This window comes from Nelumbo lutea, chromosome 5 (genome assembly GCF_056320005.1).
Source record: "Nelumbo lutea isolate HS-2025 chromosome 5, American lotus-T2T, whole genome shotgun sequence".
Classification (NCBI taxonomy): Eukaryota; Viridiplantae; Streptophyta; class Magnoliopsida; order Proteales; family Nelumbonaceae; genus Nelumbo; species Nelumbo lutea.
In genome coordinates, this window is record NC_142688.1 from 23,917,895 (window position 1) to 23,989,983 (window position 72,089).

At 36.0% G+C, this 72,089-nt stretch overlaps 2 protein-coding genes, 2 long non-coding RNA genes and 2 pseudogenes across 4 annotated transcripts; 3 read left to right on the top strand and 3 right to left on the bottom strand.

Moving 5' to 3' along the window:
* Window positions 1-449: 449 nt before the first annotated feature.
* LOC148851034 (allene oxide synthase 1, chloroplastic-like) lies at window positions 450-1,645 on the bottom strand (annotated as a pseudogene).
* Window positions 1,646-14,768: 13,123 nt separating this feature from the next.
* LOC148851035 (uncharacterized) lies at window positions 14,769-17,416 on the bottom strand. Its single transcript, XR_016098988.1, has 2 exons — window positions 17,212-17,416; window positions 14,769-16,957 (listed from the first exon to the last, which is right to left on the bottom strand). It is a non-coding gene; the product is annotated as an uncharacterized LOC148851035 (long non-coding RNA).
* A 6,396-nt stretch (window positions 17,417-23,812) lies between these two features.
* LOC148851036 (tRNA-processing ribonuclease BN) lies at window positions 23,813-36,439 on the bottom strand. Its single transcript, XM_088945525.1, has 5 exons — window positions 36,060-36,439; window positions 35,849-35,939; window positions 35,403-35,759; window positions 24,312-24,652; window positions 23,813-24,237 (listed from the first exon to the last, which is right to left on the bottom strand). Exons 1-5 carry the CDS (start codon window positions 36,222-36,224, stop codon window positions 24,019-24,021), a joined length of 1,173 nt encoding a protein of 390 aa, XP_088801651.1. The 5' UTR covers window positions 36,225-36,439; the 3' UTR covers window positions 23,813-24,018.
* Window positions 36,440-55,976: 19,537 nt separating this feature from the next.
* Window positions 55,977-59,410, top strand: LOC148851037 (glutathione S-transferase L1-like; annotated as a pseudogene).
* Window positions 59,411-65,486: 6,076 nt separating this feature from the next.
* AOS (allene oxide synthase) lies at window positions 65,487-67,795 on the top strand. The gene has a single exon (XM_088946903.1). It carries the CDS (start codon window positions 65,859-65,861, stop codon window positions 67,491-67,493), a length of 1,635 nt encoding a protein of 544 aa, XP_088803029.1. The 5' UTR covers window positions 65,487-65,858; the 3' UTR covers window positions 67,494-67,795.
* A 1,801-nt stretch (window positions 67,796-69,596) lies between these two features.
* LOC148851039 (uncharacterized) lies at window positions 69,597-70,470 on the top strand. The gene is made up of 2 exons (XR_016099744.1): window positions 69,597-69,977; window positions 70,082-70,470. It is a non-coding gene; the product is annotated as an uncharacterized LOC148851039 (long non-coding RNA).
* Window positions 70,471-72,089: the final 1,619 nt, after the last annotated feature.

The window sequence follows — 72,089 nt, forward strand, 5'->3', positions numbered from 1 at the left end:
TATTTTTGCAAAAAAAAAAAAAAACCCTTTTTTAGCTTCAAACTATAATTTTTAATATTTTTATAAATAAAAAAACTGAATTAAGAAACATATATTAAATATATGACGTTGCACGGTCTGAACCATTTGACCCGGCCGGTCGAATCGATTACCCGCGACCCGGAGGCAAAAACGGTTCTACCTCCTGTCGGTTTTTAAAACATAGCACGGATGTAGTGTTTCGTGAGTAGGTGTTGGTAGAGTTTTCGTGGGCAGTTGAGGTCGCCATTGCCAGTAGTACAAGCTACGTCCAACGGGGTAACAACCAACAAATTTATCGAACCTTATTGTGAGGGACTCCCGACCGAGGTTAATGACTTCACCGTCACGGAAGGCCCAAACAAGATGGTACTTGCCTCAACCGTAAAACTATCATAACGCAGAAACAATTCAACCAGCAGAAGCCTCTACTATATCTTCGGATCTTTGGTGGCGAACGGCTGAAACCCAAATATCATCTCGCCTTTCTTCACTTCATAAGCCGCTTCGTGGCTCTCGATCACCAAATCCTTCTTGGCCTTGCCGTACTGAAACATAACAGGCGGTTCGATCCTCAGTGCCTCGTAGACTGCCGACTTTGTAAGTGGCATCTTCTCTATTGCATTTAAGACAGGGAAGCTGTTCGTGAAGCTCTTCTCCTGCTAAGCCAACCCACTTCATTAAGACGGAAAAGAATTTCCATCCCACCATAGGCATTGAAGAACGTAACGAAGACGAGGTTGTGACAAGCTTCTTCTCTGTTAAGCCCCATTTTCTCTGCTTCATCTAGAAGTGAAGCCGCAGCGGTGTAGAAGACATCATAGAGCTTCATGTAGTCGTACTTGACGAGAAATGGTGGGAGGGGGAAAGTGTGTAGAAGCATATCTTCTAGGAAGTTAACAAGTTTAGGCAAGCCGAGGGTTATCTGGGGACAAAGTTGGAGAAACAGCCACTTAGTAACATAATTCGGACCCTTAGACCCGATCTTGGTTTCAGCAGGGTCCTTGTCAAAATAGGCCTTCAAAACGTAATCGAAAGAAGTGTTATCGTTGAGGTTATTGAAATTGGCTTCCCCTTTGTTTTTAATCTCAGTTTCGAGATTATCGAATAGGACGGAGAAACTTTTGTGGAACTCTGGTATATATTTACTGTGACGGGACGAAAGCAATAAGAAGATAAGGCGCTTGAGCTTGGTATGGTTGGGCTACGATGGGTCTAGATAAGCGCAGACGCGGTAACCTCCGGTGAGGGCGGTGGAGGGCATGTAAGTGCCGATGAGGAGGTCCCTCTTCTCCACCTTGGAAACGTCAAAGAGAACAGGGAAGCTTACGGCGTCGACAAGTACAACGACGTTGGGGTTGGAAGCCATGAATGGACCGGGAGGCATGTAGCTCGGAAGACGGTTGATCCGTATTTCTGAATGCGGGTCTTGAAGAATTCATCTCGGCCTTGGTTGTAGAAGTAGTCAAATCGGTCCTTTATTGGACCGATAAAGGGAAGGCCATAGTTGCCGGGGATCTGTTTTATGGGGAGATTGGAATTGGGAGATTCTTCTCTTTCGGTGAAAGACACCGGACGGCGGCGGACTGTGCTTGAAGTTGAGTACATGATTAATTTTGAAATGGTTGCAGGGGATTCGTTTCGTTTGTGAACTTTAGCTGCTAAAACAACACATATATATAAGGGGATGTTAAGAAGAGATTTTTGGGGAATTCGAACGTTTTAGCTGTATAGCAGGCTGTGGGACCAATGCTGATGCCCCCACATCAATATTAAAATAATACATATCAGATTTGTTCTTCACATAGCGCTCACGCTAACCTCACAGCGCATCTCAGCCGTGCATTGGTGTAAAGCCCGCTCTTGAGTCTTGAGGAGCAAATCGGATCTCCATTCGTAGTTGATAAAACACATGGATAGGTGATTAGGGACGGCAATTTTCTCTATTTTTTAGATTTTGATGGGTATCCGCCCCGAATGGGGCGGGGATGGATATGATTTTCTCCCACGGTAACGGGATGGAGAAATTTTTATGCCGTTGGCAGGATGGGGTGGGGACAAGGAGAACACTCTCCGCCCCGTGGGATCCCCGTTAATATATGTATATATGTACATATATATTTATATATGTATATATCTATCTATTCATGTGCCTCTATATATTAATATTTCTAAAAATATGCTTGAATATGTTTGAATCTTTTTGAATATAATTATAATTTTTTATTATTTTATTTTTATTTTTTTAAATAAAATAAAAAACAAGAAAAAAATAATTGACATTATAAAAAATCACGGGAATGGGAATCCCCGTGGGGACAGGGATGAGGATAAGATTGTCCTCGTTAGCGGGGATGGGAACGTACCCCATTGTCATTCCTATAGGTGAGGGCATAGGTTGGAAAAGAGGAGAGGGATACGATAAATGTGTGGGGTAAATCATACGTGATTTGATTTTTGCCTTTTGATGTTTTTCAGAAAAATAAGGCAGCATTTGGCAAGTCATTCCCTGCAGTTCAAATAACTGAGAATCGGTCTTTTTTGGTTTGATAATTAATCAAAAGATGGAAAGATGAGAAGACATGTTCATGAAAAGACTTGAAAATGCGAAATTTTGGAAAGCTTCAAGTGAAGCTTTCTAATCTTTTTATGTAATAGATAACCTCTAAATGTGTTTTCAAAAGCCCAATAAACTGAGCTACTAATCAAACAGTTTTTGTCTTCTCAGTATGTCGTTTGGTCATCTAAATTTTTAAAATTAAAAGATCTTTTTAAAAATTTTTCCAAACGACACCTAAATTAACAAAACAAAGCCACAGTTGATAGCTTTGACATGTTATAAAGCTGTGGACCGAGGGTAGGGACCCCGGGGCTAGCAATCAAAGTTTCCAAGATCGCATTTGGAGCAATAAGCTTTCAAAGTACGGCAAAATGTTAGACCCCCCAATAAAATTACACACTACTCCACATCATTCAATTCTTGCATTTTCAAAAGGGAAAGTCTATGATGTCGTAAAGATATGATATCCGAAAGGTCTTTAAATTTGATGAGAATATGTCAATCATTTGATGAGAATTTGATGAGAATTAACCAATAATACCCATGTAAATTTGATGAGAATCACTTAATTGGTTATTACTTTTATGATGTTTTTATGATGCTAGTTGCAAGTTCATCCGGTATCATGTCATTTGGGCTATCATATTAGAACCCTTTTGAAAACTAACAGAAGATGAAGATTTCTCTCTCTCACAACTCAATTTTTTTCAAGCCATGAGCTCTTGTCTGTTTGGACCGCATTGGGATTTGATTTTTTCCCCTTTTTTGATGAATAATTGGCTGGTTGAATGCTTTAAAAAAAACCTTAAGCCAGCACGATGGTAGCATAAATTATGTTCAAATTTACTTAAGAAACATGTTATTTATTTTTGGGTTTCTAGCACATAAAGGCAATTTTTTGCCATTAATATCAATAAAAAGTAATATTTTTATATAATAATTAAAATAAGGTAAATTTTTTGAAATAATATAAAAAATAGAGCATTTTTGTTCATCTTCTTCCTCTACTCTCTGTTCATGTGAATGTTTCTAACATTTCGATACTCCACCCCTTTGAACCCATCGTAGCCCTTTAATATCGCCTTAACGAATGGCATGAATGCCCCTGACATGGCCTTCTGCATTAGCACCGAGAAGCCATCGGCGATGTGCTCCAAGAAGACATCGTAGATGGTGAGCATTCGAAGGATGCGCTAGAGGTTGTCGGGATCACCGGTTGGGAGGACACGTGCTAAGATCTCGGAGGTGGAGAGAGGGACGTTGGAGCTACCTTGTTGGATGGCGTCAGCGACCTTGAGGCAGACGATGGCGTTGAGGGACGTTGATGACGTTGGCAAGCTCCAATATGGCCAGCCTAGCATTGTTTCGGGTTTCCGTTTTCTCGTTCGCCATGGTTGTAAAGCTTTGCTTCTGGGCTTCCATTTTTCGTTGTTTCGTCCGCGAGCATAGTTATCGCTGGCGACTTTAACCGTCCGCGAGCGTAGTGCCCTTTCTTGATTTTCTTTTTAAATTTACCCTATTTTAACTATTATATAAAATCATTATTTTTTATATTAAAGGATTGGGGTGTTCTTTTGGGAAGATCTTCTGGTAGCTCTGACATGCAAAAGACACATTGAGCTTTTGCATGAAAATCTGAGTAGTCCAAAGCACGTTTGGCAGACGCACATCTTTCCTCGCGTCTTTCTGCATGAGATTAAAACCCGAAAGATGTGAGAAGCTTCATTTGAAGCTTCCCGAAATGGACTTCTCGAGTCTTTTCGACGCTCCATCTTTTGGTAGCTAGATCTTCCGCGAGCCAAACAGGAATAGACTGAAAACTAGTCTTCCCAGTAGACCTGTTCATGGGCTGGGCCAGGCTAGGCTCGGGTCAGGCTTTAACTCTTTATTAATAGAAAAATGTTAGGCCCGAGCCCGAGCCCGAGCCCGGCCCAACCAACGGGCCTACAACTTGGGCCAGAGCCCGACCCTGATAAAAAGCTCGAAGCCCGAGCCTGAGCCCGAAGCCCAACCTAATAAAAGAAATTCAAAATTTTCCCTATTCAAATAGACATTATCTATTTTAATTCAAATGTTGTTCCCCTATTTAAATGAACAATGGGCCTACAAGTGAATCAACAACCTTCTCAAATCAAAAAATTTATTCAAATGGACATCACATAGGGTTTTTACTTAGGTTTAACTATAAGTCGGGCCGGGTTTACTTAAGTTTAACTATTGGTCGGGTCGGGCTATTTTGGCAAAGCTCGAGACCGGCTCAAATTTTATGCGGGCTGGGCTTTTTGGCCCAAGGTTAAGCCCGTGGGCCAAAAAGCCTATTCAAGCCCGCCCGGGGGTCAGGTCGGGCCGGGCCGGCCCATCGGGCCACCCAGCCCATGAACAGGTCTACTTCACAGCTTGTAAACAACCAAAAGACCGTGCGGAAAGATGCGCCAAACGGGCCTTCTGTAAATGACCAATCATCCATATTTCCATCTAGCTTTTTCCATCATTTTTCCCATGCTAATTTTGTTGATTTTCATGCCTTCAGTGATGCACCTTATACTATGGGGTTAGACCTCCAAATGTTGCCCAAAATTGGCAACTCTCGCTTATCTGCCGCCTCTTTCCCCGAATTATATACCAATTCGAAGAGGTAGTTCAAGGCCTTTATGACCTCTGGAACTTGGACCCGGGGACTCTATTAATGGCTCCTTTGCATAGAGGTCACTTTCAGTTAAACTTCCGCTTTGTTGAGGATTATGATAGTGTTCATTTAAATGGACCTTGGATGTTAAACGATCAATGGATTCTTATGTCTCCTTGGATCCAAGGTCTCTCTTAATATGCTTGGAATCTCCAAAAGATTGAAGTGTGGGTCCAAATCCATGACCTTCCCTTTGAATCCCTATCTGTAGATATTGGTCATCCTCTCTTTGAACGTTTAGGTCTCACTCGAAATGTTACTATTGTTCAAAATTACATCCGTGCTAAAGTCACTATCTCTGTGGTTCGTCCTCTTCGAATAGGTTGTTTTGTCATTGTCACCAACTGGATCACTTATAGGTATGAGGATCTCCCCTAGGTTTGCTATATCTGTAGGAAAATAGGACACCAATTTCACCGTTGCTCTCAACATTTTCCTAACCCTCAGGGTCATTCGTACAACAAATTTTTCAGCTGGAGGGTTATGAATCTCCCGAGACCTTTGCCGAGGGCTGAACTTACCCTACGACAGATTTGGCAACGTCCTCGATTCATGGACTTTGTGGACATCCCCCAACCTATCCCTCCAACCCCAAGAAATCGTCCAGCTAAAGGAACCTCCTCACCTACTAACCAACATCAGCCAGTTGTTTCTACTTCCTCCCCATAGACTCCTACCAACCCAGTGGTTTCGGTAACCTCATCCCTACCAACTCTTCCAGTGTCTGCAGCAACTTTTTACTTAGCAAAGACTACTCAAGACTTAGTGAATCGTCTTTTCAAAGACACTTCTGGCCCTTCTTCCCGTGCTCTAGGTAAATGACCCTTATTTGATTTGACCTCTCACCTATGCTTGGATCTTGAATCCTCAGACCTGCCAACTTATGATAGGCCAGATCCTCCCGCATTCAGAGGATCAGTGTTCAGTAAGTTCTCTCCTTTCTTCCTTTCCTCTTGTTTATCTGTGGGTAGAGGTGGCTGGCCCTAAACAGCCCCAATGTTACCAATGTTGTCTTTAGCTGGAACTGTCGAGGGGTTGGGTGCCCTAAGGGAGTTCAGGGGATCAGGGACTTTGTCAACTGTGTCAATCCTGACTTTATCTTCTTGTGCGAGATAAAGATCCCTAAAGATAAAATTAATAAATTGACTAATATTTTACATTATCCTAACTGCATAACTGTCAGTCCTGAAGGAAGAGCAGGAGAGTTAGTAGACCTCTAGAAAGCGGGGTTTCAGGTTTCCTTTTTGTCTTCTTCTACCAGGTATGTACTTTTTAAAATTCAAGATCCCCACTTCTCTTGGATTCTAGCTTTTATTTATGGTCCACCAATAAAACACCATAGAATTCAATCCTAGCTTCATTTTAATGATTATTTCCAACAAGCAGACCTTCCTTTTGCCATCATTGGTGACCTCAATGATGAAAGAATGGTAGGATCCATCTAATGGATGCCATAAAGGTTGCGGAATGGGTGGGCGAATTTCAAAAATTTCCTACCTTCTCTCAACTGGGAATCATATTCCCTAAATTTAGAATACAATATTCAAGGATCCTACTTGAACCATAATCAAACCAGATCTGTACCAAAAGATGAATGGGAGGAATATACCTGATCCGGAGAAGCAGTATCTCCCAAAGTTGGTATTCACGCCCAAAGAATGCTCCAAGATCCGTTCCTGCTGAAGATGACACAGCTGTGAATGGAACAGAACCAGCAGGGTGCGTCCTACACACTGGATCCTTCTCAATGATCCTCTGGAAGTACTAAACACTGAATCTTTTTCAGTCTTTCTTGCAAGACTGATGTCAAGAACAGATTTCTTGACTTTCTTTTCTGCAAAGATCTAATCTTGCAATGGCAGATGGCGGCGGCAGGAGGAGATTTCCAAAACGAAAAAGGCTGAACTACTTTTTCTATTTTTCTGGAGAGTATGAATGAGATCCGTATCTCAATTCGCAGGAGATATCCTATATTTCTTCAAGGTGGTTCGAAATCTCCTCCTTTCTTCTTGATTAAGAAACCTCCTTTTTAGGAGTTATCCCAATCCAAATCAGTATTTGGATAGGGGATAATCTTAATCCTTTCTGCAGATAGAGTTAGCTTACTCCTGATCTTATCAGGAGGTTAGCAGATTCAAATCTAATTTGAATTTGGTCTCTAAGAGTGGATAAGGCTAAAGGCCCAATCCTTTTACTAACTTTAATCTCAAATTCGCCCCAAGGATGGGTGATCATATCAGCCCACCTCGAAATGGGCTTTTGGCCCATTAAGTGTTCAATGTCTAATTACATTCCAATCTGCTGCCCAGTTGGGCTTCTTTGTATGGCGTGGGACCCAAGCATTGATCTACACACCAGCCACATGGGTTCGGCCCAGCCTTTAATACAAGGCCCAGCCGAATTCACTGAAAAACTCAATGAACCCCTTGAGTCCATCATATGGACCCTATGGGCCCAACACTTACATTAAGTGGTCCCTGGGCAAAGCCATCTTATAAAAACCCAGGGACTGTGGGCAGATGCAAGATTAACCCATCAGGTATTATCCTCAATGGTCTTACACTTAACCTCTCAGCCCTTAATGATCAAGCACTGCCCGACAAGAGAGGACCTCTCCCTCGGCTGCAAGGAACAGTGCCGCACTCTCCTCTCACATGGATCCCGGGAATTAAAACCATTTGCAAACAATTCAAAACCGTACATATATATATATAAATATATTAATTTTGCAAAACAAAATTCCAACGATTGAAATCAACTGCCAGCAGTTTGGTTTCCATCAGAGAGAGTGCATTCCCGATCATTACCCTTTGTCCGACAAAGTGGCTGATTCTGTCACTATGATCACCCACTCAGATGAATTCTCAAACTGCCCCAACATACCCAGGTTTTGATCCCCGCTAAGGATCTCACTGATTGGCATATCAAAGGCAGCCTGATCCAACACCTAGTGAAATGTCATAATCAAGTCTAGGGGTCAGGTGTAACTTTCCAGTTTTGCCCATCTATCTCCAAGGTCCAGGGCAATACTGGAAATCTGGTCCGGTTCAAGGATTCAAGTAACCCCATACTGCATGTGCCTCGGGTCTTACCCTGGTGGCTGAGACAGGTCATCCCAACACTTGGTGGCACACCAGTATCAGCCTTAGCAGGATAAATCTCCCCAGACTTATCCAACGGCTGTGAACATTTAAAACTCACATGAGTCTCTATAAATGTCCAGTTTTAGGGTTTTACACAGAATTAAACCAAATAATATGAATCAAACATGCACTTTATTTATTTCCACTAAATAACAAAAGTACATCAAATCAGATTGAAGCTAAGGGCATACAAAACTATCTAACAAATGAGGCAACTGCAATAAATTCTATGGAACATTCTACTTCCTCTAACCCCTCTTCTCTCTATTCTATACAATATCGGAATTTTTTCATAGATCATAACCTTCTAGAAGTAAACATTTAGGGTGGAGGACTATCGTGGTCCAACAAAAGACATACTGGACACCTCAAACGAACTCTCGATAGAGCTTTAGTTTCTCCTGATTGGTTAGGAGACTACTCTAACGCCAGCCTTACCCTTGGTTCCAAATGGGGTTCAGATCATCACTCGTTAATTTTTAATTTATCCCCCCTAGAACCAACCTTCCTAAGCCTTTCTGTTTCCTTGAAATGTGGCTCACAGTCTATTCCTGTAAGCAAGCCATTGAAGGTGGTTGGAATATTCCTTTCACGGGATATGTAGCTTATAGAATAACAAAGAAGTTAGACTCTGTTTTCTAATCTCTTGGAAGTCAGCCCACTTCATGGATCCTAAGCTCAAGCTCAATCAATTGGAAGATAAGATCTTACAGGCAGAACAACAGGAAGACTACTCCAATCACCTTTGCTTGTACATAGAGTATAATCTAGTAAATAAGCAAATAGAGAGCTTTTGGAGACAAACTTCCCGTCAAACCTGGTTGCACTTGGGAGACCGCATTACAAAGTTATTTCATAAAAGCACCCTCTTTAGGAGGAAAAAAAAAAACTTCATTGAGGGAATAAAGGATCCCTAGAATGTTTGGAAGGCAGATCATAAGGAAGTGTCTCAAATTTTTGTATATTATTTTTTTAATCTTTATTCGAGTCAAGATTCCTCAAATTTAAACTACTTAGATGAGGTGATAAGTCCAATGGTCTCGAAAATTGAAAACAATTTACTATTAAACACTCCTACAGAGGAAGAAGTCAAAACGACCCTTTTTTCCATAGGGAGTCTAAAGTCCCCGGGGCATGATGGCATGCCTGCCTTGGTCTTTAAGGACTTTTGGAACTTGATGGGACCAGACTTAGTCCTTTTGGTACAAGAGTTCTTTCTAATGGATTCTCATAAGAATGAACCACACCTTTATCTGCCTTATTCCCAAAAAAGTAGACTATACCAAAGTTCAGGACATCCAACCAATCAGTCTTTGCAATGTCACATAAAAGGTAATAGCTAAAGTCATTGCAAACCATCTACGTCCTCAACAAATGTATTTCTCCCAACTAGATGAATTTTGTACCTAATTGCCATATGGCAAAAAACTCCATCATCACTCAAGAACTTTTCTACTGTCCAAAGCACAAAAAGAAAGGCGGGGGTTACATTGGCCTCAAACTAGATATGTCAAAGGCCTATGACAAGCTAAAATGGAGTTATCTACTAAAAATTTTGTCCCTCATCGGTTTCTCAGAAGATTTCTATTACCTGATCAAGGAGAGTATCTCTTCAGTTTCCTATTCCATCCTTATTAATGGTACCTCTAAGGGTCACTTCTACCTTACTAGGGGTATACAACAAGGGGATCCCCTTTCTCCCTACCTTTTCATTTTAGGCATGGAGGGCCTCTCTAGACTTCTATATAAAGCTAAGGCAAAAAATAGAATCCAAGGTCTTTCCCCTGCCTCATTGTCTCCGAAGATTTCTTACTGTTTTTTTGCGGATGACATTATGCTCTTCATCAAAGCCCATAGGGATGAAATTGAAAACCTTAATCAAATTCTAAATACCTTTCAAAACCTCTTGGGACAGTTAATTAATTTTGAGAAGTCTAGTCTTTACTGCAGTAAAAATATTCATCCCTAGCTTCAAAGGCTTATTAGACATCAAATTAAAATGAAACCTTTATCAGAACATACCAGACACCTTGGTCTTCCTCTCTTTTGGTCCAAGAATAAATATGCTCAACTAACTTTCATTTTGGAAAACATTGGAGCAAAGTTAAATAGGTGGAGAGCCTCAGCAATATGTCAGGCTAGAAAGCAAGTCCTCATCCAATCAGTCCTTCAAGCAACCCTCATCTATGCCATGTCTCTTATCAAACTACCTAAAGAAACCATAGATCATATTGAAAAAACTTTTCATCATTTCTGGTGGGGTTCCACTAATTAGACTTCCCATTCTTATCGATTGTGTGCTTACCATTATCAATGGTGTGCTTAGCATAAGCTTACTCTCCCAGAAAATGTAGGAGGATTAGATTTTAAGAATTTGACCTTATTTAATCGCAGCCTGATAAAGAAAATAGCCTAGAAATTCATTAATGAGCATCATAAACTTTGGGCCCAAATCTAGAAATCGAAATATCTGCATAATAAAAGCTTGTTTCCCTCAACCATCCTTGCCAAAGGGTTCATTTTCTAGAAATCCATTAGTCCTTAAATCTGGGAGTTAGCCTCTGAATGTGGTGCTCTAGTGCACATGAATTCAGATTTCCCTCTTTCACATCGACCTTGGATCCAAAGTAACCATTCCTTCTCCTGGATCCCACTCCCCTTGGCCCCAAATATCAGACACCTCAATGTCTCCCACCTCCTCCATCAAGGCCATTGGAACTCGACTCTCATTAACTCCCTGTTCCCCTTGAGAGAAGTCCAATGTATTCAGGCAACCCCCATTTTCTCAGACTTAAACCTTGCCCACTGGATTTGGCTCCCTCACTCATCAAATAAGTTTACAAATAAAAGAGGCTATCAACACGAAATCTCTGTGCTTCGGGCCAGTCTTCCTATAGAACTTTCATTTTGTCTCAAATACATTTGGAAATTAGGTACTGGCCCGAAATTTAAGTTGTTTTTATGGAGCGATATCAATGACTATATGCCAGTAAAGGAAAAGCTCGGTATTGAGGAAAACGAAAAGCTCTGTGTCTTCTATGAATCTCATGTTGAATCCCTTACACACTTCTTCCTGACTTGTTCTTATTCCCAAGTAATTCTTTTTGATAACCCTTGGAATATTAATTTCATAAATAGATTTCAAGATTCTTGGGTAACAAGCATTCATAATCTTTTTCAACAAGTTCAAGACACTCAGTTAAACAGATACTTTGTTGGCAATTACTTTGTACTTTATTTGGTTTGCAAGAAATGAGAAGTGTTTCAAAGAAAAGGTAATTCAGCTTATAACTATCTTGCACCATATAAGCCAAATCTGCAATTGCCCCCCACCTCCTGAGGCGCAAACTTCTATTCTAAACATTGTGCCTAATCATGCGTTAACTTTTAATAAAATCATTCTTACAATGGCATGCAATATGGAGCTTATTGTCTTTACTGATGCAGGGAAAATAGATAACTCCACATACAGCTTTGGTTGTATAGTTCTATCTCCAAACTTAACTTGTCAGAAAATTTTAGGTGGTCGAACTAAACTTGTATCTTCTATTCTTCAAGCTGAAATGTTTGTCATTCTGCAAGTTCTAGAACGCCTATCATATTGGATCTATCAAAAAGTCTTTGTTGCATCAGATGCAAAACAAGTGGCGGATGCTTTGCAACGACAATCTGAAGTTCCCTGGACCTTCCTTTGGCTTTTGAATAGAATTAGGGAGCTTTTGATTCAAAAGCCTTATGTTAACTTTTGTTATGTATCTCGAACATTTAATGTGTCTGCCCATAAAGTATCCCATCTAGCAAAAACTCACAAACTGGACCTTTTTGATTTACCATCTTACCCCAATGGGATACCTAGGGTAGATAACTTTGTAAATATTTTTCTTGTTTAATATTATGCACCTTTTCAAAAAAAAAAAAAACAAAAAACACTATGGGGGTTAGAGACAAATAGCCCCCCTGAACTTTCATTTGCCACAAAGATCCCTAGAATTTTCACTTTGTGACAAATACCTCTTGACCATTAAGTTAAATGACAGAATATGTTAAATTACCAAAATACCCATCAAAACTTTTCTTATTTTCTTTTTCTTGTCCATTTCTCTAAAACCCTAATTAACCAAAAATACCTCCATTTTCTCCAAAGGAAACTAGCTAAAATAATGAGAATCATTTCACTTGCATAGAAAAAAAAATTTTTTTGGCTCATTTATTTCACTCATTTCTTCAATAAATCAAGAAAAATCAAACGAAATCACAAATTTGTACCAATCAAAAAGAAACCTCTACCATTTTATTTGAACATTGAATCCAGCCATAAATTCACAAGGATCTATTGGAGCAATTGGGAGGGTTTCAATGTTATATTTAGAAAACAAATCAAATCATAAATCATTCAAATAAATTAAAAAAATGGTAGTTTGAAAATTTAAAATTTTTTAAATAGTTGAATGAAAATCTTTTTCGAATTTAACCGACAGAACTCAAATATAGGAGTATTTGTCGCAAAGTGAAAGTTCAGGATGGTCCTTGTGGCAAATGAAAGTTCAAGGGGTAATTCTCATTGACCCCCATGTATTACAATGGGGTTTTCGTAATTTACCCAAATATGTTTGCCTTGTTTTCCCATTGAATGGGATTAGGTTAATTGGATTTAATGTTTTTTTATGAAATCCATTTTTTTGTATTCACTTTGTTTCCAATATTTTCAGAGGTTTCAGCAACAAAGAAACGAGGGTGGACGTTAAACAATTTTGACATCGGAAAGCCTCTTAGAGGAGGAAAGTTTGGTCATGTCTAATTGGACAGGGAAAAAGGGTTTGTCATTTTAATTTTACTCCAATTGAAAATTCCTCTTTTTTGGTCCTAAACGTTTTATAATTCTGACTCATTCCTCAAAATTTTGCACAATGACTATTCGTTAAAGTTTATTAAGCTTAAAGTATACTAATGCAAATATTTTGAGCAATGATCATTCCTGAAAATTGTCTTCTCTACCAAAGCTTTGACTTCCTTTTTTTTGTCACTTCTTCTAATGGAGGCATAAAATTTTGTAATTATGGACGTTAGCTGTTTCATATAGACTACAGATTTTATTATCTCATGGTACAAGTATACAGTGGAGATACTGCTTACAATGTAATGAATCTCTTATTTGTTCTCTTTGCATTTTCGTATTTTATGTAAATATTTATTTTATGTCACCTAATTTCATCACTCTTAAGGCTGCATCTTTGAATGTGGTGTAAATGTAATGTATGTTTTACACCATTGGAATTATATACGAATCGATTTACAAATCACAGATGATATAAATGAAAATCAAGATTATAGATGTAAATGTTTACATCATTTTTAGCGAAATGAATATTTACATCAAAAATTAAAAATTTGATGTGAATATATAGAGTTTTACATGGTTTTCAAAATTGGATTGGACCGAAAAAATCAGGAGTCAGTCAGTTGATCAGTTCCGATTAAGCCCAAAATTGGATTTTTCATAAAAATCGTCGATTTTGGTCAATAAACCACTGACCCGGGTGATTAACCATTCAAACGGTTTTGACCGATATTTTTTTTTGTTAGAATGGGCCGACCATTTAGGTCAAATGATCAGACCATTTGGATCAAATTGTGAGATCATTCAACCCAATAACTAGACCCCTGACCGATTCAGTCTCTGGATCAGTTTAAAAAAAAACCATGGAATTTCTCATTAATTTTTTATGTTTAATTACACTACATCCAAATCACTATAAAACCAAACAGGAGTGTAATATAACACCTATTTGATATTTACGGTGCAAACAAACACATCCTAAAGTAGAGTAATTAACGATATTATAGAACAGATGGTAGTCTTCAAGATCCAGCAGGAATGGTCTTAGGTTGAGCATCGAAACTGCCGTCTTAAGAACCACCATGGAAACTGCCGTCTCAAGTCTCAACTCATGTTTTTAATATGATGTGACAAGCTTTTGTTGAAAGGTCCATATGAAAGGTGATCTTACAAGGGTCACTTCAATAATGTGATCTCACCAACGACAGTTAGGAAACGACAAAGTATGTATTTAGTGTAGCTTCTATGATTTGTCTTCATAAATAGTTGACAAGTGTTGAAACGAAGCTTCGTGCACATAAATCTCAGGTGGTATTTGATTGTACGTTTAAAATATATGAGGTCTAAAATGTTGTTTTTCAAACTTCAGACATATTTGGTATTTCCTCTTAAAATTGATCTGATGTTTATTTTCAGATCTGAAAGGTATAGCGTGCGGACCGACTCTTAACATACTCAAACGCGTTTTTTTGTCCAAAATTAGTGTATCGTATTAACTATCAAATAACTCTCGATCTCTCATGGTTGTAGAAGGGTTTTTTCCCCAAAATTTTATAAAATAAATTGGGTGAATCTCTTAAATTACCCCTATTATTAACAAAATTGGCAAATTGTATTCTTAATATTTACATATTGTCTTATGCTATTCTTACGTTTTCTGACAATTGACACAATGGTAAACACTAATAGAAAAAACCGTATTTGATATAAGACTCAAACCTGCCTCACTGAATCAACGAATACGTATTTTGTCCATTCATGCAAAACCCAGATATGCCAAACCCACCGGAGGCTTCTGTGAGAAACAGCAAAGCCACGTTGTTCAAAGGGGCACCATACGATTTCGTAATCGGGACGCTGGCGGTCTAACCGGAGTGGCGGAAGCTTCCGGTGGAGATGAGATGAATTTGGCGGGGTGTAAACACAGTCAAAGTAGGGGCTGCCAGTCGTTGAAGCTATTGTGATCTCAAGAAGCTCTAAGCCGAGTCAAAACCAGCAGCAACGAACATCATGCTTGCCATATTCAGCATATTCAGCATATTTCACAAGGGTTGGTCACAGTTTGGGGTTTCCGGAGCCAACAGCCGCAGCAATTGCCAATGCTTCCACAGGACTCAATGCAGCCATGGAAGCACAACTAGTTTGGGGTTTCTGATGGCCGATGGGTTTTGAGGCACTAGTTAAATCATCAATGTGGTTGCTGTGAGAGGGGACTCACTTGTCAAATGTACAGATCAGCTATGATTTGAATATAAACGTTCCAAATTGCCTCAAAATCTCTCTGATCCTCTCTAATCAGCAGTGACGGTGGTGTTTTAGGTACAGAGAAGAGAGGAGATCGAGCACACCAGTTCCAACAACAGAAGTGGCAGAGGCGCTTGGTGCCGTCTGTGCACATGGCTTTGCAACGGCCGTTCCCGAGGATGAAATCGTCATTGAATCTACCCAATATGTTGTTAAACCTCAACTGACGGAATCGTCACATCCCTGAATATGATCGGTCGTTCCCCTTCTTTTTCTTCTCTTCTTCAACCCGCAGCTCACCCCCTGCAACTTAGAAAGTACAGAGTTCAAAGATGAACCCTACAACAAGACCACTGCAACACGACCGTCTTCGATCTGGTTTTTGCGGGCGATTCCAAAACTCTGTACATCTATCGACGGTGAGAGGTGTCTTCAGTTCGGATATGCAACTGAAAGCCCTCACCTTGTAAATTTTGTAAAACCATTTTACAATTCCCACCTTACACGATACCAAAAATCACCACCACAGCTGCAACTTCCAACAGCCGCGGTGAACAATAAAGATATTTTAGAAATTTAAAAAAAAATATATCACTCATATGATGTTACATGTGAATGAAATACGATAAAAAATTAATTTCATAAACTTCGTGAATAGTAAGGATAGCTTGTCAATTTCGTGAATTGTAGGGATCTTAAGAGATTTATCCAAATAAATTTAACTTTTCACCTTAGTCGAAAATGAAAAGCTAATGTATTGTATTAAGTACCAAAAAAAACTCTCCCATGGTGGAAGAAGGGTTTGTTGCCCAAAATTTTATAAAATAAATTTAATTTTTTCATGTAATCTAAAATTTTATAAAAGTTTTTTATTTTTTATTTTTTCCTGACGAGAGCCATTAAAGTATCTCGTTACCATCAATTTTAAGTTTCGTTTATGGACTGCCATGGATGTTATTCATTGGAATTTGGGGTTCAGTTTCGGTGAAGGCAAAGTCCATTAGAGAAACTTTTACAGCCTTGTATTGAGAATATTTTTATTACTTATTTATTTTATTTTATAGAAACATATTTTCAATACAAGGTTGTAAATGGCGGTTGGAACGGTGTGGGCACAGGCTTGCCCCCGAGGGAAGCCGACCTCGGGGGTTTACGTTCAGGAAATGAGAAAATGGCCTACCCCACCATGCAGTGTAGCCTCATGGATTAAGAAAAAAAATAAGTTTTCTTGGTCCCATCTCTTTAAAATCGAAATCAAGGGCGCTGCTAGGAATTCTTGGTCCCACTCCATTGGCCGCTTTTTCAAGAGTGCAAGGCGAACGGTAAATAGTGTCAGCTTCTTTTCAGGCACAAGGTTAGCTGAAGAAGTGGAGCAGGAATTGCTGCTATCTGGTCTTCCAACTAGGCTCTGGTCCATCCTGCCAGGGCAGATTTTGAGGAGTTTCTCTAGTTGCGCAAGAACTTACCAACTGAGAAGTATGGAAACCGTAAGAAATGGTATCAGATCAAGTGGTGCTTCTACAGGAGATGAGAGAGAGATTTTGATAGTTGCAAATTGAATTACGAAAGAGACAGACAGTTGATTCATTTCATTGCTCTACTGGTTGTATGAATTGGGTAAAGGGTCGGGTGGTCGCCAGTGATCCTTCCGTCTGTGTTTTGTATTGAAAAAAAGTTAAAAATAAATGATAAGAGAGATGAGATGAGAGGGTCGTGTTCGTACCTCCTGTATATCTGCGAGAACTGCCGTCGGCGCTGGAGATGACCTGATCTGAAGAGTGCAGGGTTGCACAGGGCCAAGCCGTGAGTCGAGAGAATAAACAATTCAAGCGAATAGGACAAGCTAATGGCCGTTCCATTAGCTCCACACGTGCTGAGGGGAGAATGCGTGTGGAAGGACAGTTGGCGGCCTCCCATTGTATAAGACATTTTTGGGGTGCCAGGCTGGGGCACAGATTTGAACTCCTCATTCACAACTTTGGGAGATGTTTCTAATCTACACTAACATGTGCATGTGGGGTGTCGTCCGTGGAGGGGTGCAGATGTGATGTCAGTGCATGCAATCTTTTATACCGCTTTGCAGTTGTGCATCGGGAAATATGTTGTACCTATGTAATTTATTTTAGGGGAAATATTCCTAATGCAAGGTTGCAAGGGGCTGCTTGAATGGTGCGAACACCATATTCCATGACAGAAGCTGAACTCTACGGAGATGGATTATTCTCGGTGCACACAATTGTAAAAGGGTGTGAGGATGGTTCTGTGAGGAATAAATCCAAATTAGCTCAGAGCAGACAACCAAAGTTTTACTAGTGGGACCGGATGGACTGGAGACAAAATGGGAATTCACATCTACCCCTACAAAATGTGCTCCAAAAATGTCTCACATGCATATCTCAGCGTACATTGAGAATATCTTATACTTTTATCAGGAGATGTTCTCGATACACAATTGTAATGTGCTGTGATAAGTTCTTAATGCAGGGATGAAATATGCTGTGGAACGTTTTTAGGGCACTTTCTATGGGGGTAGATGTGAACACAAAATGAATTGGGCGACCGACTCTAATGAATAAACACCCGTGTTCACTTCGTAAACTCACATGGTTGAGTTAAGACAGTTCTGAGGCGACCAGCAAAGAGGTTAGGTGCACGTCCATTCTACAATTAATAAAACAAGTGTTAATCTTCAATTTTGTGGTTGTTATTCAGTCATTTTGTATCTCATCTTATCCCATTGACCTTGAAATTTGACAACAATTCTCTTATTATTATTATTATTATTATTATTATTATTATTATTATTATTATTATTATTTTGGTGGTGGTGGTATTATTGAGGGCTTGGATTTTGAATAAATCAAGTGGCATGGTGGGAAGGGTAAAGTTTTGGATTTATGATTATAAAGAAGTTGGTTTGAATTATATTTGGAGACGTGTTTGAATTCTAATTTAAAGATGTTGGTTTGGATCATATTTAGGTGAAATACTATTATGACAAGTAAAAATGTCATTGAATGATTTTTATGAATTTGTTGATATAAGAATATCTGAATGCTTATTTTATTGTTTAAATTTATTTATTATTTAATTCAAAGAAGTAAACTGTATTACTTTCGTGTTAATTTGGGTTATATGTATTTTAATAATTAAATGGGTTATTAAAATTGTGGTGTATCCACCAAAACTGACCCTGTTTAAATAAATTAGAGTTGGATTGTGAAACTCTTGGATTGTCTACCCACAGTACGCATCCCATGGTGCCCCACAATACATTCCAATCATTCATTGAGAACATTTGCCCATAACACATCCCAACTGTCCATTGGCAACATCTTAACTAATGAGATGTGCAATAGGGCGCGTGTGGGGCACACTCTGCAGGGAGCCAACTAAAACTCAAAAATTCAAGTTCAGGATTTGTTGAATTGAAACGTGTTTATTATCAAATAAATTTGAATTAGATCTTATCCATCACATTTATGTCAGATTGGGATCAAATTTGGATTAAATCGGATATTGAATAGTATAAGAATATGAAATTAAAATATTATTTAATATTAATGAAATGAATAAAAAATGACTTTCATATTGTATTTTATGATTTTTCTGAGAAATCTGATGACAAAAATTAATTAAATGAAATTTGGACCCATGAAAATTCAATAAAAACCCATGTTAGAAAATCGGGCAGGACCGGCCGGTTGGACTGATCGAATCGTGATTCGGTGGCCGATCCAGTCATACCCCCAAAACTTAATCGCATGTCCGATTAAGTTGATTGTTTTTTTATTTTAAGTAACTTTTTGAGATCTATATGTTTTCAAGGTGAAAAAAACATTTTTCCCACTATTAAAAACACAACATTCATACCAACTTTTCTGGGTCAATGCCCGATCTTGTTCTCTGAACGTTATTAAAAACACAACATTCATACCAACTTTACTAATAAATATAATATAAATGTTAAGTATATATGTAAGCATATATATTTAGATCAAATTGAACCGGATTATATCAGATAGGATAGGTTAGCGGAAGATGAGTGAATTCATATTCCATCCAATTGTAAAAGGATTAAATTTGGATCAAGATAAGTGGATTCATATTCCATCCAATTGTAAAAGGATTAAATTTGGATCACCTTTAATGAGACCGTATTCGAATTCAAATTGAAACAATCAGATACCACTTGCAACAATATCTTCCAACACCTTTCACTCGGTCATAAGTCATGATTTAAGTTATCAAGAAGCCAAAGCCGGCGTAAAAAATAAAAAAAAAAAAAAAATTCAGGAGCCAGAGTCGAAGGTTGTGTTTGTTTTTGGTGTATATACTTATTGACATAGAAGTATATTAATGGAGTTCAACACCGATTGATTTAAATGAGTAAACTGTTGTAACTTTGAAAAGTGTGATTATCAATGTTGTATTTACATCGATTATCAATATAAAATTCTAATGTGAGTGAAGCTTACATCGATTTTTAATGTAAAACTATACTCCATCAAATACAGACTGGGAATGGAGTTTTACACCAATCAGTACTTACACTGGAAACAAACACAGCCTAAACAACAAAATCAAATGCAAAACAAATCTATGGCATCTAAGGCAGGCAAATGACATAGAATGCCCTTTTTGTCATCAAGAGCCTAAGACTATGAGAGGATTCGAGTCAAGCCGAGCCAAATATCTAGCCATTCGAGCTCAATTCGCCAATAAACCATCAAGCTTGGGCTCAATTCAAGATAGAAACTTGAGCTCAAATTTGACTCAAGTCAAAATCTTGTAAGTTTGAGCTCAGCTTGGTTCGAGCTCAACTATGAGCCAAACATTTTATAAAAATAAAAATATACATATAAAAATTTAATTATAAAAAATTGTTATTATTATATAAAAATAAAAATGTTATATAGATAGATAGATAGATAGATAAATAGATATAAATATAAATATATGTGTGTGTGTGTGTAAAAGCTCGATTAGGCTCGCAAGCCTCATGAGCTGAGCTTTACTAAGCTCAGGCTAGACTCAATTAGCAAGTGAGCTTATATATTAGGCTTGAAACTCTGTTTAGACCAAACCGAATTGAATTTCATGAACCGAACTCGAATAGCTCATAAAAAACTTGACTCATGGCCACCCCTACTTAAAACCCAATTAACGTCACTTGTTTATAGAATGTTCAATTGTAAGAACTATTTGGAATCAAGCACAAATTGGAATCAACCTGGAACAGCTTATTGAGTTGATCTCTACAACATCCCTGAACGGTGGCAACTGGCAAGCAAACAATAAATGTGACAAAGATTGTTATATGTAGGGGTGAGCAAAACACCAAAAAACCGACTGAAACCAAACCCGAAAATAGGTTAACCAAATCGGTCGGTTCGGTTTCAGTTCAATATTCTTAAAAAACTGATGGTTTCAATTTGGTTTCTGTTAACCATTTAAAAAACCGGTGGTTAATTAAACTGACCGATATATACAATAATATATATTTATACAAATAATATAATATTATATATATTATATATTATATTTTTTAGTTTTTTTTTTTTTTTTTGAAAATCGGCGGTCTAAGAGAATGTGTCATTGTGAGCTGTGCTATTCTGCTTTCCAAAAAGACAAGTCTATTCTTAATGTGGTATTTGGTATTGTTGAGAGCTGTGTTGTTTGCTTTTCGAGACAGGACAAATTGACACATACAGAATAGGGGTCCTCACCAGTCTCCTCTCTTTTGTCTTTTCCCCAAACTACCGGTTTTCTCTTTTATCTCTCTCTCACTCTCTCAGTTCTTTTAGTCTCTCAATTTTCTCTTTTCTCTTCTTCTTTTATTCAGGACATTAACTCTTCATATTCCTCACTCCAAACGGCCACGTGGCCTACACCAACCACCAGCACGGCAGCACCAAGTGGCAATGCCGATCGTCGCCTCACCGGTAAGCAAGCATCAACAGTCCAACACCATCTCTTCTCTCTCTCTCACCTCTCCTCTCTGCGTCTCCACTAGGTGCCAGTCGCACCACTTCTCAAGCTCTCACTTCAGGCTACACTCAACAACAACCAACGGCACCAACCAGTCCAGCACCAGCAACCACCAACAGTTTTAGTTTTTTCTTTATTTTAAGTGCATAAAAAAAACCAAAAAACCAAACTGCGATAAATCGATTAAACAATTGCATCGCTTCGATTTTGATTTAAATATTTAAAAAACCGATCAGATCGATTCAATCTGAAAAAATATCCCACAATTCGATTACCAAACTGTGAACACCCCTAATTATATGTACTGCATGGCAAAATTTGCAGCCATTATTAGAGCAATATGGGATATACAAGAAATAAGACAGTCCTTCAAAACATAATGCCCGACCTTTGGAAAATAATAGAGCAGGCTCGGAGATATAAAATGGCCTCTCCTTCTGTGGTAGACATAAAATGTAACCCACATAATGCAAATGGAGTTCCCAGGAATGTACCACCAGACAACCATGAAGAAAAAAAATTTCTTTCACCTATGTAGTTGTCTTTTCTTACTCAACCCAGATGGTGAACCTTTTGAAGCACAACCACCTGGCAGCAAATTGAAGCATACAAGGCTTAATCGATAGCATCAGATAGGACCTCTTCTTTTTATTAGTTTGTTTGTTTTTCATATTAAAAGAACTAATAACAAAATGGCTCACTCTGGCTAATAGAGACCATATCAGAGAAGAAAACAAAAACTCTCTTTTGAGTGCCTCTTGACCATCTTAATCCTCGGGAGGAGGATTTTTAAGTTTGGTTTTTTCTGTTAGTTGTTTTGTTTCTGTATTTTTCTTTAGTTGTGCTTAATGAAATTTATAAGCCTTTTCTTTCTGTTTTTGATTTTCGAGGGGAGTGTATCAGAAAAGTAGATAAGACCACTTCTCCTAGCATCCTTTATTATGGGACCTGTAAAAATTAAAAAGGAGACCGATCAACTAATTTATTTTATTGTAAAACCCTGACATGTAACACAATTATAAATAATGGGTATTTTTGTTCATAAAATATCAAAAAAATATCAAAAGGAATTTGTCTAGAAATCATGGCATTGGCCTATTACTGTTAATGGGTAATGGGTCTCAAACAAGAAACCATTATCCAATGTTGGTCTCGGCCTAACCTTTGTCATTATGGCAATAGCATTACCATTATCCACTTTAGAAGTTACTGTCTTGTAATTCGCTCAAACTTGAGAAACACCAACGGGAGTAGGAAGTGAGACGAACTGTGACCAGTGGAACATAATAGAGATGATCTTGCACAAAGCACTCTTTTGTGTGATCAAACACTTCCTTGCCCTACAATCATTAAATACAACATAAAAACAGAAGCAGCTTTACACCCAAAATATGATTTCTTTTGAAGGATCATGCTTCATGATTTATTCTCAGTTGGCAGATGGTCTTTCTTTTTTGACATCTCTAGAGTTTCATGCTGTTTAAAGAGATATCTGAGCTATTTCACTCTCAATTGGGGTGTCAATTGGACTGGATTTGGTCCAATCCAATCCAGTCCAGTCCATTACAAATGGACTAGGCCCAATCCAATCCAATGAATATTCTGGACCATTTTAGATTGGTCCAATTCAATATCTGGACCATCCAATCTGTTCAAAACTTGTTTTTAATTTAGATTAGTTCTAACCCAAACCTGGTCCATTGACACCAATACTCTTATCTTCTATCAATGGACCAGATATTGGCTCAATCCAACCCTATCTAATATAAATTCATTAGGGATGGATCAGGTCCAATCCAATCCAAAAATACTTTGGACCATTAAGTCTGGACTGGTCCAATCCATCCATATTGATTTTGGTTTAGACGAGGTCCAATCCAAAACCGGTCCATTAACATCCCCAACTCCCAATGCTTATGGTTACCTTTTGCTCAGCAAGTTTTACTTTGGTGCTGTATTATTTCACATTTCTTCCGTTTGTTTTCACAGGCTTTATAATCTTAAGCATAGTCAATTTTACCAAACATGCTTTAAAAAAAAATCACTCAATCATTTGAGGACCCTTTGGTAACAATTGGAAGTAGGTAAACTGAATTATTAGCGCCTATCCATTTTTTTAGTCTGCCACTACCTTTCTAGCCCCTTCAACTTGCAGTGTATAAAATAATCATATGATAAAAATATTCGGGGGTGTAGGAATCAATCCAACATGCCACTCAGCCATGAAAAAGTACATAACTTGATGGCAAAGTAATAGGATATCTGATTTACTGCTCCAAGGAACAACAGATGCTTCAGTGGTGCATTACCAAAGGCCATCCATGACAATCACATTTATCTAATCCATCATTCCTTTGATTGCTCAAATGATCATGAACAATAAGCAAATATGCAAGTCCGATGACTAATCATCCCCCAGATCAAATTTTAACAGGGACCATTTGACGGTGCATACAATCCCTAAATCCAGACCATTGACTTAGGCCTCCAAGACTAATAAGAAGTGTAAGAATTGACTGTACAATGACAATTATAAAGGCTAATAATTTTCAGCAACAGGTCTAGAAGGAAAGAGCCTTAAAAGAAATGTAGTCAAGGACCATAAGCAAACCACACCAAGGACTTGGAAAGACACCAACATGGATACCGAAGCATTGCTTCTCTCCAGCAGCTGAGGGGAGACAGGATACTCCTTCATTGAGAACATCATTTTCTCAATAAAATGAGCAGCTTTGCTCAACTGATAGAGCCTATAAATCTGCCAAAATAAATTTCAAATAATCAAAATACTCGTTTATAGGTAAAAACAAGACAAGAGAAACAATTGCATACCTCAAATATAATGGGCACTAGAGGCCAACAAGATGAACCAATTCTGTCCAGATGCACCTCAAATACAAATTGAGCAGCACAGCCAAGTAAAAATGGAGTTACTGCAACCAATGCAGGCAGACCAAGTGCTGGCCATGTTACATAGACGGCTAAGAGAGGGGCAAAGACTTTAAAGCCCATGGTGAAGAAGGCTGAAGTTAAGTATCCTCTGAGGCCCGTAATGAGCCCCCATCTCTTTGCACTAAACTGCAGATATGGCTTTTGAACATGATTGGTGACAAGGAAGAATGCAGCTAGACCTAGATAAAACATAACCTCTGAAGAAAAAGATGCCACAATTTCTGCATAAAGCCAGAAATGAAATACAAATTATATTTTAAAATGTGAAATCCACAAAAGGAATAAATCATGACCAAACTAATGGAAATACATTTAAGAATATACATAATTGGAGCATACTCTTCAAATAATCCAGCTAAAAACTTAACTAGATACCCGGAACTACATGAAACCTAGTTTGAGTATCAAGTCAAGACACATCACAATTCACAACCAGGTACAGATCTAAGAAGTGTTATTGCTAGATAAGATTTAAAAAGTATGTTGCATCGTGTCCAGCTTTACAGGTTTCCAGTAAAATGCACAGAAAAAAGCTCACCGGTATCACCTTAGACAAAGCAAGTGAATTGATAATACAAGGTTGTGTCATGATCCAAGGACATGTAGACGCACCCTTTATTTTATAATAATGACAGAGTAGCAACCCAGGTTTGTTTTATACTTTTATGTTGAAGTCCTTCAGCAACTATCTAGAAATGCAAATTATCAACCTTAGAAACAGACAAGGTGAAGATTTATGGTTATCAATTAGGATTCGCTAATCCATCTCAGTGCAAATCTATGATATTACTAGGCTAAATATTAGAAGGGTGACATAACCATGACCAAGAAAATGTACAAGTTCATCTTAGATATTTAAGCTTGAAAGTAAACATGAGAGATATATTTTAATCATTCATTTCAAGTAACCCTCAAGACAGTCTCAATCCTAAAGAATTGCATAAGTGCTTTTCCATTACAGAGCTAATTAAAATGATTACCTGTATGGAGAAGAAAAGTAAATCAACCAGAACTGACATGCCTTAAGCCACATATCTTATTTTGCAACAGCAGCAACATCTTCAATCAATACTTGGTTGCAGCATTAGCATTGCCAGAATTATTTTATTTATATCACTAAGACCAAATAAAAAGAGGGCTTAAATACAAAAAAAAAAAAAAAAAAAATTATTGTTTGAATGAAAGTTTCCACTTCTCAGAGAGAGAGGGAGAGAGACTAAATGTTTTAATATAATTAAGACATAATATTTATCATTGTATGTCCACACATATGTATGTACATGAAAAGATGTTTACCAATTGTGTCATGAATGGAGCCTACACATACACAACCAACACTACTTAACCACACAGGGATGGTAGGACTGATCCAAGACATTCAGTGGATAAGGAACAAAACTGTCACATGTTTGATATCCCAGCTCACATTCCTAAGCTAAGACCTTGTGCTGCCATTTACCAGTAATTTTATTTGCCATCCAAATTTCAATTTTTTTTTTTTATTTAAAAGCTTCTCATTGTATCACGTTATTCTACAGCATAGTTAAGAGTTTGGGACTGAAATTTATGCCATGAGGTCAAATAGTAGAAAGGAACATGCAGAACATTTTCTGGGCCCAAACCAACAAGCCTTTTTCATTAAATGACCAGAGTGGCAGACATATCATTATACATTCCTCTTCAAACTCTTGATGCAATAAGCTTTTGTATACTTTTTGCAAATTCAAATTCCATCCAAAATGTCATAAAAAACAGCATAGTACTCTAGAAAATTATATTTCCCTTGATTAAAAATAAACATATCATATACAATTTGGAATTTACTTGCCAGTTCAGACTTCAACACGCCTTCAAAATATTCCCAATCTTCTTGGCATTCTGGATGCCTCTCCATGGTGCATCAATATTAGTACCAATGGAAATCAAAAACCAGTTGTACAGATTTCACATTGTTGATTTTTCATTGATGGAAATCTTTGATATGTGAATTCTCGAACTTCTTGTTGGTGGCATGATGGCATCAATGTATCCCCAATTTCCTATAGGTTTTTTCTCTCAGTTAGGTTGTAAATAATAGAAACGATAATTGCATTGTCAAAAGCCATTAAGCCTGTGGTATTCCTAGAGTAGACCATACGGTAATAACAATATAACTGTGGTATTCCTATAGGTTTTTTCTTAGCCAAGGTGCTGGCAGAAATATTGAAAAAGGTGTTGGAAAGTGTAATCTCAGAAAATCAATGTTCTTTGTCAGAGGTAGACAAATTCTGGAGACTATTTTGGTGGCTAGTGAAGACATTGATTCTAGGAGGGGTGAGAAACCAGGGTTGCTTTGCAAGATTGATCTAGAAAAAGCCTATGAAAATAGGCGGTGCTTGAATTTCATCCTCGAAAAAATGAACTTTGGACAAAAGTGGAGAAACTGGATTGGATGAAGGTTTGTATTTCCTCCCCTAAATTTTCTGTATTGGTAAATGGAAAGGCTTCTGGCTTCTTCAAAACTTCAAGAGGCATTTGCCAAGGTGATCCTTTATCTCCTCTCTTGTTCCTTTGTGTAATGGAGGTCCTGATCCAATTTATTAATAGGGTACAAAAACTTCCCCTGAGGTTTCTGACAATCATAAAAACCTCCCCTGTATTTTTTTCACAAAAACCTCCCCTATAGTATTGGAAAAATCTACAGTTACCGCCGTTTTCTTATTGTCATGGGCGGAAAACATTGGCCTAATGCATTAGTTTTACAAAAGTGCTGATTTTGCCCTCTTATATACCAGTTTAGATGAAAATGTACTAAATACCCCCCCAATTTCACTTTTAATTAGAAAAATCTCTAAGTTAGACAAGTAATTTTACTCTATAAAACGTTACATAGTGAGGTTTTTTTTTATTTTTAAGACCAATTGGATTAATATTGGGTTTTAATTCCTTTGGTTGAAAATTGAATTTCATTAACAGATCGAGGTAGTGATCCTGATAAAGGAACTAAACTTTTGGGGTCCTTTTGATAATGATTTGTTCTTGATGGCAAAAGGGGATAACCTCCTATTGGAGTAGCAACTTTGGAGTCTGAGCAGGTGGCCATTCTCCATTGTCTCTATCCTAGTCCAAAGCTATCAGTGAGTTTGGGCTTCATTGATGCAATTTCTGCAACTGATAATCCATGGAAGGACTCAATTAAGTGAAATCACCACCTTCATTCTACAAAGCAAGAACAAAGAGCATGGTTTTCAAGGTGCCAAGGCGAGGCTAGGCGACAGAGGGGTGCCTAGTCTCCTAGGTGGGTGCCTAGGCGATGGACTATTTTTAAGTAAAAACATGTATCCTAGGGTAGTTCCCTAGGTTCCATAATCATATTTCCTCAATAAATATCCATAATTTTCATAATTCCTTTGGCTGAAACTTGAATTTTAGAGGTAGTGATCCCTAATAAAGGAACTAAACTTTTGGGATCCTTTTGATAATGATTTGTTCTTGATGGCAAAAGGGGATAATCTCCTATTGGAGTAGCAACTTCGGAGTCTGAGCAGGTGGCCATTCTCAATTCTCTACCCGTCCAAAGCTATCAGTGAGTTATTGGGCTTCATTGATGCAATTTCTGCAACTGATTTTTTTTTTATGAATAATTTCTGCAACTGATAATCCATGGAAGGACTCAATTAAGTGAAATCACCACCTTCATTCTACAAAGCAAGAACAAAGAGCATAGTTTTCATGGTGCCAAGGCGAGGCTAGGCAACAGGGGTGCCTAGTCGCCTAGGCACCCACCTAGGCAATGGATTTTTTTAAGTAAAAACATGTATCCTAGGGTAGTTCCTTAGGTTCCATAATCATATTTCCTTAATAAATATCCATAATTTTCATAAGAAAAGTATAACCTTCATGTTAAAGTATAGAAAATCAACATATTCCAACATATTCATGAGAAGAAAAGAAGAAAGAAAAGAAAATTCAAAAATTATAGGGGCCTAACCCCTATTTCTGTTAGAGGAAAAGAAAAAAAGAAAAGGTGGAAGAAGAAGAAGAAATTAGTATCTAAAAACACAAAATTAGTAAAGAAAAAGAAGATAATGTGTTGATTGAACAAGATTTTATGTTCTTTCTTACTTATTGATTCAGGTTTTGAAGTCTTTGAGGGTTCAATGCAGCATTTAGCAATGTTTGTGTTGACTAAACCCTAACAAATAAGAAAATAACAAAAAGAAATTAGTATATAGACACACAATAAATATTTTAGTTTAAAAATGTCTATTTTATAATTATAACCTCAAAAAATTAAGAATATAAAAAGTTTGTTATAACATGCTATAGAAAACTGTTGGCGGTTAGGCAAGGCAAGACTCCAAGGGTGCCTTGTCGCCTTGACAACTATGACAGAGGTTATTTATCTTAATGGAACAAACTTTTCTAGGACTCCGAGCTCAGATATATCATATACCTCTGGCAGTAATCTGAAAACAAAGGAAAAACTAATAAAATCGAAAGCAGATATCCAAAGCCAATCTAAGAAAGGAACTTGGAAAGAGATTACTCCTTTCCCTCAAATAGTTTAGGAGGGAGGTGTGCCGCCTGAAGTCAAACCACACACACTCATCTCTTACTGTGTGCCTCTGTCTGAACCAAATGCGGCGTGTTAATTTCCACTTCCGGCTATTCAAGAGGCAATTGATCCTTCACTTTTTGCTTAGTCAAATAAATCAAAAAAGAAAAGGAAAAGGAAAAAGAAAAAGAAAAAGAAGGAACCCTAACTTTGAAAACTTTGAAAGGAATGATGGAGATATCCAAGGCTGATTGGAGGACAGTTGATTTGAAGAATCACCGAAAAGTCCCCTCAAAACTCAAAAGGGCTGAGAAGATCGATCCAGAAGACAGAAAAGATCACTTGCTCTCCACCTCTTAACTAAGCCAACATGTTACATAGTTGAGGACAAGCCTCAAAATCCACATCTGGCTACTCAAAGAGGCATTTCACCAATCACCACTAGGCATTTTGAGTTGATTAGGAAAAGAGAAAGAAGATTAAATGGATAGAGAAAAGAGAATAAAAGTGTTCATGGGTTTATAGAGGATATGACCTCAGGAGGATTGGGAGGCCACTACAGATTAGGGCATGAAGGAATTAGGAGGACAGTCTAGTGAAGTTTAGAAGGGCAAATTTGGCATTTTGAATTATATTGAAAGATGCCTTAATAAGTTGTAAGGATATTTTGGTAACTTTGAAGTCTTCATTGCTGGAACAAGGATAAAAGGGAGGTAACTACAAGTTTTTGGTAAACTACAGGGGAGGATTTTATGAAAGTAAAACCTCAGGGGAGGTTTTTATGAATTGTCAGAAACTTCAAGGGAGGTTTTTATATTTTACCCTAATTAATAATGTAGGCCAGGCTGGTCTCTGGGAGGGTTTCGAAATAATTCCTGGAGGTGAGGAATTCAATGTTCTTCATTTTGCTGATGACACTATGTTTCATTGGTGCTTTTTCTTAGGGGTGCAACTTGGGCAGGCCCAGCCCGAAATTTTACATGGGCTGGGCTTGGATTTTTGGTTCTCAGGCTGGGCTCGTGCCCAAGAAGCCGAGCTTTTTTATTTTTCGGATCGGACCTGGGTTACATATGTACCTTGGGCTCGGTCTTGTCTCAGGCCTTAAGCCCAAATTTAAGGGCCAGGCCCAGGTTGACCATAAACCCAGCCCAACCCGCCCGACTTGCACCCCTACTTTTTCTCAACTGGAAATGTTAATGGGGATTTTCTGTTGGTTTGAGGTGGTACCAGGGCTGAAGATGAATCTAGGAAAGTCCTCTCTCATTCCGGTGGGCAGAATCAAGGAGCAAGATGTTTGGGCGAAGGATCTGGGATGCAGGGCGGATAGTCTTCCTACTAGTTACCCTGGATTACCGCTGTGTTCTAAGTGCCTATCCTCAACAATTTGGGAGCCTGTCTTGGAAAGAATAGAAAGAAAACTTGCTTTGTGGAAAGCTAGGTATCTGTCAAAAGGGGGAAGAGTAATATTGATTAAAAGTACTTTTGCAAATCCCTACTTATTATCTTTCCCTTTTCCTTATTCCAAGTGAAGTGGCTAAGAGAATTGAGAAATTGCAAAGGGGATTTTTGTGGAAGGGTGGGAGGATGAGAAGAAAATTCATGTGGTGGCTTGGAATCAGATTTGTGCTCCTCGAAGTTCAGGCAGTTTAGGACTAAGAAGAATAAAATCCTTCAACACAGCACTAATGAGAAAGTGGATTTGGACATTGGGAGTTGAAGAAAATAGCTGGTGGAGGAAGCTCATTGCAGCCAAGTATGGCCTTCAATCTGGAGGGTGGATGACTGCTATTGAGCTCCCTCGTATGGGTGCTCTTTATGGAAAGCTATTATGCAAGTTCTTCCTAGATTCCTTAAAGGGATGGGTTTTAAAGTGGGAGATGGTGGCAGAATTCGCTTCTGGAAGGATGGATGGTTAGATGATGCAACTTTAAAGGACAAATTTCCTCTTTTATTCCCCTTGGCTGAGAACAAAGATGCCACAGCTGCCGAGTCTTTCGAGCTGGTTAGAGGAGAAGTGGTTTGGAATCCCAGATTCCGTAGAGCATTTCAAATTTGGGAAGTGGAGGTGGTGAATCTTCTTAACTGCCTAAACACTTTCTCTTTTGACCCTCAGTCGAATGATCATTGGACTTGGAAATGGAAGGCTGCTGGGAAGTTTTCGGTTAAATCCTTTGCTGATGGCTTAAATGATCTGAGGAGATCAGAGTTTCCCTTTCAACAAGTTTGGAATTCCTTATCTCCTTCCAAAATCAATTTCTTAGTTTGGGCTTCAGCTCTTGGGAAATGTCTAACAAGAAGTAACTTGGCTAGAAGAGGAATCATCTTAGTTGTGGGATAAGTGGTCAAGAAGAGTCCATTGACCATTTATGCATCCACTGTTTGGTTGCCTGGAGGGCATGGTCTCACTTCTTGCAAGCCGCTGGCATCTGTTGGGTTATGCCAGGATCGGCGAAGGTTCTTCTGCACAGTTGATACCTCCTGGGTTTATCTAAAACAAGGCAAATGCATTTGGAAGATTATTCCAGCAGCTGTGCTTAGTACTATTTGGTCAGAGAGGAGTAATAGATTAATTAGAAATCAAAAAAGAGTTCTGATGTGCTGATCCATTGAATTGTTGCTAGGATAGCTTCTTGGTTATCGGTTGTGCCTAATTTTAGTAATCGTAACATGTTTCTGGTTCTAAATTCAGTAAATGCATGGGATATTTGATCTTTATCTCAGGAGGATGACTGTTTGTCTCCCCTCTGATTGTATGTTGTACCTCCTCTGAATAAAATCGCAAAAAAGGCATGTGGACATTACAAAGCATGCTTCCAAATTTGCTTCAAAACCAATGGAAATAGGATCCAAAGAAGAAAAAATCAACATCACAATAATCAAAATTCCACATTCTGTGAAAAGACTTAAAAATCCCATAATTAAAATTCCTATTCAGAAATTAAATTAAGTTAGATGTGAATCAACTAGACAATGAAAGAACCCAGGACTTGCTCAGCAACAAACCCTTACCCTTCTTCGTTGGTTCTTGTATAATCTTGATAATTCATCACAATAAGATCTCTCTTACAATACAACATAACTACTTAAGTAGAATGGTTTCTGTTAAGGTTCATATGCAGAAATGAAAAGGAAAAAGAAAAGCAAAGTGAATAGATGTGAAAAATCCACCCAAAACAAAGATGCATACACAATTTAGAAAAAAAAAAATGACAATTAGATATGCCTTCTTAGGAACAGTTACAAGACAAACAATAAAAAGGATAAAAAAGGAAATCTATGCATGTCGGTGTATATTAACACACAGTTAATGCTTCTCTGTGCATAGCATCTTTGGAGGAGATGCATCACTTGAACCAGACACAAGTACAGCTTGATGTCCAATAATAGCAAGGCAGAAAGTTTTACTCAGTAAAATAAGAGAAATTAAAAGTGTCAATAACTCTAACCATCAGTGTGATGCACTAATGCTCCAAGTATCTTACCCATGTCACAATTTGTCATTCTACTGAACAATTGGCATCTAAAATACAATAGGTGAAGTATGTTTCAACCAACTCCGTCTGAATGAACGAGTCCAAAGAGAAAGGCCAACTTCAAAACAAACCATAAATTACACCAAAAAAAAAAAACTTATCTAACATGTTGCAGACAGTTGAAAAACTATACCCGTTAATCAAGACCACTATCGCTACATGTTATTGTACATAGAGAGCTATTTGTCCAGTTCAAGATCCTAGAAAATTCTATCAGAACCTCTTAAGCCTCATCATCATCATCATCGTCATCTGAGCTTTGTGCTAACTATATGGGGTCAGCTACATGAATCCTGTTTTTCCATTCCGTTACTTGCTTGAATAACAATAAGGAAAAAATAGAAGTGGTGGTGGTTATGGATATAACTGAATATCAGTTTTCAAGCTTATAAGAACTCAAACTTCATATAAATCTTTTATTTATATCTTCCTCTCAGGGAAAAGTATCTATATAGGGAAAGGACACAAAGGGTGGGAGGTGGAACAACTGAATTGCAGTGTCATCAATGCAGTGAGGCAACAAGTGGCATGATAGATCAGTGGCTATTTATCATTGGGAAAATAAATCAGTAAATCACCCAGCAGATTCATTAGCTAAGCAAGGAGCACTTGGTGGTCAACAGTTTAGGGCTCATTGTATAGTACAAGGGGTGCACGGCACTTTGTAAAGAGGGTTAACAAACTCTATGGGTATTGATATTGTGCATAACCTATTTTCTCAATTTTAATAAAATTTTCAGTTACCCATCAAAAATCAATGTGTTGAGGTGATGACTAATCATTTTGGCATCTCTACTCAATGCAATGACTAGTCAGTGCCTAGGCACTAACTAGGTCAATGAAAAAAATATATATTCTAAAATTCAGATATTGATGCAATCTCTTAACTATTTAATATGGACTACAATATGCAAGAAAATAATGATACTGAACATTTAGTTTACAGTCTTTGTTGTGCAAACTAAAGAAGTTAGGTTGGATAGTCTGTGATAAGGAATTCCAGACTTTATTTTCCAAAAACAAATTGCAACCCTGACTGTTTGACATGCCCTTTGATTGTAGCGACTCATACCAGCATACCACTGATTGGAAGAAAAACTTAAAAGAACTCCTCTAGTGCCCTCTTTTACTTTATGCCTTTATATGTCATAGACTAACAAACAATCATCTTCCATCACAAATGTTTAAAGCAACAATGTTTTTGATAATAAGAGAAAAGGAGGGGGTTACATAAAGCAACAAAATACAAACATATTCTATAATATTTCAAATAATTAAAGATACAAGCATACAGGAATTTAAAAATGACTGTGGTTAACTAGGATGAGTAGTTAATAATGTGGTTGGTTTGGCCCTCAACTGACTAGTTGATAACACTGCTGAAATGCAGGTTTCAAATTACATATCTAAGACAATCTTGAAAGTAAGTAAAGGAAAGAAGGTAATGATAAAAGCTAGATAGAGACATGGAAGAAAGAAGTATGCACAGCCAAGAGGAAACAAACAGATTGGTTGATAGTATAGATAAAAAACACTGACAAGCATATAAGATGCCAAGGTGATACCTGATAACAATGATAAATGTTACAACTAAGGAGGTGGACAAGAAAAAATTAAGTTTTGATGATTGCGGTTTGGGAAATCCACGGGAATTGGATAAAGGAGTGGGCAAAGATGAAAGAGGAAAAATCATCTTTTGTTGCTTGGAACAATTGGAGTTGAAACAACCTTGAGAATAGAATTAATGGCTTTGTCACAAGGATTAAATTCTGTTTCTTCAGTTGGATGGATAGCTTTACAAATAGAAGGGGTTTGTCAAGTTGTGATAAATCAGATAACATCTAACCAACAGAGGCGGAACAAGGGATGGAAAAGGGGAGCCATGCCTCCCCCCACCATCCTGGCTCCACCCCTGCTAGTGTACCTTGGGTGCTAGGGTTTCCAGTAAGGGAAACGAAGGCAATGGTTTCTAATATAAATTGCTTGTTCAGGTGGATTCCAAGACCAGAAAATGCCCTTGTTTATAGTTTTTCCAACGCAGGAGTAAATAGGAGTAATCTGGAAGGGGGTAATCCAAAGCCAGATGGAACAAAGTAAAGAATTACTCTGCTCTTTTATATGTAATCCGGAGTAGCAGTCATCTATACACTATCTTTGTATTGTACTTGTCATCCACTTTTGTGGAAGGGGATCCATATTTCCATCTAATGGAATTCAATTTCTATTGACTAGCAAAAGAAGAAAAAGGTGTTACACAACTATGACTGATGATGATAACAACAATAAGGTCATAGATGTAGTATTTGAATCATAAACCAGAACCAATACTATGGTTCAAAGAATCTCACGGAAGTGATTGAGTAAATGGCATTTTGGTCAAAGATCCAGCAATACAAAGTGATTGTGGTATTCAAGATTGCAGGAGAGTACTCGCAATAGCACATAAACGCTTGACATACTAAAATCAGTAGGAATATCCTACAAAATTAACAAGTGGAATCTGAGGTAACAATTCCTTATAGTTGTTCTTCAATATTAGGTGTAAGATGTTGCATCATCACATATTGAACAACTTAACTATTTATTCTGCAAGTAAACTAATGCTGAACTGCTGATTATATATTATTGAAAAAGAGAGAAACACAAGTAAAATCTGATATAATTTTTGTTTGTACTCAACCCTTGTGATTTTAAATGTTCAAGCCATACACAAATAATTGATTTATCTGTTCCACAACTGATTTGGATGATGATTAGATGGTAAATAAACGAAGCAAAGAATACTCAAGGAAGGCCAAGCAGCTGCCATATTGCTCAATAAATCACAACAATGTTTGGCACAGGAGACTGTAGTCACAACTAGAAAGAATCAGACAAAGGCAAAAATCATTAACGAAATACCTGCAAGGGTCTCATCCTTTACAATTGCATCAATAGCATTGCTTAAGAAAAACTGTGGAAGCACCAAGGAGGATATCAATGCAACAGGAGCCAAAACCCAAATGAAAGAACCTGTGCCATCCTTGAAAGGGGACGATACCAATTTTCCTTCCTCTATCACCTGGTGGGTTATCCCGTAAAAGGAAACTGAACCCGATTTCCCACGAAAGGGTTCTGCTCGATCAAATTTATTGGCAAGCACAGGACTATTCCTCCCCGAATTTGGAACATAACTTGAAGCATTGGCTGCAACTTCTCGACTCAAATTTGGCAATTGAAACTCCACAGTTCTTTTCTTGAAGCCAAACGTAGTATATGCTGAAGAAAACCTTTAATTACAACACTACAAAACAGAAAAAAGAACATGCATTTGCTGCTAATAAATTTGAGAATAGGAGAAGACATACATTTTGAGGGTTTCTTAAATCGGTCGTTCTGAAACTCCCATTTGATATAGGTTCCAGATATCTTGGGACAAACAAGACTGGGTGCAGTAACCTATGTAACAACCAAATTTTAAAACAAAAAATGAACGAATAGATAAAAGAATTTGGTGAAATAGGTAGGAAGAGTATCACTGCGGAAGATGTTAGGATCTCTGATAGAAAAATTACTTACGAGTTTACGAGGGTAGGATAATTTGGTACTAGGAACTGGATACCAACAACTGCACCAGATAGACTGCAAATCCATTTGGGTTTCGTTTTCTCGTCGGTGGCGGGAACCGGGATGTTCTCTTACATTTATCCAAACTATCCTTCCAACTGTTAAAGTTTCGAACATTAAACCCTAAACCCTCGCAGGCAGACATGCGTAACAAACCCAGAGCTTCACCTGTTCGTGGGTCAACCCGATATACCCGAACCGAACCAGAATCTGGGTCTGCATTTTGAGTTCCAGTTATAGCTGACGGGTGTAATCGAGCCGAGTAAGTCGAGTTTTGGGTGACTTAAGCTCGAGCTCGACTGCTTGATTCAAAAATTCGGAGCTGGAAACTTGACTCAAGTTCTGTCGAGTTTTGGGTTTTATACTTCAATTCGATTTGACTAAATACTTGCGAGTTACTCGAACTCGACTCAGGTTCATGTCAATTATAAATAAATTTTTATTAAAAACTATAAATAAATTAATATTTAAAATTTTATAAATATATATATATATTAAAATTGTTTATTATATATTAAAAATTATAAATAAATCAATACTATGAAATGTTATAAATAAAAATATATTATGAAATTTGACTATAAATTTATTTATTTATATTATAAATTGTTGGGAATAAGCCTACTATCTCACAATAGCTAAATAACACTTAATCTGAACTGAAGCAAAGTAATTCTCATTCCCTCTTTGTGCAATTAAATGAGCATGCAAACTAAACAATATCAATCAAATAGAAAGTGTATGCAATAATAAGAATACAATCCACAAATAAAGACACAAGATTTTAACGTGAAAACCTCTCCAAAACGAAGTGAAAAACCACGGGCAACTAGCCACTTAAAACTTCCACTAATAAATTTAATAGGATACAACAAAGTTCTTCTCTATTAGTGAAACTAGAAGATATCAGCATCAACTACTCATCCAAGAATGGTGGATTTCATCACATATTACCAAATAAATCAGAGACAAAAATAAATCTCACCAAAATGATAATAGAGAAGAAAAATAGCAAATCAAACTAGTAGATATGCAACTTGAGGTGCCATTAACTACATACTGAAATCCCAAGACGATTGGAGAAAGGATCATTGCACAAGTTTGTATTATTCACCCATGAGAACTCAAAGCTTCTCTTCTTCTTCCCCCCCCCCCCCCTCTCTCTCTCTCTCTCTCTCTCTCTCTCTCTCTCTCTCTCTCTCTCTCCTGTTTTCGATAGTAGGCTTCACCAAACAGTTCAGTTCACAGAAGTAATTTTTTTTTCTTTTAACGCTCCTCAACTTCTCTCGCATGCGAAGTCGAAGAGGCTACCTTTATGAGCCTCTTTGACTTCCAACTCCCCCACCTCCTTTTTTTTTTGTGGGCTCTCCACGTGGGAAGGGAACCCAACCAACATAAATAAATACATTTAAAACACTAATATTTATTTATATTATAAATATAAATATATTAAAATATAATATTTTATTAGAAGCACCATAAGCTAAATTTGAAAAGAGTACAAATACAAATATATAGAAATAAATACAAAATACAAGATTTTACATTCTACATATTTACATTTATACTCCTTCCAAACTCAGCCGAGTTATTCAAACTACATATTATAAAGCTCAAATTCTGTTTAACTAGCTATTTGACTCGAGTCGAGCTCAACTAAACTCGATAGAGTTCGAGTATTTGGAAAGTCGGGCCTGAATAACTCCAAGTGGGCTCAACACGCTTACACCCCTGGATCTACCCTCTCATTATCACTCTGGCCAATAAGATCTCTCTCTTAGTCAATGTTTAACATTTTTCCTTTGACCCATTAAATACCAAATCCATGTTTGTACATTAAAGTAAGTTGCCTTGGCATAGGTTTTTTTCTCTTTTGATTTCCTTTTTATCTAAATGCTATAAACTACAATCATTATAACGATGAATGATAGTAGTCTTCGTGCTCATAAAACTTATTAATACGTGGCAATCTTGGGTGCTCACATGGACCGGTTTGGTACGATCGGTATGGACCATGCTGGGCCTAGGATTTCAAGTCGACAGGTTGGGTTGGCATGGCACGACCGAGCGGATTGTGCAGCCTGCGGCCGGCACGACCCATATATTTTATATATATTTATATAATATTATATAAATTATAATTATATAATAATATGTAATATATTAATAAAATAAATATTTTTTATTTTATTATACTAATTTATTTAATTATTGTATATATAAGCAATTGTATACATCAAAATTCATATAAAACTAAAATTTTAAGTTTTTTGTCAATGTTTTAAACAGTTTTGGTCCAATGGATTGCTCGACTTGGCCCAAGGCTCAACCCACAGGCCCGCACGGGCATGGGCTGTGGGCCCTGCTAAGCTGACCCCCCAGGTTATCCCAGGGGAGGGCAGCATGGCCTAGCATGGCACAACCCTCACTTTGTGCAAGCACAACCCGTTTTACACATCTACATCTGGTAGGGTGCAAATGGATTGGATCATGATCCGATCCGATCATATTTAGTTGAATTCGAATCACTCCTGGTCGGATCTTCATGTCGGATTCGGATCACCCCCCCCTCCAATCCAATGTGTTATATATTTATAAATATAAATATATATAATACATATATATATATATGTTATTTATTTATTTATAAATATATTATTTTTATTGTATTTTTATAAATTTCTTATACTATTTACTTTTTATAATAAACATGTATATATGTGATGAAAATAATTAAAAAATACTTTTTTTGTTTTTTTTCTTTATTTAAATTGGTATATTTTATTTTTTCTTTTAATAATTTTTAAATTTTCAAAGAAAACAAGTCAAATCAAATCAGATCCAAAGATCCGATAGGATTCGAATTCAAATCAAGTCCTATCAAATCCAATCGAATCTTTAGATTGGATCGAATCTGACATGAAAAGTGTTGGACCGGATTTGAATATACCCTAATTCGAATCTAATCCAATATGTTTGCATCCCTAACATCCGGAGTTCAAGCAAGACACCTAGAGCTTGGGTAGGACACCTGGAACTCGGGTAAGACACTTGAAGCTCAGGTAGGACACTTGGAGCTCAGGTAGGACACCTAGAGCCAAAGTGAGACACATATAGGTGACTCATGCGCCACGTTATTGATGCATGAAGGAAGCTCGGGGTTCATTGATTGATAGAACAACCATGTGTGATGATGATGATGATGATGCAAGTGAGGCTGCTAGATGATCACTCTACGTATAGTGGAGCTCGGGTGTGCTCTTCAGGTGCAACTCGCTTTGGTGAAGTGTGCTCTCATGCATATAGCTCGACTCATACATCGAGCTACTACTTGGTGGCTCAACGATTTAATCAGGGTAGTGACCAGGTCGCTAGAGATGAGTCCAACTTGCAAGAAACGAACCGCGTTAGAGCGAGGTGGACCCTGGGTGACCAAGGCGGGTTCTATTGGTTCAAAGTGGCATTGATCAACTGAGAAGGGAGCTCGCAGGTGGAGACGTGGGTGTCCCTGGGGCACATGTCTAAATTTTCTTGGTCACTTCCACCTCCATCAAAAAGTATTATAATAATAATTCTAACAAATACAAGTAAGAAATTATGACAGGTTGGTTGAGATCGATGAATATGAGTTCTAATATCAGAGTCAAATTGCAAAAACAATCTTGCATACTAATCATAATAAGCGAGTTTCCAAACTTGAAAATGTATTTATGGAGTACCTGAACTTTTAAAGCGTGTCTAATAGGTCCCTACTGTTAATAGACTGTCAGTTATCTGTGATATGTGCCACTTAAAACTTTTGAAAATGTTAAACCTACATTTTAAAATAAGAGATTGTCCATTGTCTTCTATCTTAAAAGAAGACATTGTTAATTAGAATGATAGATAAATTGCAAAAAAGCAACTGATACTCTGTCTGAATAGTTAAACAAATTCATATCATTGAAAAACGGTGAGGAATCACCGAAAATATGAAGGAAAACAAGGGGATGTTGTTGCTGTGAAACCACAAAAAAGAATTCATCATTTCAATCTTCAAGATCAAATGCTTGAACTTACGCCAAATTCTCCCTCACACGGATGGCGACTAGTTAATTCCTGCTGTGAGAACCTACAACTAAACTGGCACTGGCCTCCATTGTTCAAAACAAAGAGACCACACCCACGGACCCAATTTTGCTCCATATTTGCCCTTATCCTCCCAAACCCAGATCAAAAACCCAATCTTTTTGTTCTATTTATTGTGAGAAGACGACGATAAAACTCAGAATCAAAGCCGTCGTCACTGTAGATGAAGCTCCCCAGTGTCTGTAGTGTCGTGGCTTTTGAAAGTGAACAAAGATTTGGCGATTCTATGGTGTCATACCTGACATTGGTTGGAAAGGCACCGGTTCAAAGTTCAAACATTGTCTAGCATCAATTCAATTCTCATTGATGGCCATTGAATGAGTTTGTCAACCTTGTAATATTTTCTCATTTTTTCAATATTTTAATGCTAACTTAAATACATGGGTTTTTGCCAAGTCCATGACTCTAGCATTGGCCTTCTTGCATACGTTGAATTACAATTCTATGTCAAGACTCAATTGGATCACAATTCTATCTAAGTTTAAATTCTGACGGGGATGTAGACTCCAACCATTTCAATTGAGTTGTAATACCAATGGAGTGTAAACTTTGGGCCTTCCTTGTGAACCCACCAAAAGTCTGTCATCCCTTGTAAAGAAAATTATCGAACATCCCTATGACAGCAGAACGGGGATGGGCGATGGTTTGAGCAGTGGAAAAAGGGAGACAAAGAGGAGGGAAAACCCGGGGTAGAGGGAAAAAGAGAAGGGGAGAAGGTGAGAACTGAGTGAGAAATGAGAGAGGGGAGAGAGGAAATCACCACCACAGCTGTTGTCGTCTGTCAACAGATTCATGTCGGTCACCGGTAATCTATCATTTCACAAGTTCAGGTAGTTTTGACATGTAAGTTCATGTAATTCAGGTAGTTTTGACTCGTTCAAATCAAAATGAGTTTTGTTTGAATTGTTTCATGTAAACTTGGCGAAAAAAGAAAATTAGATGACACTTGATGGATAGTTTTGACATTTCCAAAATTAATTGACAGACTGCTAACGACAGGGACCTATTAGACACATTATGAAAAGCTCAGGTACTACATAAATATGCTTTAAAGTTCAGGGACTAACTTGAGACAACCCCTAAAGTTTAGGGTACTGATAAAGAGTTTTCCCAAAAAAAAAGACAGTTATAATCTTGGCCCTCATTCTAATATACTCTCTTGGCATAAATTTCAATAAAAAAAGGCTTTTGATGTTTGATAAGGTGGACAGAATAATATAATAATTACTAGTTATGATAATAAATAGTAATTACTAAAATTAATAACGTTTATTTTATCTTGCTCATTGAATTTACTTCCTATTATGCATGATGTTATGATTCCACCTACTTATATAACTGATTTGAAGCTTGACAAAAAATAATTTGGACACACCACATCTGGTTGATATATTTTGATATGGGTACCCCATGGCTAATTATTTTTGACATGGTCACACCACATTTTGCATCTCTTACTTTCATGGTCATTGACGAAAACATGAAGAGGACTTTATTATTTGTGATAGGGCTACAAATGGAAGGTATTTAGTCCAAATTTTATTTGTAGATATTCAAAATTTAATAGGATCTTATCTATTGGAGGGCTTTTCATTCAGACAAGTGACATCATTTTTTTAAGGAAAAGGTACCAAAATAGTGGTTATTTGTGGAGGAGAGAGAGAGAGAAACAACTGAGGGCTGACTCGTTGGTATGTTAGCTGAATTGTCCAGTATTGAGTGGAATCAAATCCCACAACCAGCACTTTGGGGAAAAAGGGGCCGGAGGGAAATTATTAATGGTGCATGGTACCAAATACCAAAGAGAGAGAGAGATCCTTTCATGCCATTTGTTTTCCTTTGTTCAGCTTTTTTTTCTTTTTGTTGTTGTTAATTGACACCATTTTCTCCAAAGTACCCATATTACTTTTGTCCAAAATGTTTATTTTTCAATTATACTCTTCACATCCATTGCTACCCTAAACCATTTCAATATTAATTCAGAAATTGATTTACTTTCTAAACTTGTCCTTCATATCAATTGCTCAAAGGTAAAGACGTAAAGTTAGAACTTTAAATTTTTCTTATTTTTTATTGTTCATAAAATTTGTATTATTTTTTGTGTAAAAATCAGCCGCAATTGTGATTACATGGGTATTTTGGATATTTTTGTGCCTCTTGTTAGGGGATTATAAAAGAGGGGTCTACTTGCAATTATATGTTAAAAAGTTTTGGGGAGGTGATTGCAATATACAAACTTCATGAGAGATTTCAGCAACGGTTTGAAACTGCAGGGGAGGTTTCAGCTATTTATCCTTTATGTTTTACATTTTGAACCAAAATATTTATGTTTTTTTTTTGTAATATATTCTTAAATGTATTTCATGTGTTTCAATGAAAGGGTGGATGCCCTTTTTTTTCATTTTATACATTTTAATTGATATAATTTTATCTCGCTTTGAATTAAAAAATTAAAATGAAGAGGTTGATGAATTATTGTTTTTCTTTTTTTTTCTCTTTTATACTTTTATTTATTTTTTTAATTGATATCATAATAAAAGTTAATAAATGATATCAACTAATCTAAATAACTTAATCAAATAAACATTATTTTCACGTGCATTTGATTTAGTGCGCTTCATAAAGTAGGTGGTGGGATTGAGGGGTTTGGGACCATGATAATGGGAATCATTCATTATGAAAATGTGGAGAAGTGGAGAAAGCTTGTCGTGATGCAGGCATATGACAAAGTTGCTGCATTTTCTATTTTTCTTTTTCCAAAAAGCCATTAATTGAGAACAAAAGGTAAGACACAACAGCCAACAACAGTAAGTAGCTCTGAACAAGCCGTCAAACGCACAACCAAACAATAAATAAAAACAGAAAAACAAAGTATCCAACTAGAACCCCACCGCACCACTCATATGTATTATATATAATAATCATACAATACAATAGAATAGAATAGAATAAGTGTGTTTATATATATGTACAATTACATATACATAATAATTATAATTATATACATATATTCAAAATTAAATTAATAAATATAAGCTTATAACATGTATATTTCTTAATTTATTTCAGGTTGTTTATATTAAAAATTTAAGATCTGAGACCAAAAAAGGGTTTTTTGTTTTGACAAAAATAATGGGGTGATGCACCTCCAACACCTTGAGATCACATAGATCTCAAAAAGTTATCAAAAAATAAAAAAAGGTTCATCTTAATCAGACATCCAAGCACAAAGCTTGGCCTTCAGAAGTTTGAATATATATTTAAAATTAAATAATGGTTTTGAACAGATGGAACAATGGTTTTGAATATAACTGGTGAACTGGCCTTCACCAGTTCATTGATTTCCAGCTCAAAAAGATGGAACAATGGTTTTGAACAGATTTTTACACAATTCGGTTTTAAGGGAATGACCAAACTGACCAGGTGCCCATGTCACAGTTCAACCAATTAGATATATTCTAAATAGTGGTGAATAATATTGAGAAGCCCAACAACACTTACACTAAACTTGAAAATCCATGTTCTAGTAAAACTAATTTTGATAAATTCTTAAAAGCCAAACACCTAGGTTGTCTTTGGTACCACAAATGCTTTGAGGTATCGATATTCAATACAACATTGGGTACCATTATTGCTTCTTCAAGAAATGTCAAATTTAGTGTTTCTACTATAGATTCCAACGCCTAACCCAATGTCTATATTTTTGGGTCTAATTTGAGTTCAGTCCCCCTCAAATTCATAATGAGATTATACTGTTTGGTTCAATGTCAGGGGAAAGATTCCCAATTCACAGAGGATGGTTTTTATAGGGGGTGGAGATAAATAACATTTGGGGAATTAATAAAACAATTATGAGGGAGTGGACTATCAAATGGCATATTTTGGGGGGGGGGGGGGGGGGTTTACTATTCAGTCCACCCCCATAAATCTTAGCTCTACTGTACAGTTGGGGTAGGTGCCAGCTCGGAATTGATGTCAATTCAAGGGCGGGATGGGTGTTATAGGTGAAGTTGTTTTAAATTTTGAATTGTTGTAGGTCTGCAGTTGAAATCAGAATTCCAAAGTGGACTATAGTCTAAAAATCCCCTAATTTTTTGTGAAAGTGGTAATTTGATGTGATGTAACAAGACAATTTCTCAAAAATCTGTATTGATCAACACAAAACATTACAAGTAAAAGTGGCAATGATACATACAACCCTAATGAATAATGATATCCAGAAGCGATGAAAGGGCTTAATTGGACGCCCAAAATTCATTATAACCATAATATGCAAGAAGTGGAGCATCTTCATTAACATGTATCTTTGTCTCTTCGTTTATTAAAAAAAGAAGTAACCCATCTCTTCATAAAATAAAAAAAAAAAACAAGCAATTTTAACAAGAAAAAAGATCCGGATTTGCTTCTCACAACATGTCTCAACTGCACATCAGGAATATCTCCCTACTTATATGTTATTATTCATGGGAGATATTCCCAATGCACGGTTGTATGTAGCTGTAAATATGGTGTGAGGAGCAAATCCCAATTCCATAAGTGGTATGTTGGGAGTCACTTATATCAAACACCCAAATAAAGGCAGTAATAAATCACTAATATTAATCGGTAGTTTAAATGGATATTTGTGTCATAACAAGGTCACTTTCAATTATATCAGGTTTGGGTTCAGACCTGGATTTTTTTTGCTTTTTTTTTTTTATTTCTTTTGAAGGACTACACATCGGAGGTAGCTAATCAATAACCCCCCCAAACTAGGTGTAGTGAGATTTGATTACAAGTCTCTGCTACGACTAACAGGAGACCTTACCAACCAGCCAGTTGACACCTTGTAGACCCCGATGTGTCTAAAATCTAATAAATGCTCAATTTAATCTAACCAAGGAAAATGAACACTTATATGGTTAGTTCAATAATTTGCTGATTGGTGGACCAATCCATGCTTAATGGTCCAAAGTTTTATTAGATTGGATTGGGCTTGGTCCATCCATAATGGGTTCATATTGGATTGGGTCAGATTGAACCAATATCTGGTCCATTGATAGTTTGGAATGACTCTAAATTAAAACCAATTTGAACAAATTGGATGGTCTAGACATTGAATTGGACCATTCCAAAATGGTGCAAGTATTCATCGGATTGGATTGAACCTGGTCCTAGGAGTGGCAATAAGACGGGTTTGGGGTAGGGCACTCCCTCCCCATCCCCGCCCCATAGCCAAAATACCCTACCTTGTTCCTGTTTCTGTCTTGTTCCCAATGGTGGGGCGGGGTACCCATTCCCCATCAAAGATGGGGAAACCCCAAATTTTTTCGGCCTGATGCAACCACCTAAAAATACATCTTATTGATATAAATATTTGGGGTATTTTATGAATTGGACTATGGCAATTTGAAAGTACTATAAAAATAAAATTATGGGATCCTAGACTTTGGGGGTAACTTAGGTATTTTAGAAATTAATGTTAAACCTATAAATATTTTATTAATTTATCATCAGGTTCAATGAATTATATGCAAACCCTGTCCCTTCCCCATCCCTGGTTTGGGGCAGAAATATTTTATCATCCCCATTTAAGATTGGGGAAAATCTACCTCATTCAAGATGGAGCGGGGGGCCAGTTTTATGGGAAAATTGCCATCACTACCTGGTCCATGTAATGGACTCATATTGGATCAAATCTGATTGAACCTGATCCAATTCACACCTATTAAGTGTGTGATTTAAAATAAATAAATAAATTGTTATAGTAAGGGAAAATACAAGACATATTATCTTTACTATAATGTTGATTCTTGCCTTGGTTTCACTTATAGACTACTTTATTTTGTACACCACTTATAGACTATTGTACATAAAAGTTAATCAATTTACTTTTCTTGTAAACACTCTTTTCATTCAGTTTTTGTGTCCAAATTTGAAACAAAAAAAAAAATTGTTATTGAACTTATGTTTTAAAGAATATTTTCTACAACGTGATTTTTTTAATTTCCAATTTCAAAAAAAAATTAAAACTAACTTTTATTGGTAAAGAAATTAAAACTAACTTTTTTGAAAACATTTTTTTGAAAAACAAAAAAAAAATATTTTATTGGTTGTGTAGTTTTTTTTTCAAAACAAACCATAAATATGTTTTTGAATTTCTGCTTTCAAAAACATTTTTTCATCAAGTAATTTATGTTATATAAATAATATAATTTTTACACTATTTTTTTTATTTTAAAAACCATTATTTTGGTGGTTCTAAAAACATGTATTGTTTTATGAAACAAAACCAACTTTTTTTTTCTTTGGAAATAGAAACAAAGTTAAAAAAAACATGTTTTTATTTTTATGCTGATGTGACAATTTCAAAACAAAGGAAAACAAAAATAGAGATATTGTAGAATGTCCCCTTAATATCATGTTCTGTAAATCATTATATATATTTGTTTTTATGGTTGCAGAAAAAAGTATTTTTTAACAAAGCCAACTTACTTTTGCCTTTTAAAACAAAAAAAATAAAAATAAAAGAGTTTAAGAATATGTCTTTGTTTTTTTATTGATTTGGTAATTTTAAAAATAAAACAAAACAAAAACGTTCATGTTGTAGAACACCCCATTAGTTAACTAATTTCAGCCATTATCAAACAAAAACATTTTGACATACCACTCTTTAGGAGTGATTGAACCACGTCGGACCGATCCTCAAAGGCGATGGTCTTTTCTGCCTAAGCCGGCTGTCTTGACCTAAGCTAGTAGTGGTTTAGGGGGCGGATTCATGACCGCCACCTTAGATATGAGGCAGCGGTTTAAAGGGCTAAGCCAGCAGTCCTATGACTGTTTTGATAAAAAATTAAAAATTTTAAAAATAATTAAATTTTAAAAACAATTAAAAACCATTGAATGGGTCGAACGGATCGACGGTTTGACCGCCTAGGTCAACAAGTCATTGACTGATTCAACAATTTTTTGTCAGGGACCAGATTTGGGGTAAAACATAACCAATTGCTTGGACAGTTCCCATGTCAAACGGTCCAACCATCTGGGTGAGCGACGGTTCGAATACCATGCTTTAATGTACTGTTGTAGACTTATAGTCCCACATCCATTAAATGAAGTGATCACATCATGGTGGGGCCACCGCAATACATATAAGGCTAAAATCATGTTTGAGAAATGAACAAAAAAGCTGATTTCAGAGTAAAAAACAATCATCTATATAATTCTAAATCAATATAGCCCTGTTCACTTTTCAAAAAGTTATTTATATGAGTAAACACACTTTCTTGGGCAAGTGTTTCTTATATTTTTTTTATTTCCTAGATAAATAAGACAATGAGTATTTTAACCATAAAGTTCTTATTAAAAAGAGTAATTTTGTCCCATCCAAGTGTTGATTACATACCATGTGGGTGGAAAAAGTTAATTATCCACCTAAAAATAATTTTTTCATAAACTCCACATAAATCCGAAAGAAAAAAATATAAATATCTTTGGCTAACGAGAACCAAAATCCCATTAACCAATTTTCTCCCCTCCCAAAATCCAAACAAGCAGCACATATAGTAGTATATACCCAATGTTTTTTTGTCTTCTTTATTTTTTTATGTATAATCAATGAGATGTTAAATTAAGGCTATATTTGGTTTGAAGGAAAAGGTAGGGAAAGGAAGGGAAAGGTAGGGAAACCTATGCAAAGTTTGTAAAGGCTTCTCTACCTTTCCCTACTTTTTCCTTCAAACCAAACACAACCTTAGGGTTGGCCATCCGAAGGCTGCTTGCCTAGTTTGGTCAAATGAATGAATGGTTTGTCATTACAAAAGAAAACCATCTTCAATCTCCATTGTATGGTTAGTTAGCTTCTCATCATAGCGACCATTATCTATGAAAAATTAGATATCATTTACATCTAGGGGTGTCAATGGTATTCAAAAATTTAATTTTGAATTCGATATTCGACATAATCGAATTGAATTCAAATAATTCAAATATCTAATCAGTCGAATTCGGATATGACCTGATTCGATTCGATAAATATTTGAATTCGACTGATTATTTAATTCTTATATAACATATTTTATATAATTTATATAAATAATTTATATATTTATATACTTTATATCAACAAAATATTTATTTTATATTTATTAATTATCTAAAATAATTAATTAATCGAATTTGAATCGAATCAAATATTCGAATATTTAATCGAATTTGAATTCGAATATCAATTTTCAATAACCGTCGAATATCAAATCGAATTCAAATTCGGATATTACCTGATCCAATTCGAATTTGATGCATTTACACCCCTATTTACATCATATGGCCAGCTTATCATAAATGCCAGCTGCAGCAGTGTTAGATGACTCAAATCGTATGATGTCCTATCAGATACAATGGGCCCCAGTGTTTGCCCAAACCATGTATTTGATGTCAACCTATACAGAGAGAGCCATGCATAGTTCTATATAGTTTATAAAAAAAAATCAATGATCATGTTTACGAGTCTCAAAAGAGCATAAATATAAATATGTATAGTATAAATACATACAAAATAATACAAAAAATATAATGTTTTGCATTATATATATATATATATATATTTACATTTTTACTCCTTCCTAAGTAAGCTAAGAAAAAAAAGTCACTTCTCTTCTCATAGACAGATCAAACTATGCATGTTAAAAGATTTTTAGGTTGTTGTTCAACGTAAAATGAAGAAAAAAAAACACAAAAAAAGGTAGATTTTATTGTGAAATAGGTAGAAACATAGTTATAGATTGAAAAATTTTAGTTGGTCTATTCTCTGACTACTCGTAGGTGAGACTTGGATCAAAGTTGGGGGTTATGGGTGTGAGATGGAGGACCCCATCATGTAGAGTCCGGACCTCGGACTTGCTGATCACAAAATATTGTACACACATCTACATTTGTACATTATGAACATTTTTATCTTTATGTTATTTAATGTCATTCATGTTTTCATTTTTCAATATGCAGCTGTATAATGGGGTTATGTGCGCAAGGATGTGTCCCGCGTTGCACTCCATTGTGTAATAACCCCAGTAGAGTCATTTAGGAGTGATGATAATCATACCAATACTGGCACATTATAGTGTTTATCTATCAAAGCTAAAAAAAATAGTAAAGCGTCCATAAATTTCTTGAGATCTTTTCCTTAATTTTGTAATTTTCTTTTATTTTCTATCAAATCAAACACCCATTTATTATCTAAATTTTCTAGCTTATATTAATTATATAGGTGATGTGATAAAAGCCTAATGATGATTCAAATAGTTTGTTTAAGGATAATCAAGGATGTGAGTCCGGATCAGTTACTTACAGAGCATTCCTTACGCTGACCTCACAGTATGTATCAACGGTATATTGGGAATATCTTCTCTACTTATATGTTATTTATTTACAGGAGATATTTTTAATATACGGTGAGATGTGACTGAGCTAGGTATGAGGTGCAGATCCCAATTCCATGGACGCAGATGTGTTTCAGGATAATCAATGATCTTATGGGGGTTTTGTGTTTTCTATTCATTCTAATAATAATAATAATAATAATAATAATAATAATAATAATAGTTTTCTGGTGGCCAAATGTGTTTTTTCTTGTTTTTTTTTTTTTAAGTAATCAAAGATAGTTTGGATGTTGAGGTGGCTCTAATAAGACCCATTAACATTAAACAAGCCTGATTCTAAATAACTCGTAGTAATTTTTTATTTAATTTAATGATGGTGCACCCATAATTTTTTTAATTTTTTTATGTAGATTCTTTTTGTCTTTATGTGAATATCTGCACAGGTGGTTGGTATATACTCTATTTTTATCATGTTTTAAAGTATTGATACAGAAATAGGGTTTACCCTGAAGCACTGGATTTTATGCTTCGATGACCTACGTTATTAAATTTATTTATAAGTTAATGCTTGGATGATCCTTAGATTTTATAAGTTAATGCTCCATGTGTCAATATTGCTAAACTGATATAAATGTTTTAAAATTAAACGTGGTCCTTAGTTTTGATGAAATGACAATTCAACCAATTCATCAAATTGATGGTAGATTTTTAAAGTCCCATTAGTCTTTTTTTGAAAGAAAGAAAGTTGGTCAATGGGATTTTAGTTACCATTCACCAAGATATCTATATATATGTATATTTTTTTTTTAATTTTTTTTTTAGATTTATATGGGTTCCATAGAAAATTTACTTTTCTTGGGTATCCCAAGTGAATGATAATCATCTCCCAGGTGGGTAAATAACTTTCCCATCTTGGGGGAAAATTGCCAACACTTGGATGGAATAAAATTGTCACTTTTAATAATGATATTTTATGGTTAAAGTGGTTATTATCTTATTTACTTGAGAAATAAAAGAACACAAAATGCACTTAACTGGATAAGTGTTTGTATTTACCCATATATAGGAGTGCTCACAGTTTGGTTAACCAAAACCAAACCGAAGTCGATTGGTTAACCAGTTGACCAATTCAGTTAACGTCAATTCGGTTCATCTTTTTTTTTGTTTTTTTTTATATTTACAATATATATTATAAAAAATATATAAATAAATAATAAAAACTATAAATATATATAATATTATATTTTAACTAATAAATAATATATTATTAATTATAAATATATATAATGCATATTTATTAATTTATAATATATAAAAAATATATATAATATACATAAATATACCTAAAATCTATACTATTTATAAAAGTACGAATGAGGAGATATTGGATTCTGGAATTTTTCTTTATTGAAATACCCATCCTCTTGAATTTAGTTCATCTCCTTTGAAATGGCAGAAAAAGTAACTAAAAGAATATCATTAAGTACATTCAATTACCTCTCATTAAGTCTCAAAATTAAGTTATAAGTAAATCGCATTCTCTCTTAATGAATCCAACATTTATACTTTTGTTTATCATCATTAAATTCCACTAATAAATTTATACACAATAATTATTAATAGAATGAAATTTTACATTTTTAAAATAAACACAGAAATAAAATCATATTTTTCATTTAAGTGGTGGGTAGGTAGTTCAACCATTCGAGCCAAATGGATAATTTCATGATGTCATAAATAAATAATACAAAATTAGAAATATAAAAAATAATTTTGTTTATCATCATTAAATTCCACTAATAAATCCATACACAAGAATTGTTAATAGAATGAAATTTTATATTTTTAAAATAAACCTAGAAATGAAATCAATATTTTCCATCTAGGTTGTGGGTAAGTATTTCAACCATTTGGATCAAATGGATAATTTCATGATATCATAAATAAACAATATAAATTTAGAAATACAAAAAATATAAAAAAATAGATAAAAAATTAAAAAAAATTGGACACGTTTCAATTATTATATATTTGTCATATTAAAAAATAACTATGATAAAATAGACATAACTTTATTAATGATGGACATCAAATATACAACTTAAAACTGATTGGAAATTACACCATCTTCTTATCTAGGGGGTGGGTTAGTGGTTCAACCTTTCAGGTCAAATAGGTTAACCCATGAGACCATGATGTATAAGTATGCTAAATAATAATTATTTTATCAGTGATATAAATGAAATGCAAAATTAAAATCAGTTTGAAAATGAAACCATTTCCATATCTAGATAATAGGTAGGTAAATGATCTAACATTTTGGATCAAATGAGCCAATCTATAATGCCATAACTAAGTAACAAATATTAAATACACACACACACACACACACACATATATATATATATATATATAAATATATATATATATAAACTCAAAGAAAAATATAAGCTTTGTATACAACATTTTGATACAATTCTATTGTTATATATTCACCATAAACAAAAATAAATGTGAAAATAAGAATTACCTTTATCAATGATGAAAATGGAATACATGATTTAAAATCAACCAAAAAAGCAAAATGGTTTTTCCATCCAAGTGGTGGATTAGTGGTTAAGCTATTCATGTCAAATGAATGTTATTATTAATAATAAAATACATAAAATTCTAGAAAATATAGAATTTTGTCAATAATTTTGGGTACATTTTATAATATTATATATTCATCATATAAAAATGTGTAATTAATGAGAATTATTTTCATTAATGATAGAATTGAAATAAAAATTAGGATAAAAAATAAAGAGCATTAATGTCTAACACATGACCTAACTAACTATGTCAAATGGTTTAATAATTTAATTATCTAGGTCATCGTAGGCAAGTGGTTTGGTAGGGATGCAAACAGACCACATCAGATTTGAATTAGGGTATATTCAAAACTAATCTAATCCAAAGATTCAACCAAATCTTATAAATATTGGTTCGAATCCAAATCCAATCAAGATGTCAGATATTTGAATCTTATATGACCCGATTTAATTTTTTTTAAAAAGTAATAAATTATTAAAAGAAAAAGAAAAATTTAATAGTTGAAATAAAAAAACAAAAAATATAGGTATTTTCTTAACTCCATCATATAAAAAATTTACAATACTACAATATAAATAACATATTTATAAATAAATAATAAATAACATATATATTATATATAAATGATATATTTATATAAATAATTGATTTGACCACAATATTAAAAAGCAATATTCAAACAAGCTATTGGAATTGCATTTTCTCTTGGTAAATAAGTAAATTTTATTATCTAATAAATTAAATAATAAAAAATAAAAAATAATTTTTTTATAAATTTGAAAATGCATTAATATTACATATTCTTCATATTAAACAAAAATATGTTTGAAAAATAAGAATTATTGTTAGTAAAAATAGAAATGCCTAAAACACAAAGAAAAAATGAATTAGTGTCTTAACCATAGTCCATTTTCCTGGTTAAATAGGTTAACAGTTAAATCAATAAGGTCCTTTGGTTACTGATTATTATCATCAACATCATTTGATACTACCACGTGTAAAAGTTGATGTGAAAATAATAATTACCTTTATTGATGATGAAAATGTAATACATGATTTAAAATCAACTGAAAAAGGAAAAAAATGGTTTTTCCATCCAAGTGGTGGGTTAGTGGTTCAACTACTCATGTTAAATGGATCAACACATGATGTCTTTATTAAATAATAAAATACATAAAATTATAGAAAATGTAGAAATTTATAAATAATTTTGGGTACTTCTATAACATTATATATTCATCATATAAAAAAAATGTCATTAATGAGAATTATTTTCATTAATGATAGAATGGGATAAAATTTAGGCTAAAAAATAAAGAGCATTAATGTCTAACACATGACCCCACTAACCATGTCAAATGGTTCAATGATTTAATTAGCTAGGTCATTTTATGCAAGTGGTTTGGTAGGGATGCAAACAAATCGGATCAAATTTGAATAAGGGTATATTTAAATTCGATTCGACTGAAGATTTGATTGAATCTCATAAATATTAATTCAAATCTAAATCCGATCAAGATGTTGGATACCCAAAACTTATACGATCTGATTTAATTTAAAAAATTAATAAGTTATTAAAAGGAAAAGAAAATATAGTAGTTGAAATAAAGAAAAAGTATTTTTTCAACTATTTTTATCATATACGAAGTTTACAAAAATGCAAAATAAATAGCATATTTATAAATGATAATAAATAACACATATATTATATAAATGATATATATATAACTGATTTGACCACAATATTAAAAACCAATATTCAAACAATATATTGGAATTGCATTTCCTTTTGGTAAATAAGCAATTTTATTATCTCATAAATTAAATATTAAAAAATAAAAATATAAAAGTTTTATAAATTTTATAGAAAATTTTGAATATGGCTAAAATAAGAATATGTTTGAAAAATAAGAATTATTGTTAGTAAAAATAGAAATGGCTAAAATACAAAGAAAAAAATGAATTAATTCTTAATCATAGTCCATTTTCCTAGTTAAATAGGTTAATGATTCAACCAATAAGATCATTTGGTTGCTAACTATCATCATTATCATTTGATATTGCCACTTGCAACACGCATACACTTTTACTAGTATATATAAATATATGTATACTAGTCGATTCGATTAACCAATTTTTTAATTTAGTTTTTGTCGATTTTTCATTTTTTCTTGCTCATCCCTAGCCATATAAATAACTTTTCCAAAAAACGAATGGGGCCTAAATATTAAATACTTAAATTACCCCTGCAATTCTTGACAAGTAGTAGATTACCTCTCTAGTTTAATAGAAGACGGAAAAGATTGAAAAGTCCATTTTACGCTTGATTATCCTTCAAATTTCAAAGCATGGTAGGTTTTGCTTGTATGTTAATAAAATAAAGAGGGTCGTTTGTTGAGTTTTTGCATGAATGTTATTTACAAAAGTACAGAGGTGGCTCTGGCCTCTAGGTAATCTTATGAAGTGTTTGGAATTAAAAGAGATAGGTTTGGGGGCAAATAATTGATAACTAGGTATGAAATCGTGTAAGAGGAGGAGTTGACATCTGCGCCCCACAAGATGTTTGGGATGTGCTGTGGGGCACTTGTGGGGTGCATATGTGAAAGTAAAAGTTTGAATGCTTTTGTTGGTGTAGAATATAAACGAATCCAATCACAAATCTAAGCTGTTCACCTCATGAACTATAGTCAAATGCCTCATGGGGTTGCTTATTGTACATGTATCAAGAAATAAAAAAATTCTAAGAAAACATTTGGGGGCATTCTTTTTTTGGATTTTGAGAGGGGGGAAAGTTGGTTAATGGGAAGTTGGTCAATGGGATTTTGGTTCCCATTAATCAAGAATCTCATCTTTTTTTAGATTTATGTGGGGACCAAGGAAAGTTTATTTTCCGGGTATCACTTATAGGTGGATAAATAACTTTCCCACGGGGCATTCTTTTTTTGGATTTTGAGAGGGGGGAAAGTTGGCAAATGGGATTTTGGTTCCCATTGACAAAGAATACCATATTCTTTTTTCAGATTAATGAGGAGGCCAAAGAAAGTTTATTTTCCTGGGTGTAAATGATACTCATCTCCTAGGTGAGTAAATAGCTTTATGGGGGAAAGTTTCTAACACTTAAATGGGACAAAATTGCCCCATTTAATAATAGATTTTTATGGATAAAATGATCATTTTCTTTTTTACTTGGAAAATAAAAGAAGATGGGTAGATACATTTACCTGGGTAAGTGTTTCTCAAGAAAAACTTACCTAAGTAACTGCATTTGCCCGGGTAAGTAACTTACCGAAAAGTGAACGGGGCCCTAGGGGAAAGAGGCCAATACTTGAATGGGACAAAAATACCCCTTTTAATAATGGATTTTTATGGCTAATATGGTCATTACCTTATTTACATGAGAAATAAAAGAACATGGGTAAATGCACTTACCCAGGTAACTGCATATACCTAGGTAAGTAACTTACTGAAAGCTAACGAGGCCTTAACTTACTGCATTTACCTGGAGAACTTCAATAAACAAGCTCTAGGTCTAGACATTCTCAAAAAGCTTAAACTTCAAATAAAGCTTAATGATTGCAATTGGGAACTTGAGAAAAATATATTACAACTAACCTAGAATGTATTACGTGACAATAGAACCGCTGGGCCTGCTCGTAGAAATCCAGCCCAAATTTGTTGAAGCTCAAATTAGATAGATCATAGTGTAGCGGTGTATAGAGTAAGGCGGTCTTTGGACCGTTGAAAGAAGTGACAAGCGAGATGCGGTTTTTGGCTGGTTTCTTCTTCTTGTATGAAGGCTATTCTAAGGGTGTCAATGGGTCGGTTTTGGATTGGACCCCATCTAGTCCAAAATCAATTTGGATGGATTGGACAGACCAATAAAACATATTGGATTGGACCTGGTCCTTTCGTAACAAATGTATATTGGGACTAATCCAATACCTGGTCCATTGATATAAGATAAGAATATATTTGTCAATGGACCAGGTTTGGGTTGAAACCAATCTAAATCAAAATGAATTCGAACAGATTGGATGGTCTAGATATTGAATTGGACCGGTCCAAATTAATTCAAAACACTCATTGGATTGGATTGGATTGGACCTAATCCATTTATAATGGACTCACATTGGACTGATCAGATTGGATCAAATCTAGTCCAATTGACACCCCTAGGCTATTGATACAGCTGACTTGTTTTAGTAACGGTGGTCTAGACGTATATCTAAAATCTAAGAGTGATAAAACTGGTTAATTTGTTAGGGTTTGAAGGGCGGAAGAGGAAAAACTGACTGAAGTATAGATAATCTGAGGCTGACTGTGCAAGACTTCACTTGCTCTGCTTCTGGGATTTGTTCCCCTTTTATATCCGCTTTTAGTAGGAGTAAAAGTTGGGCGGGATGGACCCGGTTTAACTTAACGTAGGTCCAAATGTCCAATCCCAAGAATTAGGCTTAAGGCCTGATCTCAGATCGAGCTTTGAGGTCAAGTTTGAACTGTTCAATTCGGGTCTAGCCCGTACAAAATTTGATACACTCAGGTTGGATTTGGGCCGAGCTGAGCTCCGGTTAGTCAATCAAATCACATTAAAAATTTATAATCTATAATATCTATAAAAGTGTCAATAAGGGGTCTTGGCTTCTGAAATTTTGGTTGGACCCTTTTATTTGATATTTTTTAAAGTGTAAATAAGGATAAAATAGGTATTTTATAACCTTCTTAAACACTTGAACTAAATAATTGCAATTATTCAACATGTATTGAATGGCAATCGAATTAATTGGGCAAAAATTATGTTAAAACACTTTAAAAGTGATAATTAAGACAAAGACATGTATTCTATAGATAACCTTTTAATGATTTAAATTAATGATTGTTGATGGGGGTTGATTTGACCCGACCTCCTAACTAAGGGACATGTGGATATGACTCGACGTAAGTGACAGCTCAACATGATAGCATAGCCACAACTCGGCGTAATGAGCTCGTTGAAACCCCGATAAAACAACTCGCCACAAGGCAGCTCGCTACAGTCCGTTACAGAATGGCTTGCTGCAAGACAGCTCGCTATTGGAGCTCGCTATGAAGGAGTTCGTTACAAGGGAGCTCGCTACAAAGGAGCTTGCTATTGAGTAACCCGGAGTCTTCGGGTAACGTCTTATCCGACAACGTTGTGCTTTTCAGTCTGCTCCCATGTCTCTTGTTTGGCGGCGCAGCACCTGCCATTCCATAGGACTGCCCCCACGTCTCACGTCAAGCGGCGTACACGCCAACTCTGCATAACGTCTCTCAGGTGACAGGACCGTACCCTGTGATGGATACCTGCACCAATCAAATCAGTCTGACGAATAACGGCTGTAGCAAAGAGTCAGAGGCGGTTACACCCAATTTGCAGCGCATTAATATATAAGGGCTCCGACCCTCAAGAAAAAGGTAATTGAATTTTTGGTAATCGAGTAGTGCGCATCCCCACTCTTAGCTCGTTATTACTCTCTAAGTTTCTCTATCAGAGTTCTAACTTAAGCATCGAAGTGTTCTCGCCGAACGAACTCCTCGGGAATCCTTCATCTTCTCTCTCAGGCACTGTCCGTTGCCAAATAGGAGAGATGCCCCTTCTAGCTAGAAATGACCAGATCGCGCTACATCAATTTTAATTCTCTAAATGGTAAATTAATAACTGAAAATCTCATAATTCATTTAATACTTGGCTCTTCCCCATTGATCTAATAAGTAGGAACATGAAAAGGTTGGCTGGAAGTGGAAGAAAGCCCTCAGGCTTTTATCTCTTAAGAAATTTGTTTTTTATTCTCCATCTGTTTCGGTTCTTATTGATGCCAGCCAGGCTGCTAAATTAATGACGGTGCCTATGTTCCCTTTTCTTGGTTTCAGAAGTGTTTAGGAGGTTCTTCCCAATGTTCTCGATTCTACTCCCCTCACACCTTCTTTGTTCGATGGAACAACGAATTCTGTGTCTGTGTCTAGCTCGCATAGAAGTTGTTAATTTGTCCTGGAATTTGTCGACAAAATCATTGATGCTGATTTTCTTTCTTGAAGGTTGTATGTATCTTACACATGCCCTTATTCACAACGTGTCTGGATTACTAGAAACTGTAAGGTTGTATTCATCTCTCTCTCTCTGCTGATATTCATTTCTGAACAAGAATTCTCTGTTTTTTCTTGTCTTGTTTAGCTAATATTTTATTTTGAATTCTTTGAGAAGCAGTGTTTGTAGAGCAAAATACAGTTGGTTCCTATTGATTTACAAAATAGGCCTACCTGGTACAAAGAGAAAGTCTACCCTTAAGACAAGGTGTAATACTCTTTCAAACCAGAATGCTAATATAATTGGCTCCTCCCAATAAATCTTGTCTTGTTGACACAGAATGAACTGAATTATTAGCTAAAATGAGAAGAAAATGCTAACTAAGATCTGCATTTTCTAGGTGCCATCATTGGAACACAATAACCAAGTCAGAGGCGAGAGCATTGAGTTGATGAAATATCTTGACACTCCCTTTTCTCCAATGTAAGATGCAGAAACATTATTTAATTTGTATTGTAAATGGAGTCTTCTTCCATTTAATCTCAAAATTTAATGCAAAAACAACATTCTAGGATCCGGCCAAAAGAGAGTTTGCGGAAGAGTTGCTTTCCTACACAGACACATTCAACAAAAAAAATGTGTTTACATCATTCAAGGAAGAAGCTGAAAAAACAATTGGTAAGATTTTAATATGCCACCAAACCATCCTATATGCATTAACTATAGGCTGACTCTGAATTGCAGTCATGAATCTACTTCAGGGGCTGCTCTTGATCACTTAGAAGACACACTTTCCAAATTTGATGATGGCCCATTCTTCCTTGGCCAATTCAGTAAGGAAAGTAGACGGTTGAATATATGGAGCCATGTTTCTATCCTTGATTTCTTGTGGCACTCTGGTTCATTTCACAAGTGAAAATATATGTAGGTGGATATTGTCTATGCTCCATTTATTGAAAGATTTCACCCATTCATACTGCAAGTAAAGAAATATGATATCACCATAGGAAGGCCTAAACTGGCAGCTTGGATTGAGGTAAAGCAACTAATTGTTCCAACAGCTTTCTGTTTTCTTTTTTTTTTTTTTTTTTGAAAGCCCAAGCAGTTTCTGGTTAGAGGTCCATAGTAACCATTCTATTTTATTCATAGCTACATTTCTTGTTAATGTATAGAGCCTGTAGCCTAAACCATTCCCTTCTCAACCTGCCTTTCTTCTATAAAGACACTCTGTTTTAAACCAATTAGCTCTTTGAGTCCTTCCATTTGCTGTCAATGACCTTCATTTTACGTATTTATTTATTTTGGCCAAGTCCTTCAGGTATAATCTATTGTAAAGAAATGTAATTTTATCAATTCTAATATGTAGCTATTGCATTAATCTATATCTATCTATAATCTATACTACTATAAAAAGCATGAATAGCTTCAATAATATTTTTGTAATTTTCTGAGGATAAAATTTACCCTTCTATATTTAAATTTATTGATAAAAAATAAAGGCAAAAGCGTAATCAATTATTAATATTAAATGAGTTGAAAAGAGACAATTATAAGATATTCAATGCATTCAATTTCCTCTCATTAAATCCAACATTTAAGGTAATAATTTGCATTCACCTTCATTGAATCATATATTTAAGGAATTTTTATTTATTCTCATCATTAAATTCTATTAATTAAATCCATACATAATAAATTAATAATTCCAATAACATAAAAATATACTTTTAAAATCTACCTAAAAAAATAGTGTTTTCATCTAGTCAATTGTAAGAAATTAAATCATTTCGGGTCAAATGGGCCAAGCCATGGTGTCACAACTAAATAATAAGATTGAAAAATAAATAAAATAAAAAATATAGAAATTAAAAAAAATTGGGAACATTTTTAACATTATATATTCAACATATTAAACAATAATAAGTATGATAAATAAGAAATATTTTTATTAATGATGAAAATAGAATGTAAAATTTAAAACCAATTAGAAATAAAACTATTTTCATATTCTCTCTCATTAAATCTCATATTAAGATATATTCTCTTATTAAATCCATGAAATTAATTTTCATATTATAAAAATAAATATTTTGAAAAAAACTATTTTCTTCTCTCCCAATGGCGAGTAAGCAATTCAACCATTTTGGGTCAAATGAGTTAATAAATAATGTAATAATTAAATAATAAAAAATTAAAATATATAAAATATATAATACAAAAAATAAAAAGGATTGAACATATATCTAATATTTATTATACTAAATAAAAATGTGTATGAAATGTAAGAAGTAATTTTATTAATGATGAAAATGGACTGACAAAGTTAAAATCAACCTATAAATGAAATAATGTCATAGTCAAATAATAAAACTTTTAAAAATAGAAATATAAATAATAAAAAAATAAAAATAAAAATAGAAACAATTTGGACACATATGTAATGTTATATATTCATAAAAATAAATATTGGGTGCATCTCTAATAATATACATTTGTTATTAATGATGAAAATGCAATATAGAATTTAGTGTCAACCTAGAAATCAAATTATTTTCCTTTTTGGGTTGTGGATTAGTGATTTAGGTCAAATGCTTTAATTGATGATATGATAGTTAAATAATAAATTCTTAAAAAAATAACAAAGTACATGTAATCAAAAGAATATATAAAAAATTATATATTAATTATGTCAAACAAAAATTATTTATGATAAGTAAAAATTATTTATATAATGTAGGTAAAAAATTCTATCACATTGGGGAATATTTATAATGTTATTTATTCATCATAATAAATAAAAATAATTGTTAAAATAAAATTTATTTTTATTTATATAAAAAATGGAATACAAAATTTAATAATAATAATAATAATAACAACAACAACAATTGTAATTTAAAATTTTCACATGCAATACACGTGCACATTTAATACAAGCATTTGAGTTTATTTTTAATTATATTGTTACTTTTGTTGATTTTCAATTTTTATCATAATTATGATATATCTAAAATTTAAGTAATTAATATGAAAAAAAAATTCATATACAATGCACGTGCTTAATTACTAGTTGATATAAATGTATATATTAAATTGCGCTCAGACTAGTTTTTGGCTACCTAAAAATTAAAAGAAAAAGCCGTATTTTCTAGGCCCAAGATTAATCATGTAAAATTAAAACCAAAATTTCCTACTCACTTTCTCTACCCACCCAAGCCCTGCCCACAATAAACTGCACATCTCATAATAATACAAGATAGCCATGTGTGACTATAATTCAAGACCGATTGATTGTAGAGGGCTGGAAATCCGATCTGGTAAAATTGTGGACTAGGTAAGTTCGGGCTCGAATTGCATCCCTTGAGCTACTTAGTGAGACCTTTCTCAACGTTTTCTTTCCCTTTTGTGATTCTCTTGTATTTTCCTTAGAATATATTTTTATGAAGTCATGACATGTATGTGTGTTCAAAAGCGTATTTCTATCAGGACGTGGCACATATAGATACCCTAAAACACACGTTTTGCACCTGAGTTATGGACAAAATTTATAAATTAACATTTCCGTACACCTGGCCGACTTAAACTATTCATTTCACATGCCTTACTAATAGGGTTGTCGATAGGGATATTGGTCCAATCCTATCCTCTCCGTTATGAATCCATTACAGATGAATCAGGTTCAATCTATTACTGAATATCATTCTGAATTGGTCTAATTGAGTGTTTAGATCTAAATTGTTCAATTTGATTTTAATTTAGATTGTGTCAACTTCAAATTTGGTCCATTGACAGATATATTCTTATTTTATGTCAATAGACCAGATATTGGTCTAATCCAATCCAGTTCGACATAAATCTATTATAAATGAACTAGTTTCAATCAATCCAATAAATACTTTAAACCTATAAGTCTAGATTAAGCCAATTCAATATGTATCACTAGTTTGTTCAATTTGTTCAAATTTGTTCAAATTTGATAAAATGTTCTTAAACCTATATGTCCAATTTGTTCAAATTTGATTCGGACGGATCCTTAAACCCAAACCCTGTCCATTGACACTCCTACTACAATTGTTTCACCGAATTATCTATGCTCCACTAAAATAATATCAATTGCCAAGCTTTCCATTCTAGGTTGGCTCGTGTCCTTTATGGTTTAAGAACATTTTATCAAAGCAATTTTGTCAATCACAGTAGGACCAGGACCACACTTGTTGAGACTCGAACCGGCAGAGTTAGCATGCTCATGGACCATTCTTCCTTTTTAAGTGCAGAATTTTCGATTTTCAAGAATCCGAATGGGCTGCAACGAAAGTCATGGGGTGAACACGCCAATGTTTTGTATGCATAAGCTGTGGATCCAAAGTACATGAAACATTGGCATTACACAACTGTGTAGCTAACCTGTTTAGAGTGGCAAATGGTATTCGATTATTTGAATTTGAATCCAATGTGGTGAAAGTAAGTCTGGCCTCTGAACTACTTGATACATGGCACGTTCAAGTGGTTTCATGGCCTTGCCTTTAGTTCAGAATCCATTGTCTTGTCGTGGTGCCATAGGATAAGAGTCACCACAGCGACATGTGAAACTACTATGGGCTTCTTAGCTCGTGTGTATAAGCAATTCTGACCTCAGCGAGGAGACCTCTATATTTCAACGCTTGTCCATCAAGTGACCACCTAGTGGGACATTTCACAAGACCATTGACACGTAAAATAGCTGATCTCGGGCCCATTTCATATATTGAGAACATGGAGGACAAATCATCACAACATGTTACAGCTAAGTACCAGGTGGCTGATACATGCAACAGATGGCTACATAGGTAGCCCTGATTAGGCTCCAAGTGCCTGGGCCGGGTTCCAGGTGTCTCGATCAGATACCAGATGGCCTGAGTTGGGCCATAGATGTCCGAACTGAGCACTATGTGACGTAGTTCGGGAAACAGATGCCTATATAGAGCTATAGGTATCCTATCCGAGCAGAGCAAACTCAGATGTCTTAAGCTACGGCAAACTCATAAAGTATTCAATTCATACTTTATGACTCACTAAATATCCAACTATTCTCTTCATCATTCGACATAATTGACTTGACCGTCGGAATTACAAACCCGGGATACCCTCTAACCTTGTCTTCCTTCTTACAGGATACGCCTGAGCTACTCCAAAGACTTGTTTTCAACGGCGTCACAATCCATTTATAATTTACTTGGATCCATTACTATCAGATATGATTAATCAATTCAACTTGATTTAAATGCATATGCTTGTATATATTTTAAATTTATATTGTATCTGATGATGTCGGAAGAAGAAATCATAAGGCTCAGGGTAAAATCCCAGGCTTATAACTCTGATCAATTCAGTATAAAGGAAGAAGAATATCCGAAGCAGATCCCAATTCTTATATAGGTGGGGTCACTTGCTCCTTGTGATTAGAGACTTTAAGACACGTGGTTGAAGTTCATGAAACATCTGCCGAAGGAGATTGATACGTCTCAGCGTACGTAGGAGATGTTTGGGTCCCTCCTTCTATCATGGCTCATGATATGGGCAGTGGTGGTGCCAAGTGGTCATTGACATCATGATACATGTGTCCAACTCGGCAAGATGTGCTTTCTCCGAGCTGAGATTTGATCGATGACGTCGAGGTAGTCCGATAATGGCCGAGGTCAATGGAGTCTAAAGTGACACTCGCTTCTATTGTTGCCACGTGTCAAAATTATGTTCGTGATTAGCTCTATAAAATTGATTTGAATGTTGTGCTTTTACTAAATTTTTTATGGGAATTCCTAAGTAGTATCATGAACTTTTGGCCTATAGTCATTTTGGTCTCCAAATTTTAAAATACACGTATCTAAAATTTTAACACGTATCAATCCAATATCTAATTAGCCGTTAAGTAGCATTTGAAAAGTACATAAATGCTCTTTAAGTGTTATTTAATTTTTTTTTATAAATCATCAAAATATTGATAAAAAATTAATAATCTCAAATCCTTGTTTCTTCTATTCAAGAAAATTAGGACCACTAAAATATCCACCGAGACATAACCCCAACTAATTAATTTTTTATTAACATTTGATTAATTTATAAAGAAAGTTAGATGACACTAAAAAAGAATTTGTATCTTTTTCACATGCCACTTAACGATTAGTTAATAGCTAATTAACAATAGGTGCTGGATTGACACATTTTTGAAAGTTAATTACAAGACCAAAATGACACCAGGCTTAAAGCAGAGAGTACTAAGTGGGAAATTTCCCTTTAGAGTTTAGTCCAAATTTCATATTGGGAACTGATGAAGGATGATTTGACCCGATCTATGAAACGGCGACACATGGACACTGACTCGATGTAAGCAATAGCTCAACATTGTGGCCCGATATAGCTAAGTAATGGGCCCATAAAGCAGCTTGCCACGACGCAAGTTCCGGGTTCCCCGAGCTACCCCCAAAGGGATATTCCGAAGCAACTTCAGCTCGCAAGCTAAGAAAACCAGCTCGCCTGAACTCCCAAGCAGACAAGTTATCCCGATGACTAATTCTACTAAGGATACTCCTGAAGTATTCCGAACTCGCTGCAAAGTAGCTTGCGAGTGGGTCGCACGAGCATTCCACAGGAAGCTTTTATCTGACAGGTACCAATCAGACTGTGCCATATCCCTTATTGACGGCGTAGTCCCTGTCCTTTCAACAGTCTGCGCCCACGTCTCTCAATAGGTGGAGGCGTGCCTGTCACTTTGGAGACGTGTCACTCACCCGGGTAAGGAATACGTCACAACGACCACTTGCGTAGCCCTGGTAGGTAACGACTGTGGCAGAGGGCCCAGTGGCGGTTATGCCCGATTTCCCAAGGAGCGCCCCTATAAAAGCTCTCAGGGCAGAGGATAAATCTTCTTCTGAAAAAACCTCCAATCTCTCGAGTACAGGAAAATTGCGTGACCTCCACTCTTAGCCTTCGTCTTTCCCTTTACTTCCCATACATAGTACTAACTTAAGCATCAGAGTATTTTTACCAGGTAAATCCCTGGGAATCTTTCCTTTCATCCTCTCAGGTGCTGTTCATTACCAGTAAAGAGCCAATCAGCGGTCAACTAGGAGTGCCTGGATCGTGCTACATCGGGAACTAATCACAATATACCACGTGGGCCAATATTCTATATTTTTTCGAGTCAAGATTCTCTCCCGAAACGTGCATTACATATGAAATGTGAATATCGATGATCCATCCACGCAGTTGCCTATATTTTAGTGTGTTTTTTTTTTTTTTTTTCTGTTGTAAAACGAAATTTCATGAAAGCAGCACATAATAGTGGTCGGTACTCGGTAGTCGAAAATCGGTGGCCCAGCCCAGCCATACCAAGAGGCCAATCCACACGAGTCAATCAGCACGCCTTCCACGACCGTACACCCCAGCCCATATCCAGGCCCACCATCCATCGTGCTTCAAATATGCTTATTGACGAGTGAGTATCCTACCATCCATCCCCAGTTCCCCACAGGCCGCAGTCGAATTTGAAGCAGGAAGCCAGGAACTAGGGAGAACAGAACAGGCCACACTCTAACGACTCTTTGATTGTACCAACAACTGAAGGGCACCACCAGTGAATCAGTCATTTCCACCATGGCTATTCCCTTTTCCGCCTCCCAAAATATCTTTCTGCAAACCCAGCCCGGGATTGACGCTGGAATAGCTTCCTCCTCCCTACTTCCTCCATATTCCCCGAGACTGCAATCGCCGGCGTGGAGTAAAAGCCTAAAGCCGGCTAGTCGCTTATCGCTTCGTCCGATCGTCGCTTCTTTATCCGAATTACCTTCATCAACAACTACAGCTACTCCATCAACTCCACCGCCCAAGCTCCCACTCAGAAAAATCCCAGGAGACTACGGCCTACCCTTTATCGGCCCAACCAAAGATCGCCTCGATTACTTCTATAACCAAGGCCGAGAGGATTACTTCAGGTCCCGAATTCAGAAGTACCGGTCAACCGTATTCAGAGCCAACATGCCACCTGGCCACTTTATCGCCTCTAACCCTCGTGTCATCGTCCTCCTCGACGGCAAGAGCTTTCCAGTACTTTTCGACGTGTCCAAGGTCGAGAAGAGAGACCTATTCACTGGCACCTTCATGCCCTCCACCCAACTGACCGGCGGTTACCGAGTCCTTTCCTATTTGGACTCGTCCGAGCCCAATCATGCCAAGCTCAAGCAACTCCTTTTCTTCCTTCTCCAATCCTCCCGCCAGAGGATCATCCCAGAGTTTCATGCCACCTTCACTGAGCTCTTCGAGACCCTAGAGAGTGAGCTCGCCGCAAAAGGGAAAGCCGACTTCGGTGGCCCTAATGATCAGGCGTGCTTCAATTTCCTCGCACGCGCCTTCTATGGGGCCAACCCATCGGAGTCAAAGCTCGGCCACGACGGGCCCAATCTTGTCGCGAAATGGGTGCTGCTCCAACTAGGCCCTCTTCTCACCCTGGGTTTGCCGAGTCTTGTAGAAGATCTCCTGCTTCATACCTTCCGTCTCCCCCCAGTTCTCGTCAAGTCCGACTATCAGAGGCTCTACGATTTCTTCTACCAGGTGTCAGGCCGGATCCTCGACGAAGGGGAGAAGATGGGGATCAAGAGGGAGGAGGCTTGCCATAACCTCCTTTTCGCCACGTGCTTTAATTCGTTCGGTGGTATGAAGATCCTCTTCCCCAACTTGCTCAAGTTTACCGGTCGCGCGGGGCCGAAACTGCACCGCCAGTTGGCTGAAGAGATCAGGTCCGCCGTGCGATCTAATGGGGGAAAGGTGACGATGGCGGCGATGGAACAGATGCCGCTGATGAAGTCGGTGGTGTACGAAGCGTTGCGTATCGAGCCACCGGTTGCCCTACAATACGGGAAAGCGAAGCGAGACCTGGTGATCGAGAGCCACGATGCGGCCTTCGAGGTGAAGGAAGGAGAGATGTTGTTTGGGTATCAGCCCTTCGCAACGAGAGACCCGAAGATATTCGAGAGAGCGGAAGAGTTCGTGCCGGATCGATTCGTCGGAGAGGGGGAGAAGTTGTTGAAGCACGTGTTGTGGTCAAACGGACCGGAGACGGAAAATCCGACGGTGGAGAACAAGCAGTGCGCCGGGAAGGATTTCGTGGTGCTGGTATCTAGGCTGTTGGTGGTGGAAATGTTCCAACGTTACGATTCGTTTGAGATCGAAGTTGGGAAATCGGCTTTGGGAGCCGCCATTACTTTGACGTCGGTCAAGCGGGCGAGTTTCTGATTTCTGAGCTGTCAGAGCTCAGGCAATCAACAGTGGTATCAGTTGGATGGATTCCGCAATTTTTTTTTCGTTTGAAATTATTAAATTATCGTACGTTTGTGACAACGATTTTTTTGGGAGAAATGGAAGTCAGCAATTGCATAGGCAGTTGTTGGTGGGTGGCCCCACCCACACTATTTTTTTTTTTATAGATATTATTGTCATATGGATCACAGGTTCACAAGATCAGCTTTTCTTGGCGAAAATGATATTCGCCAAAATAATTGATTATGATTTCTAAAATATAAATCAAAATTTCGACATCCTGGTCGTCAAATCTCCACTTACTGAATCATGAAACCGATTTCTCAGGGTGCCATTTGTTTGGTGAATGGTGACAGCACCACCCCCAGAGAAAAAAAGGAAAAGCTAGTTGTTTTTTCAGTGGAGTCTCTAAATTGTTGGTATTTCAGGATCACTCGTCTGCCTAACCTACAAGGTCACAACTTGGATCACTTGTCTTTCAAAGTTTGTATACAAACTTACATCTATCGGGATCCCTCACGGTCACGTTGTACTTATCTACTTATTCATGCTTATTTGTCAATTTTTTGGGGGGTTTTTATCCTATACGATAAGAAATATTAATCTTATCGTAGGTGAAATGAATTCTGACCATGAATTGATATCAAACTTACGAACAATTTATGCTGCACTCTATTCTCCGACGTGTCCCACGCTGGTATGAAAACTATAGCGTGATACGTCTTATTCTCATAATTCAACGTTCTTCCATTCAAATTCTCAAATGACCATTTGGGCCCCATAATTTTTTTTTTATATGGATTTTGGGCCCCATAACTTGACAGTGGGTTTTAGTCCCCTAAACAACCCATAAGATTTTTTGTGGCATTTCCTATGAATTACTATAAAATAGATACTTCTTAATATATAACTTCCTATGGGACATGCACTTGACATCCTTGTGTGGTTTTACATTATTCTTGTACTCCTCTCCCGCTGGAACATGTAGTGAAGATAGAACCCATCTTCAGAGGCAGCATTCTCATCCAGACGAGGTTTCTTTCTATTGACACACTGTACCAGCATCTTTGTGCTCATTTTTCATATCAAACTATCAGTCACGACAGTCACCAAAGGATAAATTTTCTTTGATGATCTTTAGGGGCTGTTTGAAAACAATTCAAGTTGCCGAATTGAACGATTTATTATTATTATTTTTTTTGTTACATGGATAAAATAATTAAATAATAAAATATTTAAAGGTATAATAACTTACTCAATTCCAGTTTCAGTCATTAAGGAACCGCCAACCTCCTTAGAATCTTATTCACTAAAAAAAGGCAATAACCTTAGTTCATTCACTTAAAATTTTTATAGAGATAGGATTAGGTGAATGCAATGACCGTCTACCAGACTGTGGAATCAATGATATGCCCCACAATCATTTAATCTCTCACTGGTGTGGGGCGTTATGATCACTAGTTCCACAACTCATTATACAGTCATGGCATTCGGGTAATCCAAATTTAGGTAAATATGCGATAAGGTCATGTTTAGATTTCATAGATTTACTTATGATTTAATTAATGGTTTTATTTGATATTAATCTTATTCGAGTCATGCATTATTATAGAAATTAGGAGTTGCAGTCTCTTACATATGGTGAATGCTGTATAGCTTTTGACAGGATCCATCATATCATCCACTAATGGTGGGTCCTGATCATATAATTTTTTTCTTTTAATTTTCGACATGAGGGTGCTTCATTGCTGTTTCATTGTAGCACGTCTCTTCTTTTCATAGAAATTACGGGTCACAATCTAAAGTCTAAACCCTACCCAAGGCTTTAACCCCATCGAAAATGTATGTATCTGGGTTGTATCCGAATATTGACTGAACCACTTTTTCGATTTGCCCCTGTATTTGTCTGGTTACCTTGGCGTTGCTTTTCCATTTTAGTACCACAACAATGCCACAATAGAGATTCTCATCCAACGGTTTGAAAGTGTATTCGATTATAAACGCTTTAAGTGATCAAAACGGTTAAGGAGTAATTAACAAATTGGAAGAACATAAAACCACGCGCAACAATGGCAAGGCATTCTTGAATCACCTTTGACCCGTACGTGTTACATGGTAAGTGGCTTCGACAATATTTCTTCCTGCCTTAATAGGATCTCAATTCAAATCCAAATGGACCCAAACCATACCCAACTTGTTTATTGACATGGGCCATTTTAGCAATCCAATCCAAACCTGTTAAATATGGATACAGTACAGGATAGGATCTCAATTCAACCCGCTCCATTACATTCCCTATAAATAAAAAAGAAAAAAAAAAGCACCGTGGCATCCCATATCATATTCATGCAAGTTTTTCTTCTCTCATCCGATCCATGGCAATCATCACAAAGTTCAATACCGTGCTTTTAGCCTTCCTTTTGGTTGTTCTCGTCTCTCTTTTCGCACTTCATGAATGTAGTAAGTAATGAAACCGTTGTTTTCATTTAATTTTATTTCTTTGCTGATCACTATTATTAATTGAATGTTGTTGATTTTAATTTAACTGTAAAAAATTAAAACAGGCCATAGCAGCGAAGATGAAATTTCAAAGGCAAAGCGTAATGGGTATGGGCTAGAAGAAAGCAAACTTAATCTTTATCCATGCATCAGGGCTTATTGTGGAGGCAAGTGTTGGTGTTGTCTAACTGCGGCAAAGCCCATGGAAACTTGTTGGCCTGAAAGACAATTTTGTATTCAAGCCTGCCCTCCCTTTCACCCTCCTGATCACCCTCGGCCTTCTCCATGATCGATGATTCAGCCTTAGGCTCTTAGCTTGCTGCTGCTTGATCCATCTTTTCTTTCCATATATATCTGTACACACGGTGAGTGTGGAAAGCTTATTCTACGACTTTTTTTACTTCATGAAATAATAAATAATATTAGCAATAAAGAATCAGATTTTATCGACTTATTATTATGCTCCACAAACTTCATTAATCTTTGCTTCCGTAGTTATTATATTCCACCTGTTTTTACTTTTTATGCTCCATCAACCTAATGATAATAAGTCTGAAATTTCTCTACTCATGAACTGTGAAAAAAACAAAAATGACATTTAGAGTCTGCGGTAGGTGGTGTCGTAACAATTTCAAGTTTAACTCTCTCTATTATAAATCTTATTAATTTAATTGAATTTCTAAGGATAAAGAAGTACTTGTGACAATCAATCAGTACAGACTACAGCGTGTCCAGAAGACAGTAGCCAAACGATGCTACCAGCAGATGATATAATAAGATGGGTTGTCATTCAATATATTAACTTTCCACTATTCATTTTTTAGATTTTGTTACCTGAGATGCATTAAACCTAGGGTCCGTTTGGTTTGCAGGAATAGGGGTCTGGAATCGGAATGGGCTGTTCCGATTCCAATTGTTTGGTTGGGTGTAATCGGAATCCCATTCCTATTCTTGTTGGAATGGCATTCCCCTGTTTGAGGGAATGGCCATTCCCTACTCCTCCCTTGGGAATGAAATCCCATTCCTGCTGATTTTAATTCCCATTCCCATTCCGGCTGGATTTTGGTATTCAATTAAGTACTAGTACAAGCAACAAAAACCGAAAACTTGAACCCAACCAAAAATTCGGCTAACTGAATTCCTCGATTCGGTACTTTTAAAAAACCAAAGGTATTGGTTTGGTTTTGGTTAACTAATATAGAAAATTGACAGTTAACCGAACCGATTGATATACATATATTTCTATATATTTTATGTATATTATATATATATTTATATTTTTTATATATTATAAATTAATAAATAAGCATTACATATATAAATATATATTTATAATATATAATATATTGTTTATTATTCAAAATATAATATTAAATATATATTTCTAGTTTTTTTATTGTAAACATAAATAGGGCTGTTCATATTTAATATCAAACCGACCAAATTAGCCCGACCCAACCCGATTTGGTTGGTTTTGGTTTATGTAAGTAAATAAAGCGATAGTTCGGTTCAGTTTTGGTTTTCATGTTTGAAAATCGAAAATGAATCAAACCAAACCAAACCAAACCGAACATGTAGGTTTAAGCCTTTAAGTAATTAGTTCCTAGTCGTTCCCTAATCCGGTAATCCCTCTCCTAGTTTCTAGTTAGCTTTAACATAAAAAAAAATTTAGCTAAATAGGAATTGGTTTGGTCTTTGGGATTATTTTTCTTTTTTGAATCGGAAACTTTACACTAAATAGGAAACATGAGATGTGGGGGAAAAATCTAATTTGAGTCAATTTCAAAAACTTTTTTGGGATTAGCAAGCAACATCCCTACACCTTTAAACTTGCCAAATTTAGAAAATTGCTCTCAAAGGAGTCTTGGACAATGGACATGTTGGAGTCTTGCATTTTTAGAAAGAGTCAAAGAGAGGTTTTACTCTCTAAGGCATGCTTTACACCAAATAGGAGTTTTTAATCTTGACTCTATTTGGCTCTTCTAATCTTCATCTTTATCCTTCTACAATTCTACTTTTCTACTTACTCCATTCTTTAGTCTTTATTGCTTGGTCTTCCTCAAGCTACAAAAT

Excerpts from the sequence above, each read along its gene's own strand:
- LOC148851036 (XM_088945525.1), bottom strand. The coding sequence starts at position 36,224 with ATGTTCGAAACTTTAACAGTTGGAAGGATAGTTTGGATAAATGTAAGA. Across the intron at positions 35,940-36,059 it reads TATCCTACCCTCGTAAACTC|GTTACTGCACCCAGTCTTGT; the intron begins GTAAGTAATTTT and ends GTTGTTACATAG. Across the intron at positions 24,238-24,311 it reads TAGTGCCCATTATATTTGAG|ATTTATAGGCTCTATCAGTT; the intron begins GTATGCAATTGT and ends TTATTTTGGCAG.
- AOS (XM_088946903.1), top strand. The coding sequence starts at position 65,859 with ATGGCTATTCCCTTTTCCGCCTCCCAAAATATCTTTCTGCAAACCCAG.